The following is a 72089-nucleotide window of genomic DNA, read 5'->3' on the forward strand; positions in this document are numbered from 1 at the left end:
CACAACGTTAGGAAGAGATGTTTGCACTCAAACTGAGTCAACATTATTTATTGAAAGGAAAATCACACTTGCCAATTTGCCAGATTTCTTTGCTAACATGACCAGCGGAGCTGATCAAGGGAGCTGTTCGGTATAGTCCTTTCGAATTTCTGTCAAATACTCAATTAGGAGCCATATAATAGATCATTGCACACTGACTGTGTTGGGTAATAAATCAGCATTAACTGTCCACTGTCTACTCACAAGAAGTCACCGAATCGGGAGTATTGTACAGTTTTCAAGTTGAAAATATATAATTAGTGAAATCCAGAATGGTCAGTCATCGGGCTTCAATGACTTATCTGTCTGAATGACTTGAAGGAAGTGGCAGAGTGAAATGTGTCCAGTTCTGCTGCCGATACGCAATCAGTGAGATAATGGTAGTATGAGTGAGTGGCGAAATCTTGCAGTATCATGTTGTGAGTGTGAGGTCATGCACTTTGTTAGGAATAATCAAAAGACAGACTAATATTAATATGGAAAGAAACGCAATAAAAGTGTGGTTCAGATTGTTTCCAAGAAAAGACGGAAACTAAGTCGCCTGTAAAGTAATCGATGACGAAGGTATGGCTTGTCTTGTTCTATGGGCCATACATATTTTATTGATTATTGTTCTCCAAACATTCTTTACAATAGAACCGGGAGTGGGAAAGGGGAAATTAAGATCACCCATGATTACTGCCATCTTTTAGCGCTCACACACAGTACTTTTTCTTGTACGTCTTATTTCTCACTCTGGTTACTGCGAGTGAGCTTGTCACCTACACCTGCTACTGACTTCTTTTCTCACAGTTCCTTATCTCGATTCAAAACACATCCTTATTTCCTGAATCAAGGGAATCTCTAATCATTGCATTAATATCACTAAAATCTCGGCATTTCGCACGCCTCTGAATGTCATCTTCCAATATTAATTGATTATTTACTGTATTGTAATTGCACATGATAAGAGAAAGACAAAAAAGGCATTGGTGGACCTGGGCTTCAGACGCGCGTTATTGAAGTTAAAACGCAGATTACTGCCCACAATACGATCATAGAAGCACTCAATTAATCTTCAGGAAGCACAGAAAAAGTTCAGTGTTGTAGGGCATGTCAAGAGCAGCACCAGAAACGCAACAGAAATACTGTTCTGGGCTACTATTTTGTATGTATTTCTCAATGAGCAATAGACTTTTACATGTGTTCCATCAGGAGGTACTTCACACAAGGAAGTAACCAGTGCTGCAGACGGCCATATAATCCCAGTTCGAACTCCCGGGATCAGAGATACTCAGTGTCCTGCATATCGATATGAGGAACAGCTGTCCGTGGCATTTACGGATTAGATGAACTTTATGAATGCAGCTCGCACGTTGTCAGCCTATTTATCCTTTCTATTGTTTCTTGCAGTCCCTTGGTGAAATTTTGTCAAATACTTTGTCCTGCACTTGATGGGTCTTGGGTCTTGTGTTCTCAAACCCCAACAATCGGAAGCGGAAACTATTGATTGAAACTAATTCAATTCATAACACTCACAGGACCGCAGCGTTTCACATGAGCTTCAGCAGCGCTGAGAATGTCATCGAGAAAGGGGAGGAAAAGGCTGGAAACCTTCTTCACAGCTCCGCTGAAAATTCCAACAACAACTCCGAGGACCGGAGCTTTACATCTTTCTGCTCCAAAATCTATGGTTTTCTGCTGCAGAGAATTGCACCCTCAACTCCCGCGTGCAAGGTGAGGATACCAAGCACGACACTATCAAGGATGGTAGTTAGAGCGAGGGCAACACCGGTCACTGTCATATGGACAGCCACAAACACACTCTTTGCATATGGAAGTCCATTCCTTCACTCTCTCTTCATTTTACCATCATCCCAGAGATTATTCTGATAAAACAGCTTTGCACTGCCTCTGTGACAAGGAGACCATTGATTTATAAAGGTCAGAAAGTCTGTCCACAATAGTCGAAATACTGCCTCAATAACACACCACAACCCCTACACATGATTCATTTTGTAATGATAGCTGACATTTGATTTCCTGTCCTGTTTAATGGATGCCCTGCATGAATTCTGTTCGTGATGTGAGACCAAGGACATTCCGGTCCTTTTTGGCAAAAGCACTTCCCAACCTCTCACCTTCTAATAAATACAACATGAAAAGGAATGTATAAGTTAACAACAAAGAACAAAGGAAATTTACAGCCCAGGAACAGGCCCTTCGGGTCTCCAAGTCTGAGCCGATCCAAATGTACTATCTAAACCTGTCGGTCAATTCCTAAGCATCTGTATCCCTCTGCTCTCCATCTACTACATCTGTCCACACGCATCTTAAATGAATCTACCGTACCTGCTTCTACCACCTCTGCTGGCAATGCGTTCCAAACGGCCACCACCCTCTGTGTGAAGTACTTGCCGCGTGTATCCCCCTTAATCATTCCACCTCTCACCTTGAAAGCGTGACCTCTCGTTATTTAATCCTTCACCCTCGGAAAAAGCTTGTCTCTATCCACCCTGTCGATACCCTTCACGATTTTATAAAGCTCAATCAGGTCCCCCCTCAATCTCCTTTTTATTAATGAAAACAAACCTAACCTACTCAACCTTTCTTCATAGCTAGTGCCTTCCATCCTCGTAAACCTTCTCTGCATCCTCCAAAAGGCGTCCATATCATTTTGATAATGTGACGACCAGAACTCTATACAGAATTCTAAGTGCGGATGAACCAATGTCTTGTACAATGTTAACATGATTTGCCAGCTCGTATACTCAATATGCTGTCCAATGAAGGCAAGCAAACCATATGCTTTGTTGACTACTCTATCCATCTGTGCAGCAACCTTCAGGGCACAATGGACCTGCACTCCCAGATCTCTCTGCCCAACAACCTTTCTCAAGGCTCTTCCGTTCATTGTATAATTCGCTCTAGAATTAGTCTTGCCTACATGCATTACCTCACATTTGTCTGCATTGAAAACCATCTGCCACTTTCCGCCCAAATCTCCAGTCCCTTAATATCCTCCTGCATTCTCTGACAGTCCCTTATGCCTTCTGCTACTCCAACAATCTTTGTGTCATCTGCAATCTTGCTGATCATACCAACAGTGTCCTCTTCCAGATCATTTATTTATATTACAAACAACAGTTGCCCCAACACTGACCCCTGTGGATCACCACTGGTCACCTTTCACCATTTTGAGAAACTCCCTTCAAATACTCCTCTCTGTCTCCTGTTTCTCAACCAGTTCTTTATCCACCAAGTAGAATACCCTGCACACCATATGACTTCAATTTCTCCATTCGTCTACCATGGGGAATCTTATCAAACGCCTTATTAAAGTCCATGTATATGACATGTACAGCCCTTCTTTCATCTAGCAAATTGCTCACTTCCTCAAAGAGCTCAATTAAGTTGGTAAGGCACGATCTCCCCTGCACAAAACCATTTTCCCTATCACTGTAAACCCATTCTTTTCTGAATATAAGTAGATCTTATCCCTCAGTACCTTCTCCAGCAACTTTCCCACCACTGATGTCATGCACACTCGTCTTTGGTTACCCAGAATATTCCTACTACCCTTCTTAAACAGGGGGACAACATAAGCTACTCTCCAATCCTCCAGCACCTCACCTGTATTTAAGGATTCCACAAAAATATCTGTCAGGGCCCCAGCTATTTCCCCTCTCACCTCCCTCAGCAACTTGGGATAGATCCCATCCGGTCCTAGAGATTTGTCCACCTTAATAACCACTAGCCTACCCAACGCATCTTCCCTACTTATGTCAGCATGATCAAGACTAATCAAACTTCTATCTCTAATCTCAACATTCATCATGTTCCTCTCCTCAGTGAACACTGATGCAAAGTAATCATTCAGAATCTCACCCATTCTCTCAGGTTCGACACACAGCCTTCCTTCGTTATCCTTTAGTGGACCAATCCTTTCTCTAGTTACCCTCTTGCTTCTTGAATAAGAATAAAATGCTTAGTGATTCTCCTTAATTCTGCTCGCTAAAGTTATTTCATAACCCGTTTAAGCCCGCTTGATTCCTCGTTTAAGACTTGTCCTACTTTTCCGATATTCTTCCATGGCCCGTTCTGTTCTTAGCTGCCTAGACCTTATGTATGCTTCCCTTTTCCTCTTGGCTAGTCGTAGAATTTCTTCTGTCATCCACGGTTCACGAATGTTGCACTTCCTATCCTTTGCCTTCAACGGGACATGCCTATTCTGCACTATCCTTAACCTACCTTTCAAAGCATCCCACGTCTCAAATGTGGACTTCCCTTCAAATAGCTGTGTCCATTCCACATTTCCGAGCTTCTGCCGAATTTTGATATAATTGGTCTTGGCTCAGATTAGTGCTCTTCCCTTAGGACCACTCTCTTCTTTATCCATGAGTATTCTAAAACTTACAGAATTGTGGTCACTGTTCCCAAAGAGATCCCCCACCGCAACCTCTACCACCTGCCCTGGCTTGTTCCCCAGATCCAGGTCCAATATGACCCTTTCCTCATCGGACTATTGACATACTGCAGTAGAAAACTCTCCTGGACATTTCTTACAAATTCCACCCCATCCAGACCTCTGACGCTAAGCATATCCCAGTCAATGTTGGAAAAATTAAAATCTCTAATCACCACTACCCTGTTGCCTCGACATATTTCCAAAATCTGTTTACCTATTTGTTCTTCTACCACATGCTCACTGTTGGGAGGCCTGTAATACAACCCTAACAGTGTAACTGCACTCTTCTAATTTCTCTGCTCCACCCATAATGCCTCACTAACCAAGACCTCCATAGTGTGCTCCTTTAGCACAGCTGTGATATCGATCTTGACCAGCAATGCAACTCCACCCCTCCCTTTTACTTCCCTCCCTGTCCTGTCTGAAGCGTCTATATCCAGGGATGTTTAATTGCCAATCTTCATGCCCTTCCATCAACCAAGTCTCTGTGATTTCAATGACATGATACTCAGGCACCAATCCAAGCCCTAAGTTCATCTGCCTTTCACACTATACTCCTTGAATTAAAGTAGACGCATTTTAGGCTCCCAGTTTTTTTTTTGTGCTCATCTACTCTCTGTCTACTTTTCCCTTTATGAATGCAATCTTCATAATTCTTACAGTCTCCGGTGTCCACATCACTGCCTACTTGTTTTCTCTTCTGGTTCCCAGTCTCCTGCCACATTAGTTTAAATATTCCCAAATGCAGTTGCAAAAAACCCACTAAGGACATTGGTTCCAGTCTGGTTCAGATGTAGACCGTCCATTTTGTAATAGTCCCACCTGCCCCAGAACCGGTCCCAATGTTCAATAAATTGAGCCCCTCTCTTCTACACCATCTCTCAAGCCATGTGTTCAACCTGTACTTTTTTTAATTTCTACGCTGGCTAGCACGTGGCACTGGTAGAAATCCCCAGATCACTACCTTTGAGGTCCTCCTCTTTAACTTCTCTCTGAGCTCACCGAATTCTTCTTTGAGGACCTCATCTCATTTTCTACTTATATCGTTGGTGTCCATAAGCACCAAGACAACTGGCTGTTCACCCTTCCCTTTTAGAATGCTCTGCAGCTGATCGGTGGCATACCTGACCTGAGCACCTGTGAGGAAACATACCATCCAGAAGTCCCATTCCGGCCACATAACCGCCTATCTACTCCCTTCACAAGAGAATTCCCTGTGACAATGGTCCTACGAGTCGTTTTACCGCCCTTCAGAACAGCAGTGCCTGCCACAATGCCATGAACCATGCAACTGCTGCCCTCCCCTGGTAAGTAATCTCCCCCAACAGTATGCAAAACGGTATACCTGTTTTGGAGGGAGATGACGGCAGGGGACACCTGCACTGTCTTCTTACTCTTTTTCTTTCTTTTGGTCACCCATTAACTGTCTCTCTCAGCAATTCCAAACAGTGTTGTGACCAGCTCACTAAACGTGCTATCCACGGCATCCTCAGCATTACAGATGATCCACATTGAGTCCATCCGCAGATCCAGAGTCATCATGCGGTCAAACAAGAGCTGCAGCTGGACACATTTCTTGCAAGTGTAAGAGTCTGGAGCGTCAGCCACGTTCCTAAGCTCCCACATCAAGCAAGAGGCACAGGCCATGGGTCTAATTCAACCATTGTTGTTTTGCTAAAAGGTTGACATAATACAGTGGAAGTTTATAGTATCCATTTGCCTTACAGACATCTTACATTTCATGATTTCCCTTATCCATGGTGTGTGTGTGTGTGTTTGTTTGTATGAGAGAGAGTGACAGAGAGAGAGGGGTGCTGGCAAGAATCCTATTGTTATTTTGGTATACTCTAATTATATTCAGGGGTTCAGCCTTTTTTACATGAATGTTCATTACTTCGGTGTTTGTTTGGAACTGAGAATTAACCGGAGTTCAGAATGGTTAGGATAATATAACTTGAGCAGCTATTTAAAACAAATCTGTATCTGCTCAAATCTTTCAAGTATTGACTCACAGTCCATGACTCACGAAGGAATTAATATAAAGCTGACATGACAAAGAAAGGCTAAAAAATAACTTCAGAGGACATTGGGGCGCTATAGAGAAATATAGGTTAAGTGAGTAGTCAAAGGCCTGACAAATAGAGCTTTACGTGGATAAAAGTGAAGTTGTCCATTTTGACTGGAAGAAAAGCATTTTGTTTTGATAGAGGGAGGTTCCATAGCTCTGAGATGCAGTGGGATCAGAGTGTAACATTACGTGAATCACAAAGTGCTAGCAGTACGTAATTAGGACAGTGAATAAATGTTTTCCTTTTATCGTGGGGGAATTTAAACACAAAAGTAGAGAGCACTGTTGAGCTTTTATCTTGAATGCTCTAATTCTTATCGGTCACGCTGTTTATGGAAGGAAGTAAATACGTTGGAGGCAATTCGGAGAATGCTTAACAGAATAATACTTACAGAATGACTTGTCATACAAAGGGAATTCGGATAGTCTAGGCTTTTTGTCAGTTTGTGGTTAGGAGAGGAAGAGGCAAATTAATTGAAACAAGATGTTTCCTCTTACAGAAGAGACGAGAATGAAAGACTACTGTCTAAATGTCAGTGGTTGCCCATTTAAAACACATCCAGATGATCTGTTTTCTCTCAAAATGTGGAAACTCTGGCACGCTATTAAAGCAGATTTATGGAATATTTTAAAGCCAAACATAAACAGTTTATTGTTGAGAGAGAGATGGCGAAAGGTTTTCAGGGTAGGCAGGAATGTGGATTTAAAGTTACAATTAATGAGACATATTCATGTTGAATATCTAACTCATCCCTGTTTGTATGGGATGTGGCAGGTTGATTAAACTGATAAATTGGAGTTTCAATGTAAAGATCCAACAAACAAGTTTATAATGCTGAAATCCTCCATCTTCAGAGCTTTTTCAATGGTTGAATTTTTCACGTGTTTGTTTAAAATCACTTAATTTGTGCTGTAACACTAATTGCCGATATGGACACTGTGACACTTCCAAGGCAGAAGAGATTCCAGTAATGAATGCAGTGATCACAAAGAAAGTTTTAGTCCAATGTCTGACTTAATTAAGATTCATCTGGAACACAACAATGTGAAAGAAAACTAGTGCCACTTCCTGTAAGTTCTGTGGAGGGGCTTCTGACTGAGTAATGCCACAGTCATGCAACAAACACCGATCTACGGCAGTCACATTAACAAAGTTGCTTTAATATGACTATAATGTTTGCATTTTTCTGAGAGATTAGAGATTTTGTTGCTTAAAAAATAGTTGCATCAATACAAAACCTTCAAAAGTGGTCAGTGGAAAATTGCTTGCCCATTCAATATTCAGATCTCAATTTGTATTCGAACATTTCGATAGCTGAACTCTGAAGAAAGAATAAATGTATTGAACAATTAGGATTCCTATATCCTCTGCTCCCCTCATTCTGCCTGTGATATCTTTCAAAGCCCCTATGAAAGTTTTAAAGAAAAAACCTATTGTTTTCCATTATCCCATTCCTCTGGAAGTTGATCTACTTAATAAATACAGTTGATCAAAGAATATAATACTGAATCCCTGAGCATCCAGCAATTTTATACCAGCCATCAGCCAATTGTGCAAACAAGACCTAGCTTAAAATGTTACCTTTCATGACTAATTTCAGCTGCTTATACTGTGAAGAACCGGGAAATCTAATTTCTCCAGGGACAGTTGCAGAAAATAAGTTGCTCCAGTTTGTGTATAAATGATCCTTGATTCAGAATTCAAAGACGTGAAAGGAAATTGCTGGAGAGCTGTTGTTTAGATTGTTCAGGGGCTTCCTCTTGAAAGCATGTGACAGCAGTGCCACAAACACCTTTGCAGACCAGACCACAGCAATCGCACTAAATTTGCATCTCTAATGCTTGCTTTGTTCCTATTGATTGAAGCTCTTATTTAACTAGAACAACAGAAAGCATCCAAATAAAACCCGAAAGAAATGCGAATGCTGTAAATCAGAAGAAAAACAGAGTTGCTGGAAAAGCCATTGCTTTAAAACATCCCAATCTCTTCAGTGAAACGTTTCCCCTTCATCAGCCGGGTCCTGAACGTCTTACCTCCCATTGACCTCTCTGGTCTATACTGCAAGGAAAAATTCCATCTCCCCGACATTCTCTGCCTCTTCCCCTACCTGTGCTCTGACTTCTTGCAAACCAGTTATGTAAGTTTGACAAAAAAAATCACCAACTCATGCAGTCATCCTTCTACAGTGTGAGCAGATTTTTTTTAAAAAAAACAGCTCAATAAGTGCTGTAATACTGAATCCAGATCCTTCAGCCATTCCAGCGGCTGGCACACAATTGTATATGCAGACGAATGCTGATTTCAGTGACTAAACGTGTCTGTTCAATTGCAAGCCTGGGAAAAGTGACAGCCTAAACTGCGATGGAGATGGAAAACCGTGCCTTCCAAATCTAAGGCGGTCTCGAAAAAGTATGTTTGATACGATATGTGACCATGATTTTGCTTCATTCAGAGTACAAGAAAGTGAAAGTAAGTTGCTGTTGGGCAGGCAGTTATGGTAAAATAACGTACAGACCCCTCATGAAAACACCACACTGCAGTGCAGAGATTACCATTCCCGAACATAGCAATCACATACTGCCTCTCCATTATCCACATTGTTCTTTGGGTCAGAGAGTTCTTTTCAAAACAAACAGTTTTAGGAGAGGACATCAAGGAAGCTTGAATTCAAAATTGCTTGCAAATTTGGGTTACTTATTCCTGATCATTTTAGTCTCTTACAATGAATATATTTAAGAAATATGTATCCCATCACCCACTCACCCTTACCACCAGCTATAGTGTCCATCAAACCTGTGAAAGGGGTTGAAGAATAAAATCAGTATTGATTGCAGTATCCGTCTGGATTGTAAGAAGTTTAACAAAAGCAGCTGAACTCAAGAGTCTTCTTGAGAGAATCCAAGGCTAAAGAATCCAGAGTCTTCAGCCATTCAAGCAGCTGGCACTCAATCTTAGTTGGAGGCAAATGCTAACTGAAGGACTTAATTTATCTTGCCTGACCAGTTACAGGCATGGCATGTTTGACAATCCAAACTGCATGGGATATGGAAAATATAGTTCTCCAGGATTGGTTGCAATAACTACAAAAAATATGTTTGATCTTTTATGTACTCCGTACTTCATTTGATATTATATTCTCCAAGGCAATTACTGGAGAACAAGCAGTTCCTGTGAAGTTATGGAGATATTTCCTTCTGCATCCAGGAACCATGTAGCAGGCCCGAGTTACCACACTCAGCTGAACCCGCAAAATATGTATTACATCCAGAAGTTGGAAGATGGTGTTCTTTCTTACACAAGACCTTTGCAGTCATAATTTTATGAATTCTGGTGGAGCCTGCTGGTTGAACTGAGAGCTGGATTATAACGCGATGGTTGACAGTGCCAAGGGTGGCATGGTACTGACAGTAGCTAATACAGAAGTTGCTGCCTGGTCACAAACCATTATTGAAATGACATGATCCCAGGAGCTAACAGCAATAACAGAGTGAAGGCAGAGCAACGACCTTTCCTTTGCTGCCATTAGTGATGGGTATTGCTGAGCCTGTACTAAAGAGATTGCAGGCAAAAGCTCACTGTGGGAGTTGAGGAGCTCTATTGTTCAAAACACAGACAGACACGAGTGGCTCTCAATTGGTGCCTTCATTTGCCCACCACTGACAAGATAATATAATGGTGCAGAAGGGATTGGGCTTTGCTCCTGAACTCCCCTCCACTTGGCCTGACTCATCAGAATCTTGGCAAGAGCCAGTTGACGTGGAAAATTCAGCCCTGTATGTCGAGACAGTACCAAAGGTCCTCATTGGAGACATTGGAAAATTGGTTGCCTCGTCTCCATTTGGGCCTGGAGCTCTTTAGTTGAGATATTTTGAGACGTTGCAAAAAGTATAAAGTATTGAGGAAATGAATTGGTTGCATCGTATCTCCCTTTCTTTGCTCACTCGCTCCAGCCTCATTACCTTGTCTTGCAAACAGCCAATGAGGGTTTTGGGGTAATAAATCATCATCTACTGTAATTGTGTCTTGAACTAGTTTTACAAAACTAGCTGTCCATGGCTTCAAATAGTTACTCAATATTTCAGGTTAATAATGATGATTTTATTGTGGATGTAGATGTACGCTTGAAATGACTGAATAGCACTTTTCTGACTATTAGCAGACCACCTGACAGTCCATAGTACAAGGTCGATGGAAAACTGTACACTCCAAAATCTATCATGCAAAAAGTAAGTTTGAAAACAATATGTGATTAATGTTTTGTTTCATTCAGAGTAGACAAAATAGAAAGGAAATTACTTTCAAGGTACTTTTCAGGAAACATCACACTGCAGCGCAGGGAACACCACTCCAGGCAAGAGCATTTGCATTACTGTCTCTCTGTTATCTGCATTAGAATTAGGGCTTCAGAATTTTGGTTCAAAAATATCGTATTAGGAGAGGACATCAAAGACACTTCATTGTAAGTCTGCTTGCATTTTGTTATTGAAGTTTCTAAACTCTGAATATAAATACATTCAAGAACTTCATATCCCCTTTCTGTCGCAAATCGTTATCACCAGCAACAAAGGTTTTGAAGAACAAATTCACCATCTATTGCAGTCACCCATCTGGAGTGTGACCAGTTTCACTCAAACGGCTGAATGCAGGCTGCAGTCCTGAATCCAGAATTTCAGTCTTTCAAACAACTGACACACAATTGTGGGATGGAGCCAAATGCTTATTTAAATAACTTCATCTATCTTTTATGACCAATTGCAGGCATGGTAAGTGCGACAATCCAAACTGCGATGGAAATGAAACCTATAGTCCGTCAGGAACAACTGAAGAAATTAAAGAGTCAGTTTGATCCAAAGCGCAATTTAATTCCTGATTAATATTGTATTTGGAGTAAAGGTTATTGCTGGAGAACCAGCAATTCCCGTGAAGTTATGTAGATATTTCCTTCTGCATACATGCGAGAACAATGTCAAATACGCTATTCCAGGCCATAGTTAGCACATGACGTAAACTGCTGGGCTCTGCCTCCCAAGTGTGTATTTTTTCTAGAAGTTAGATTGTGGTGGTTTTTCTTAAAAACAAGCCATTTGCAGTAATAATGTTGTGAATTGTGGTGGAGCCCTGCTGCTTGGACTGAGAGCTGGACCCAGCGCTGCTGTGAATGATGGTACCACTAATGTTGGCATGCTGCTGATGTGGACTGATCAAGAAGCTGTTGCGGGGTCACTATCCCAAGAAGGAACCGGCCAAATCTAAAGAGCTGATGGATCAATTGGAGCAATAGCAGAGTGGCAAACCTTTCTGTGCCACTATTAATGTTTGCAATTGCTGAGCCAACACCCATTGATGAGGAAAAGTCAATCCTGTATGTAGAACCAGAATCCAAAGCTCTTCAATGGAGAAATTGGACAGTTAGTTGCCCTTCTCTAATTGCCCTATTCTCCTTATTTGAGACTTTTCTAGACTGTGCAACACGTGTAAAGTATTGAAGAAATGGGTTTGTCACATCCTTGCTTACATTTCCATGTTCCAACCTCACTGTCAGTGGCTTGAAATCGTGACACTCCTATTCAAGTTTCTAAAAATGTTTTTATTCTGAACGTAAATGTTTGCTTCAATTGACTTAATGGCACTTGAAGACCATTTGCAGCTCTGAAAACATCAACTTTTGAAAGTGCAAGGGAACTGGTCTTTCTGCTTCTCCAGAAACTAAGAAGGTCATTGAAAAGTAAGCTGAACACAATGTGTGACTGTCTACTAACAGCTAGCAGATCTGGCTGCATTTGTGGAGTGAAAGCAGAGTTAATATTTTTCGTTGAATGACTCATGTTCACAACTTCAGATCTCTCTGAAGAAGGGTCACTTGTCTCAAGGTGAACTCTGCTTTCTCTCCACAGATGCTGCAAAATATGTTGAGTTTCTCCAGCAACTTCTGTATTTCTTTCAGATTGCCAACTTCCACAGTTTGTTATTTTACATTAAAGAAATTATTGACTTGCATATAATCTTTGCTCTATCGTTAGTCTTGTAAAAAAAACATTTTAGGTGAAGCTTGCAGTGAATGCTGCAGACCTGATGCTGGGACTGAAACCTGGAGGTTTTGGCGTATGCTAAGGATGGTATATTGCCAGCAGTGACCAATGAAGAGATTCTTCATTGATGAAGGGCTTTTGCCCGAAACGGCGATTTTCCTGCTCCTCAGATGCTGCCTGACCTGCTGTACTTTTCATTCTAATCAAAAATGAAGAGATTCTTGCCAGGGTTACTCATAAGTTGACGGTGCAGCTTAGTTTCAAGAGATGCTACTCCAGTAAGAGGGAGGACAGATCAACACATTTCTGAGCCCTACTGTTCATACTGATCATTGCTGAGGCTGCAAAGGTGGGCACAATCAGGGAAATGATGGAGGCAGGCCTGAGAGATCAAATGTCACCAAACTTTGGAGACCATGCAATGATTTTGGAGGTAGTGTGGAATGGGGGGTGGGGGAGTGAGGATGAGTAGGAAAGAGAAACAAAGAGAAGCGATGAGGTGGGGTGAAGGAGAGGAACCCAATTCCTCACTATTTTCACAATAGCTCCAATGTCCAGAAACAGAGAACTGGTCTATGTCAGCATGGCTTAGCAATGCGAATGTGCCAGACTCCCTCCAAGCCTTTTTCCAAATCCTACCACCTCCCAGTTAAAAGCCAGTGAATAATTGAGCATGCATTAACACAAAGTCTTTCAATAATAATTTCCAGCCTTTCAATGTTCAGGCCTTCAGTTGTTCACTTCAAAGCACTGGACTGTGCAATGAGGCTAAACATTTTAAAAACACATTGACTACCAAACTCTCTGCTTCCCAATACTATGACATCGGCCACCTCCCCTCATCCCTATCGATTCAAAAAGAACAGACCATGGTGTCCTGCAAACCTCTGTGAAAGTTGGAAAAAAAATCAACATATATTGCAGTCATAGCTTTTGAAAGTGGTCTTTTTTAAGAGAATGTAATGTGAAAAGGAAATTCTACAGAGCAGGAGTTTCTGTAAGATTTCTGGAGGAACTTGACAACATCTCTCGGTGTTATAGCAAACACCACCATTCCAGACCACAGCCCATCCCAATATTTGCATTACTCCTGGTGATTAGAGTGATTCCTCTTTTTTTTAAAAAAAGTGCTCTATCAGCTCAATAGAGCCTTTTGATCTTCAGGGTTTATTTTCAAATGTTTGCAAGTCATTTATAAGTGTAAGCCTTTTGTTTAATTTGTGTTTCACAATGACTTGTGGCTGGGGACATTTTGACAGACCAGATTGTCAGGTGGATGGGAATCAAAGTTTGCCAGACATGCGGAAGCAAGTTTGAATATGATCTGATTTTGATGTGGTTTAATTATGCTTCATTTGGAATGCAACAATGTGAAAAGGGAATGTTGAAGAACCATTGATTCCTTTGAAATGTTTTGTGCAACGCGACGAATGCCAGTTCAGATAACAACAGCTACATTAAAGAGGCTGTTAGACTGCCTCCCATGGAATTTAATATTAATGACAGAGTTGTGTTAAACAGTAGTACCACCACCCTAAATGCTGAGACGGGAAATTGCTTGCTGATCGATAATGAGGTTCTGTTTCTGGACATTGGAGCTATTGTGAAAATAGTGAGGAATTGGGTTCCTCTCCTTCACCCCACCTCATCGCTTCTCTTTGTTTCTCTTTCCTACTCATCCTCACTCCCCCACCCCCCATTCCACACTACCTCCAAAATCATTGCATGGTCTCCAAAGTTTGGTGACATTTGATGAAATATGGCTACATATTTGAAGAAACATGGCTATGGATTGGGACCGGCTCCTGGCCTCCTCACCTTGGTCTATCTCCCATACAATGTCGCCATTGAATGCTTCGCACTTTTTATAATTTAAGTTGGACAGAGGCCATGTGTATCCACAGAGTCAGGCGCTTTCCCGAGTAATAGTTATTTGTTTGAATCAAGCTTATAAAGTGCTTTCTTGGTGAATTCAATACAGGCAGCATCACATCCACACCGTTTCACTGATGTCATCAATGAATAAAATCCTAAATACTGAGGTCATTACACTGCTCTGGGTCAGAGGCCTGTAATTACTCCTGGGGTTATTCTGGTCAGATCTTTCAGTAAACTCCGAACGGATGAAGGAGCAGGAAAGGAAAAGGAATAAAATTCTTTTTTCAACAAAACAGCCAATACTGACAAATATTACATGAACCTTCAGTGAATTTGAATAATGAGAAATTACTATATTCGGATTCTGAATCAAACATTGAGTTGCAAATTGTGCTTGCAAGGGTTACATTAGCAATAGTGTATGAAGACCTTAAGTTTTTTTTTCAGAGATAAGGCAGTTAAACTTGAATCCTTTCATTTTGGATGTTTTCCCTCTGTCCCAGTGCAGACAAGTCTTTATTTGACCTCTTTACTCCCCACCCACCAGCTCCTGCCCTCACAGCCAAAACTCTCGATGTTGGTAAGAAGTGCCAAATATTAACTTGGTGATCATGCACATATTTAAAATGATTTAACTGGTACTTTATGACCAGTTGCAGCTGCGAAAATGTTGACACCTCAAACTGTGAATTAGGCAGAAACCTAAGTTTGTCAGAAACTAAAGGGAACAAATTGGCAAGTAAGTTTGATCTAAGGTCAGATTTAAATCTGCTATGCTAGAGATCCAATAATGTGAAAGGGGAGTGCTGGCTGCTGTTGTAAGATTATATCAGGGTTGCCTCACGAAGAGATCCCATGGCAGTGTGGTGAACACCAACAGAGATGAGAACAATCACAGATAACAACTACTTGACTGGTTCAGAAATGCTTGGCTTATTTTGAGAGACCAATCTTGAATCAGCATAAAACATCCAAAGTTTTTCGATGGTCGGTTGAATTTTGCTTGTCTTTCAGTATTCAGGAATGGCGAGAAACAATGGTGACATACTAAAGAAATTGTGTTCTCTTCTTTTCAACCTGTACTGTCTCTTCCACACCCCAACCCCAGCATTCCCTCATTGTGGTGTACTGTAGACATCCTGTGGAAGTCAAAAGAACCCCATACCATCACGCCCAAGATGGTTAATGATGCATCTTGAAAACAAAGTCCCAGCAACATTTGCCAGATTAAAGAACAGCATTGTCAATACACTCCAGGGGGATGGGTGGTGAAGGCATCAATAACGAATAACATTAGCAAGATTACAAGACTGGGATTCAAGATAAACTGCTTGGTCATTACCCCCTCATTAACTTCACCATGACAAGGGTAAAATCGGGAGCATTGGAATCTTCACTGCTCACCTGGTGATTGGTTTAATTGCAAAAATAGTCAAGAAGCTCAATATGATAAAAGAGACAGCAGTTTGATTGACTGGCAAAAGAACTAACGGACCTAATTGCCACTTCCTTCACCATCACTGAGCTACGACGTTGGGCTACCTAGCACTTACACTCCACGGAATGGACTACAGAATCTCATTACACTTACACTGAAAGGACCTTTCCTGTCTATAATCTCTATTTCTGATGAGAACAACAATCAGTGAAAGGTCTGTTACACCTGATTCTCACTATGCATGGATACCTCTGTTCTTTTATTATCACTATGGCTAATAATGCGATTTATTAAAATTGTAGTTATTGACTAACTTAAGAAAACTAGTCGACCAGGCTTGGAATATTGAATCTCAAGTCTGCGATTTTTTTTTTTTTGTTGAATTGCTTTGGACTTAATTCTGGATAAGTTTACTGATGTTAAATGACTGAATTTGTGTTCTTTGATGAATTGCAGTTCTGGAAACATTGTCAGTGCAAACAGTGAGGAAAATGGGAATGCAGGTTCTTCTGGATCAAGTGAAGTAATTGCAAAGTAAGTTTAGTTGCAGGCATGACTAAGTTAGTCATTATATCAGAATATGACAAACCATTAGGAAATACTGGTGAGCTGGTAGTTTGTGCAATGTTATACAATGATCAATGGTAACAACTCGGAGGCAATGATTTGATCAGCTCTCAAAGAGAAACCTGCCTATGTTCACTCCCAAGTCATTTTACTATGTGATACTGCAAAACCTCTCCTGGTGAAAATTGTAGATTCCTTTTGAAGACCTCAGTTGAAGCTGCCTCCACCACTACACTATTAGGCAGAACATCCCAGTTTCCGAACTATGCTATTTTTAAAAAAAAATTCCTCGTAACCATTGTTTTATTTTGCTGATCATCTTAAGTCAGTGTCCTTTTCTTCTCAAGCATTTTTTAAAATAGAATCGGTACAATATGGAAACAGGCCACTTGGCCCAATAAGTCCACACCAACCCTCCACAGAGTAACAAATCCAGATGTATTCTCCTACCCTTTTACTCTACTCTATCCAAATCCCTCATGATTTTGAACACGTGTAAAATGTCTTCCTCATCTTCTGTCCTCCATAAAGAGCAGCCCGAGCTTCTTCAAACTATCCACATAGTTGTCCAGGTGCTCATCTCTGGTACCATTCTTGTGTACCTTTTGTGCACCTTCTCAAATCCCTTCCTGAAGCGTGCTGCATAAATACTAGACATGAGGGAAAAGCAGGACTGTTTATAACCATTTGTCATAATTTCCTTATTTTGCATGTGACGGTCCTATTTATAATGTTCAGAATCCTAATGATATCTTCAATCTGCACTGCCAACTTCATAATTTGTGTGCATACACACAATATGTATAAAATGCATTAAATATTAGCCTGGGATCATTTAAGAAAGCATCGGTCATTGTATAAAAATAGTTTAGCTTGTGTATAAAATGAACATGGAACAATCCAGAATAATTCTGAATTGGAGGAGGGCTGAATTCAATGGGCCAAGAGGGCATTTGAGCACAAATCTGGGCAATGTTCAGCTTCAGCTGTACAGTACAGCTTAACATTTCCACAAGCAGGAAATGGTGGCAAAAACAATACTCTAATTCACTGCATGATGTTGCAAAGGATATGGATTATTGTTCACCCCAGTGAGAACCGTGCTAAATATAGACTGTTCAGAGGGGAAATAAAGAGTAAGGGAGACTGGCAGCTAACATTAAAAGGGAATCCAAAAGTCATCATTAGTCACAAACAGTGAAAGGGTAGCAAAGGAATGAGTGGGGCCAATGATCATAAATCCCCTGTTTAAACTTCAGCGGGGCAGGGGCCTGGCTGAGGTATTATGAAGAGGAATTTGATGTCCAGTTCATGGTGAAACAAAATGTAATTGGGACTTGGATGAGATGAAGTTTGACAGAATTTTAGAAAGGCTAAAACAAAACAAAATTGCAGATGCTGGAAATCTGAAACAAAAATGAAACTGCTGGAGAATCTCAGCAGATGTCTGGCAACATCTGTGGCGGGAAAGCAGAGTTAATGTTTTTGAGTCCTGTAACCTCTTGAGATTCTCCAGCAATTTATGCTTCAATTAGAAGGGCAGATTGTCATTGAGTGTTGGTAACTGATAACAGCTGAATTGGAGATACCTGAGGGTACAGAGAAAAGTAACATTGAAGCTGCAGTGGTAATATCCACAACACCCTAATCCTGTTCAAATACAGACATGGAATCAGAGACTGGCGAATCACAACAGTTAAAATATTTTTATTCAATCCAGCAAACAGATTCATCTTAGTGGTGGGAAAGCTTCTAATGAACTGTAATCTCAGCCTCAAGCAACAATACTGGGAAATCATATGGACTAACTTTATACGCTGACTAGAAAATCTAATGTGTAACCTGTTTACCTAAATCATCTGATGAAGGCATATAATTCTGAATGCTCAGTTTTATTGGATATTTAAGCCGGTTTAGAAACATAGAAAATAGGAGCAGGAGGAAACTGCCTCTTTAATTGTAGTTGTAAGTGTTTGCTTGAAATGTCTTAATTTGTCCTTGCGTTCAATTGATGCTGTGAAACAAACATGGACTCCAAATTCTGTCGAAATTCTGAGGAAGTTGACAATTTGAGTTCACGAGAAAAGAAAGTGACAGTCTAAAAGTAAGTTTGATCCAATGTACGACCATGTTATGCTTCAGCATGTGTTCAGTCTCTTTCTGAACCTGTGCCAATCTTCAAAGGTTAGGTCTATAGGATGTTGCTTGATTGGAACAACATTTCCTCAATCAATATTATGTGTAGTGAGATTAGTCATTCCCAGGTTATTCCCACATATCTCCCCATGGGATTATACCAACTCTTTCAGGTCATTTCGATTTTCATCTGGAAGGTAACTCAACAGTTTATCCCAGTTTTCCAGAATTTCCTCATTGTTCAATTTAATTTGTGGAATGTCTAATTCACAATCATCTTGATGTGCTTTTGAACAAAATCCATCTCTTCAAGCCACAGAATGGTCACAGAAATAGGTGGAGCAGTAAGCCATTCAGCCCCTTAAGCATGCGCTGCTGTTCAAAATGATGATGGCTGATTATCCAACTCAGTATTCTGTTCTATCATTCTTTGATCCCTTTAGTCCGAAAAAAAACTATTATGTTTTGGACTTAATCAATTTCTATGACACTGAATTCTAAAGTGTCACCACTGTCAGGATAAAGAAAAGTTTCCTCATTTTAGTCCAAAATGCCCGAGACAGTCTCCTTCGTCCGTGAGCCCTGGTTCGGGACTCCCCAGCCATGGAGATCATCCTTCCTGGTTATCTAATTCTGGGCATAAACACTGGCTTGTGCTGCATCTTGTGATCTTCGCCTGGGTCATGTATGGGGAGGGTTGTTCTCTGTATTGCTACACTTTGACAGTGCAAGTAAACCTCTTGCTGATAGTAAGCTCGAAGCAAGGTAGCCATTTGTTGCTAAAAAAGAGACAGGACTGAGTGCTCACTGCCCATATTCAAAAGGGAAGAATGACCTACTGAGGAGAGATATTAGAGAACCTTTTGTCGCTTTAACGGTGGACACTGATAGAAATTACTGACTCCCGTAGAACACACAGGGAATCAGCAAAGGTGACCCAAAGTGCTGATTCCTAATTACACATATTGCACTTTCCAAATGACAACATCCCATTGGTTGAAGAAGTATTCTTTATTTTTAAATTAAAATGTTCAGCGATGTATGACACACCTCTGGAGTAGATGGGACAAGAATCCAAGTCTACTAAATCTAATCTAGGAATTTAAGCCTACTGACCAAGGGTTGGGAGACTATCATTCTATCATCAGAGGTCTGTTTTGTATCTCACACAGAATTGATGCAATTACCGTTAATTGCTTCATTAATCCCTGGGGATGTAAATAATAAGCCACTTGTCAGAGTATTGTGTGTTGCTCAGGTGTCACTAAGTTTAATGCTGATCGTTGAGTCGGAAGGTTGAGGGTTCAAGATCTACCCTCGGGGTTAGAATACACTAATTGATCCTGCCACGGCAGTGCAGTCCTGAAATATTCCTGCACATCAGATGTATATGATGCATTAAACCAAAGCCACACTGCCCTCTAAAGGGACCCTTATTACTTTGAATTAAAGTGAGATTATATCTGGTGTCCCGGCCAATATTTATCGCTCAATCCCGATGAGCAGACCATCTGGTCATCATCTCCTTCCTGCTTTTCTTATGGTACACAAATTAGATATCACATTTCTGACATGTGACTACATGATCAAAAGTGCTTCGGTTGTTGTATCGAACACCTCTGATTGAAAATTGGCTTTGTCAGAACCTGCATGTATTATTACGCAAATTGGCCGTTCATTTTTCACTCTCTTGACCCTCTGTTGTAAGAAAGCGCTCCTTTCCAACTTCCACCAAAGGAGAATGAGACAAAGCTCAGTACTGTAACATTTCACTTTGTACTAACATCTGGATCAAACTGAAATACCATTCAATGCAAATATAAAACGGACTGAACCAGTTTTAAAGGATTAAAATAAATTATGTTTTTCACCAAAGGAGTGTATTGAAATATTTCAATAGTTCTCATTGTGTCAAGTACAATCAAACAGTGGAGTCTGTTGCAATCTATTTTATCTTGTCTAAAGAATAGGCTGAGGAAAAGCATTGCAGGCTCTTTAAATTCGAGAATGAGGAAAGGAGTACAGTGTGGAACAGTGACTAACAGCAGGAAAATTATTCTTCACATTAGAATAGATATGGAGTGGAATATACTAAATCATAGAATGCGAGAAGCTAAAGTGGGATATTGTCAGCGGAATGTTTTATAAGCTTGTTAATATCGGGTCAGTCAGGATCTAATTAAGATGTTATATAAATGTGCAACTTTTCTACTCTGCTAGGGTAGAGAGGGTTTTGCTCTCTATCAAACCTGTGCTTTTCTTTGTTGCATTATTGTATGGAGTTTATTCTCTTAAGTCAATAGCCTGTGCTTTGCCCAAATTTTAAGGGACTCTTACTGACATTGGTGAGTTTCTGTATCCCATGAGGTAGATAAGTTGCAATCAGTAATGGAAAATATAGCAGATCAAATATATTATTGTTAATTGTTATTACATCTTTTAACATGGATAACTATGTGCTGTTCTATGAACCTCAGGATTTAAAAGCCTTTTCAGTGGAGCCACTGCTGATTTAACCAATGCACTATACTGCTGAACTCACTGATACTGAAACCTCTATAATCTGGGACAATGATGAAATAGAAACTGACTGGAACTGCAACTTATCAAGAAAGCTAGTGATCAGCGAGAGGTTGGGGCCGAAGCTCAGAATACAGAGGCCCTGCAAACCCAAACACCAATTGACACAGCTTCTGGAGATGAGTTTTGATGTGGTTCTGCACTATTCGGTTCTGATCTCTGTGGTTTGTGGAAAAAAATGATGTCTGCTAGAAGACAACTACAAAGCTCTCTTGCGATAATGTGACACAGAATCAAGTGAAATTTTGAGTTCTCCTTATGGGCTTCTTTCATCCTTTCAAGTGGCAGCTGAATTTGGTGATCAGGTATCAGTTACTATCAAATTGGATGAAATCTTGATAGTGATTCCTTTATTTACATTTCCCTATCTCTGAGGTTTGCCCCATTTCTTCATTAAAGAGCCAATGGGTGTGAGATCTCTTTCGTGCTGTCCATAGGATAGCCGTGCTCCTGCCACTGTGTAACTTCATATTGATATCTGCCTTTAAAAACAATCTGAATCTATGGTCACATACTGGGGTCGTAACTAACCGGGGTTCATAATAGAATGACTAATTCTTCAAATCCTGCAAACCAATATGGGCTAGATTTTCAAACTGTCATTATCACAAAGGTGCTTTTGGTGCCACATTCAGTATTCAGAATGACAATTAGGTTTTCTGTTAGTGCAGAATTTCTCTCTATTACTTTAAATAATAATGTGCTGTGTGTATGTGCATGTGGTTTGTTTCTATTTATTTCTGTTCTTCAATGGCTTTGAAATTGTTGTTGTATAGGATCAAAGGCAAAGTATTGTCTCCACAAGGACATTGTTGCTGGTTTTCCTCTGAGACCAGTGCAGAACTTTACCAGTTCATTGTAGGCCTGATACATTATAGTTAAGTTTCACCTCTGCCAGCTGGTACAACATGGAAATTTGAGTATTGATGAAAATATTTTTTTTTTTATTTAAGTCTTTAATATTGTACTTATTAGGACACTCTCAAGAATTCCAATGGAAATGGAGAAAGCATTTAATCTGTCTGGGTAATGAATGCTGATTGGTAAAGGCATGGAGAGTGGACCAGGTGATGGTTGGCAGTTAACTGCCAATGCTTTTGTGATTCGACTAAATTGCGAATGGCCATTCTCTGCCTCATTTGGCATGACAATACCTTGACCACTTAGGCAACCTGCCAATTGAAAACATAACAAAGTTCAGTTGTCAACTGTCCATCACCATCTGACCAGTCCATTTTCCAATTGGGAACATCTCGATCAATCATTGTGCACTTTCCAAAGCATCAGAACTCTTTTCTTGTTCAGTATAAAATGTTTTTTCCCTTTATGTCAAAATATTTCAGTATTTGCAAACAATCGTTTGAATTTGGGAACCTTTTGTTAATGGAGTATCCAACATCCAGCTGATATGATTAAAATGGAATCTAGTTTTCAAATTTGAAATGATTTAACCCCCTGATAAGCCCACTTTGTTCATGAAGATCCTCTTTGAATATTGTATCAGTCTGGCTGTTGAAAGACAGCTTTGGAAAGTTGTTTACTTTGGTCAATTTCTATTTAATGAATTGCTGAAACGGTGCAAAATGCATTCTATTGCATTCACAAAACTAAGATATCTTGTGAAATCAGGAGATGTGCACAGTGCAAATAAAAATCCCATTTACTGCTGGCCTGGACAAGACTGGTAAACTTAAACTTGTGCTTATAGAGAAAGGACTGAGATCTTAACTGGCTCATTATCATCTAATGTATTGAGTTTAAACTTACGTCTGTCTCTAAATTCTTCAAGGCCTTGATCCACGCTGTCTCTTGTACCCCTTATATACACACTCTGTTCTTTGGTTCTCTGATTGCTTTATATCTTTTTGTCCATGTGTATGGCCAAGCCCCTTAATTAGCTGTAATTTACTGATAAACTTCCTCAGATGCCCTCTGGTACTCATTCTCTCTTTGAAGGCTTGCTTAAAAGCCGGTTTCATGTTTTTGGTATTGGTCCTAACTCTTCTGATACATGCCAATAAACTTCCCCTGTTTGGCATTTGGTGCATCCTTTTCTAGTTCGGAAGGTCGGACTCGAATAAATATAGGGTTGAAGACAGGATTCTTGGCAGTGTGGAGGAACAGAGGGATCTGGGTGTGCAGTACATAGATCCCTCAAAGTTACCACCCAAATGGATAGGGTTGTTAAGAAATCATTTGTTGTTTTGGCTTTCATTAACAGGGGGATCGGGTTTGAGAGCCACGAGGTTTTGCGACAGCTCTACAAGTCCCTGGTGAGACCACACTTGGAATATTGTGTCCAGTTCTGGTCGCCCTACTATAAGAAAGAGGCTTTGGAGAGCATTCAAAGAAGGTTTACCAGGATGCTGCCTGGACTGAGGGCTTGCCTTATGAAGAAAGGTTGAATAAGCTCAGACGTTTCTCTCTGGAGAGAAGGAGGAAGAGAGGAGACCTGATTGAGGTACACAAGATAATGAAAGGAATAGATAAAGTCAATAGCTAGACACTTTTCCCCAGGGCAGGATTGACTGGTACGAGGGGGGTCATAGTTTTAAGATATTAGGAGAAAGGTATAGAGGAGACGTCAGAGGTAGGTTCTTTATGTAGAGAGTTGTGAATGCATGGAATGCATCGCCAGTGGTGGTGGTGGAAGCAGAGTCATTAGGGACTTTTAAGCGACTGCTGGACATGCACATGTTTAGCAGTGAGTTGAGGGGTGTGTAGGTTGTTATTATATTTTACATTAGGATTAAACCTCGGCAAAACATCGTGTGCCAATGGGCCTGTTCTGTGCTGTACTTTTCTATGTTCTATGTTAAAGCATCTCATAAATGTGAGTATTTAATGTTCACTTTGGCAGATTTAATTGATTCTAATTGGAATGTATCTGCCAAAGCTTTAGCAAAACTGAATCAGCAAACAGCTTCAAACTGTGCACACATCCATCATATAACATTGCTGCTCCACATTAACGTTTCAAATGCACTGCTCCATTCCAAATAGCGGACCACCCGTTCCCATGCATAGAAATTTGTTTCTGATGGATGGAAGTGGTTGTTTCGGTACTTCTGCCATTTTTATTGAACTCATCTCAAGTTACACTTTAGAATTTAACACTCAGGACAAGACTGTTTGTGTTAAGCTTTATCAATTTTGACCAGTCTGCCAGCTCTTCATGTTCTTGAATATTGCAATGGGACTGGGTTCTATCAGCCCTCTAGGGACAGGCTGCAGGTGGATAATAATAAGGGAAGGAAGGAGTTTCAGTGGTTTTCATATTTCCACCTCCGTAGTATTTTATTTATCCCAAATTAGGGAAAGGATGGCCACTCAGGTGGTCAATGTAGAGTCTGTTCCCGCCAATGCTGGCAGTTTATTAGCTGTAGCTGGGTCCTCCATTGTGTGGGAGACCTCCTCCTGCATCCTAGAGACACACCTGCAGGATGTCCCTCCTAATGAAGTACCTTATGGCTCATAACAGGGTATCCCATCTGCATACTGGAACAGTCTCCTGTCCATGGTGGCGATCATTACGGGAACTGGAAATCAGAGTAAGTGAGTGAAAGAAGCCGTGAGGGCTGGAGTGTTCACAACATTCCCAGGACCAGGTTGGCAGGTCCTACTGAGACCATTAATAAGTCATTAAGATCCCCCAATTGGTGCATGGTCACGGGGTTACTCCTACTCCTAGAAAGAGTACTGTGATTACTGCTGTTTCAGTACTATCAAGCAAATAGTGAAGTGTGACCATGTGATAAAATCATTTACATTCAGTGCTGAATACTTGAGACTTTTTTGTGAGAAACTTTATAGTTCTTCTCGATGTTCTTAATACACTTTTTGTTTCATACAATGGTGATTTTCTACATAGGATTACAGAGGAAAAACAGACCATTTGGCATAATCAGTTCATGCCAGCGCTTATGTTCCACTCAAGGTGTTTCACATCTTTCCTCATCTAAATCGCCCATTGTAATTCTCTATTCCCATCCCTTCCAAGTGCTTGCCTAGTTTCCTTGAAATACATCTCAACTATTGATTTCAACTATTCCGTCTGGTCACATATTCCCCATTCTCATCATTCTTTCAGTGAAGAGGTTTCTTCTGAATTCCCTTTTGGATTTCTTGAGGTACCGTCTTATATTGACAGCCTCTAGTTATGTTCTACCCCGTAGTGTAATGTTTTCGCTGTACCTTCTCTTTTCAAAACCTTTCATAATTTTAGAACTGTCATCCTTCTTTTCAAGAGAGAAGTGAACAGCACAACAATTCTTCCTTGATATACACAGCCAGAAACTTGTGTAGCATTCTTATAAATCTTCTCTTCACTCTCTCTCATACATTCTATAATATGTCAACTCGAACTGCAGGCAATACTCTTAATTATAGTCAACCAAATTTCTATAGTGACCCTACTTTCAAATCTATCCCTTTAGAGATAAAGCTTAGAGCCTTGTTTGCATTTTTATGGCCTTTGGAACCTGTGGTGAAATTGTTAGTGACTGATGTAATTGTCTGAAATCCCTTTGTTTGTCTCCCTCACTTAGACGTGCATCTTTGAATAAATGACCTGCACATTATTCCGACCAAGATGTAACACCTTACGTTTATCTGTGTGGATCTTCATTTACTAATTATTTGAACATGCCGTAAATTAATTAATGATCTCTTGCAACTTCTTGTACTCCTCAGAATTGGCTACATTTCAACATTCCTTTCCAATTTGGTGTCATTGAATTGCTAATTTTTTTGTTGTAATTAGATACAATATTTAATTTGCAGTTTTACTTTATTTTGTTTTGAATTTTTAGAGAGTTGCAGTAATCCACACGGTAACTATAACAACTAAATGTAGAATGACAGATAGATGAAAATTATTACACACACAGGACTAATTAATAGACTCTATTAACTTCAAGGTCAAAACAGGGAATTATTTTTTACACGAATGATATGGTGAGATTATCCGTAGTGGAATCACTTTTGTCCATTTCTTTTTTGTTGCAGTTTATTTCCCCAGGTCTTTCTGTGCTACTGGTATGAAATTGAAAAGGCACCCATCCTCCATTTTAAACTAAATGATAATAAAAAACAGCGTTTATATAAAATGTAACATGATTTATGAAACCATCCCTCTAGGCTTATACATATTCGCAGCCATGTAGAGTTATATATGGAGAGGCTGAATGAGCTGGGGCTGATTTCCCTGGAGCGTTGGAGGCTGAGGGGTGACTTTAGAAAGGTTTATAAAATCATCAGAGGCATTGATACAGTGAATAGACAAGGTCTTTTTCCCTGGGGTGGGTGGAGTCTCATCTAAACCTGTACTCGTGAGTATAGGTTTCGAGTGAGAGGGGAAAAAGTTGAAAGTACCTAAGGAGTAACTTTTTCATGCAGGGGATGGTGTGTATCTAATGAACTGCCACAGGAAGTGGAGGCTGGTGCAATTTCAACATTTAAAAGGCATCTGAGTGTGTAGACGAATAGGAGGGTTTAGAGGGATATGGGCCAAGTACTGGCAAATGGGACTAGATTAGTTTAGGATATCTGGTCAGCATGGGCAAGTGAGACTGAAAGATCTGTTTCCAAGTTGTACATCTCTATGAATCTATGATCTACCCCTTTGCTCTTAATTTACTAGTCGAATCTCTTTGGATTATCTCTAACATTATCTCCCAAGGTTATCTCATTTTCCTTTCTTGCCCTCCTCATTTCCCTCTTTACAATATCCCTGCACCTTTTGTACTCTTGATTCACTTGATCTCATTTCTCTATATCTAATATACGATTCATTCTTAATATGAACCAGAGCCTCAATATCTTTATTCCTCCAGTCTTCCCTCCACTTACCAGCCTTATCTTCACACCAACAGGAACATCACGCCTCCGAACTCTCGTTATCTCACTTCTGAAAGCCTCAATTTTGCCGCCCGTCCCTTGAGCTGCTAACAGTCTACTCCAATCAACCCTTGAAAGTTTTTCGTCTCATACTATCAAAATTTGCCCTCGTCCAATTAAGAACTTTAACTTATATATAATTCCAATCCTTTCCATAAATATTTTACAACTAGTCGAATTATGACCCGGCCCCAAAAAGCTCCCCTACTAACCATTCAGTCACTTGCCCTGCCTTATATCACAAGAGTAGGTCAGGTTTGCTCCTTCTGTGATAGTTGCATCTGGATATTAATGAAGAAATTTGACTTTAGCACTTACCAAATTCCTCACCATCCAAGCTCTTAAGACCATGGCTGTCCCACTTTATGTTTGGAAGGTTAAATTTTGCTATCATTACAATCCCATTATTCTCACGTATAAATAAGATCTTTCGACATATTTGCTACTCAATTTCACTCTGACTACTGGGGGGACTATTACAATCGCATCAAAGTAATCATGCTTTTCTTATTTCTGAGTTCCATCCACATAGCTTCACTAGACCATCCCTCAGAAATCCCTTGTGTTAGAACAGTAGTAATGTTTCATCACAAGAAAAATTGACTCCAATCTCCTTCCAGCTCTTCCTACTTCTGCCGTACCTTTGATGATGGGAGGGGCTTTGAACATAAATTATTCAATTTACTAGTGATGGTTAGTAGCTGAAAATAAAGATACTATGGGTGACTTGGGTGATGGGAAATAAAAGGTTACATTGTGTGGAAGGAAAATTCTGGATAGAAACAAGAATTTTAAAAAACGAACTCCATTCTGTCTATCCAGACCTTGCCTACACCACTGTACCTCCAGAGTACTTTCCTTTTATTTTGATGAGTTCAAGTTAATCTCAGCCGCTGTATTGTACTTGTTAACCATTTGTTAACGGGTGTTTGCCGTTTCAGAATGTAGATTGTCTTATCGTGTACGTTCTCAGAGTTCAGTGTTTGGAGTCCTTGTTGGTTCAACCTGTGCTTTGGTCTATAATACAAAATTACAGAAAAATATTAATAGCAATTTAAAATAAAATGTGAGGATATTGGAAGAACAGCTAAGAGCTTCAAAGCTTGACAGACGGCTTGTGGGAAAGGATATGGAAAGCAGCAGGGTTTCCAGAACCTCTCATCTCTGCCTTCCCTGATCGAAATCAACCTGTGATTTATAATTGTTGAGGATTGTTATTCATTAATATCGGTGTGTCAGATAGATCTCAGTCTCAGGGAGGGGTGACCTGCTTCTTTGTTTTGTGATGAACTCAGGGGAACATACAATAGTAAGGGGGTAAACCCAAAGGGGTGAAGGAGCAGAGGATCCCCCGTGTGTATGTGCACAAATCAGGGAATGTACCATGACACGTGGACAGAAGAGCAAATAAACCCGACTTCATCACCCTGCACTGTAGAGAACAAACACACAGCAATTATGTTAAACTGAAATAAAACAGTCTCTTGTCTCACCTGAAATGTTGCATCTCGTTTCAGGTGCCCCGTTTTTGAAAAAAATGCAAAGTTATGAGATTGGGTGCGTGACTGATTCACAACAGTATTCCCGGGATGATACACCTCACCAACTCTGAGAAATTGGGACTGTTCTCCTCTGCTGATAGTTTCCAGACTCTGTGACCAGTTGCTGTGATTGGTTCTCAATTCCGTCTTGCGTCATATGGATCTCAATGGCTGAATATTTCAGGTACTCAAGAGCTGTGCCTTGCCTGATCACAGCACCCACTGATTTATTATTTTTGAGAGTTGCTGTTCAGTAATATCCCTGTATCAGACAGATCTCAGTCTAATTCTCTGGGATTTGACAGGTGTGGCGTGTCAAGTAGATCCCAGGATTTGTGCTCCATGAGATTTATGTGTGAGAAAAACTCCAGTTCTGAGAATCCGCCCTTGGATTGTGCACGTGTTGTGTCTGAATACCTGACTGAACGTTGACATTTTTGGCTGATGAATGTTTCGTTGAGCGCTTTAGGTGGCGATTTCTGCATTACTAACCCAGGCTGTCCTGATATTGGGAGTACGTTTAGTTTAGACAGTGTAGAGTAAACTTTCAAACTCCGTTGTCTGCCTTTTTTCGGCTTCTGGTGGAGCCTATAAAATTATCATGAGGTGACCCGAGGCCGTGAATCTTGGTGCATAAGCGGAAATGTTCTCTAAACATTCTGCCTCTGGAGTGTTCCATCAGGCATATCGTGTGAAAGATGTATTTACATCAGTGGGCTGCATGGTAGCGCAGCATAAAACTAAATGACTGGATAAAATACAATCAAACAGAACAAGTGAAAGTATTTGGCTGGGAAAGGAGTAGGATGTGGGAAAATGTATTATTACTGACTGGCCTTGAAGAAAGAATTAAGCAAACTCAAGGTTAGTGCATATTCATTCGAGATTTATTAACCATTTCAGAAAGCATCTTTAAACAAAGGATTGATGTAAAAGCTAACAGAAGTGAATATAATGGCTGGATGCCACATTGAGACGAGAACACATGAGCTGTGAGCTGGGAATTTTCTGTACATCAGTAACAGTCACAAGAAAGGGAATACAAAGGCTCATCAGAAAGGGTAGGCAACCATTCTGAGTAAGGAACAAATAAAAACAAAACAAACGGGCTTCAAACAACTGGGAAGCTACAAATTCTTCCAACCACAACCATCTCAAAGATATCAAAGTAAGAAGGAAAATCCATCAATAATTGTCTCAGTTACACGCTGATAAACTGTTAGAGTCAGCAACAGGACAGATTGGAGATTGGGAATTCAGAGACCTTGATAAGCAGATCAGGAAAATCAAAGGGGTCCACAACTCATTCACGTAACCTGGAAAAGAGAGAGAAAGCAATGACGCAGATATTTATGATCAGGGACTTTCAGATTTAATGTTTATTCAATGGCACACTTAGAGATTTCACAAAACATATTGGGCTGCTTGGCGTGAGAAAGATGTGATTATTCTCACCTTCACCAGAGTGACGGCAGCGCTGTAGAAAATACTCAGGAAGAACAAGGTGATGAACGTGGAAGCAGTTGTCCAGATGTTGCTGTTATCATCCTCATAGTCTTCAATCCAAGTGTGATCTATTGAATCTATGAATATAAAGCCGAGAGAACGCATTGAGGTTGTTTATTGATCCAGATCGATCTATCTGCATCCAAGTCATGTAATTGGAGACCATTACATCTTCATAAAGCAGTCAGGTATTTCTCAATGTGACTCTTATCTGTATCTATTAGTGCATTATTGACTCAGCAAGAAATTACAAATACTAACTGCACATGTTCTTTCTTCATTGCCCATGTCAGAACGTTTTAAATGATTTTTCTTTTCATCTATTATTTAAGGATATTATTATTTGAGGAATGCTTATTACGAATGATGATTTTAATTATATCATTATAATTTAAATATAGGCTGTGACAGCACTTTAGTTGAAAATTGTGGCCATCACTGAATAAAAGTTCAAATGTGATTCTCATCTTTTATATTGGTGACCAATTGCTTGGCAAATCATGAATATAAGTGACATCACAATCAGGACATTGCTTCATATTTTAGTTTGTAGGATCTGTATATTTAGGAATAAGTTTTTGTACGTGTGTCCCATAATTTATTTGATCTACTGCTTGGTATGTTTGGTTTCCCTTTAATGTTTGTGTATGTGGTTATGGGAGTCTCTTACTTCACTCTTGCCCATGTTGGAGTCTGTGCATGAATAAACATATTCCTGTTCCTTTACTGCTGGTGTGCTCATGTGTTTGTGCACCTAAATTTTGGTCTTTTCACATTGTGTAAGCATCATCATGCTAATATGCCACTTCGTTGCTGCCTATGCTTCTCTTGTAATGTCTTTGTGAGTGTTCACTTTTCATTAGTGCTATCTAAAATGTGTGATTATGTGTCTGTTTCAGATCCTACCTACACTGGGTTATTTTCATGTTTATGCTTAATAAATGTTAGCATGCAATGTTATGTTTTGATGGATGTTTATATTTATATGATGAATTTTGCTTGTGTGGCAATCTTTCCCAAACCATTTCCTGATAAGCTTGTTTGTGCTATTGTTTGTGGATGCTTGCTGATCCTTGTGCCCATTATCTTTATTTACTAAACGCCCCTCTATTTGTTCATCTATGCACTTGTGTGCCTGCATGTGAGACTCTGAATTTGTGTGTGCGTGTGATATTGTATACATGCTGATCAATGTGGTTTAAAAATAACTAATTCACCTGCCTCTGTCATCGTATGTTTGTGATTCTGAAAATGGGAAAATAATGATATTAATGTTTATCTCTGTGCACTTACGTGCCTGTGTGAGTTGACATGTGGGAGGACATTTTTCGGAATTTGTATCTGTGTGTTCATTTGTGTATGTCTGTACGCATTGTGCTGTATGAATGTATATGTATTCATGCCCATTTGTGTGTTACCGTGTGTCGATGTTTCTCATGGTTATGTGTGAGTACTCCTGTTCATTTGTGCAAATGATTTTCTTTCGGTGTATGTGAGTTTTTGTATGAGCTTAGCTGAGTGTTCAAGTACCATTTGCATGTGTGGCTCTGTGTGAGTATGCATGTGTGACATCTTATCTATATGCACATTTGAGTGTGCACATAAATATGTGTCTCTAGGTGAGAGCCCGTATATTTGTCATTACGTGTGTATTTGCGATCATCTCTCTGCATCTGTTCTTATACCAGACTGCAATTTTCATTATTCTAATTTATTGTTCTAATTTTAATGCATTGCCCATAATTAGATTTGACCTTGGTGTTGCAGGAAACAGTTCCCATCGTCGTGCTGAGGTAACCGTTTTATGAGCAACACTTCTGTTGCAGTGATAGAACTTCTGCCTCTGAGAGAAAAGGCGTGAGTTCAAATCCCCACTGCCCCAGAGATAACATTTCTGAATATATTTATTAGAAAATGTCTACTTGTTTCTGTATGTGAAACAAAATGATATCAGGTATTCGAATACCAGAATTGATCCCATGTGCTCCAGAAAACTGAGACAAAACTATGGAATTCAAACTGGGACGATGCAAACATCAGTTTTGGATTATGGGAATCAATGTTAATCATTTGTTAACAGAGCCAAGCGTGTCTAACATGCTTCAAAGGTATTGTTTTGCATGGAAATGTAAAATCTTTGGACAGTAAGCAAGAAGCTGACTGTCCCTGTTAGCAACTGGGTTACATTACAGAGGACATCCACCATGAAAGCTCTGCACAGGGAGCAAGAGGACAGATCATTCATCGTTCCCCTCCCCTCTGCTCCACAACAACTTATCTGTTGACTCTCTTTGGTGTGAAAGTGAAGATACATTCTGTCAACTCATGCACTGGCGCAAGATCCCTGGCAGTTCCCCAGAAACAAAGGTTACATTCAAACTGTTCTGCACTCTTTACGATTGGTATGTTCCAATCAAATTTAATTTTAAAGTGTCTTAAATTTACATTTCCAATTGGTGCAATTTGGCAGTTTAAAACTGACATGAATTTTGTAAGAATGTCCAATCGGGGGAATCAAAAACACCAAGTTCAAAACTCGTGCCCTACTCTTGAAATAAAATGGACATTGACAGATTTTGTCACAGAGGGATTTAGGATGGATAAGGTACTTGGTGGAATCCTGCAATGAGTGAGCTTTACTCTGTCTCTGACCCAGGGTGTATCTGAGCAGAGAACATTAACTGCACAAGACACTCGTCCTAGACCTGTTAATAATCCACTTTAACTCACAACGGGAGGAAAAAAAACACTTCATTACTTCTGTTGAATTATTAAATGCAACTTTGAGATTTTTATTGACATGAATTAACAGTGTCCATCAGTGCAAGTGAAATGTTTACAAAACTCGGTTTACCGCTGGATTTATCGACTGTTCTGTTGATGATCTTCAATGGAATCGCTTCATGTCCCACCACACAGGAGTAAGAAGCACCGCTGGCCCACTCCTCCGCTGTAATGGATAACAGGCTGTAGATGAAGAAGGAGGTGTTGTCACTCTCCGCCATCACCTCGGTGTTCTTGTAGTTATTGGGATTCACTGGCTTGTCATTGTTTGTCCACTTGACGAAGATCTCTCGGGGGGAGAAACCTCTCACTAAACAGGTGAGGGAGAGAAACCTCTGAGCGGAGATTTCTTCTGTTGGTGGCAGGAGGACCGACACTGATGGCTCCAGCGGATTAATCACTGCAGAATATTTGAGACAAATATCAATCAACCAAAAAAATCCTGAACCAGTATCACAATTTCACTAAATATTAAAATACTTCATGTTTAATTTGGGATTTATTCACTTTCGTTTTCTAAAGGAGCAGTATGGTACACATTCTGTTCAGTAAAAAAAGGAAAGTTTAATGTAAAAGTTGCCTCCATGTTTCCAGCCCACAACGTGGACATTCTGTCCATTTGTCATTGCTGATGGTGACATCACAACCCAGGCTTCTTCCCACCTTCTCTGACTTAATCAGAATACAATATCCTTTGGTCCATCTTTTCCTTAATCAGCTACTTAGCTATCCTGCCTTTAGATGCATCATTAATGCTCCCAACGGTGTTGGTTCATTTCCAATCAAAGCCTGTCATTGATGTAACTGGATCTGGATTACAAATGGGATCCTTTGTGCTTTAATCTCACCGCTCACCTTTCTCCTTGTGGATGGAGTCTCTCAGCGGAGTCGGTAGATTCTGATGGTACACCACACATTCAAAAGTAACGCCACTCAGCCAGGCTTCAGTAGAAATGTCTAATTTGCTGATCACGCTGTCGGGATTCTGTCCAGGCTGCTCAGCAATCTCTGATTTCAGAGGCTTCTTTTCTTGTTTCCAGGTCACGTTGACTCCAGAAGGAAGATTGGACACAACACAGGTTAACGTCACCGTCGCCTCCAGTAAGACTTGTTCTACTGGCGGTGGGAGGATTTTAACGGTGTTAGGGTGGCACTCGGTATCTTCTATGAAACAAAAATCAAAGTCAATGAAAAATGCCCCTTTCTGATACAAACAGCCAATCTTCAGATTACTCCTTCACAGGGTGAAGACACCACCTTCAAAATGGCAACTCCAACTATTCTGAAACGATGCTTACTATTGTTGATGTATTTTGATCTGTGAAACATTTGTGATTACCTAGGACATACCCTGTGTAATTATTCCGAAAGAACACTGGCTTTGTAACAAGTGAAACCTGTGAAAAAAGTAAAATCATCAAAGATACCATCATGTAACCCATGGAATGACCTTTCTTTCAGAGTTTGTCTCTCACTTAAGACCATCTATTGATACTTGTGACAAGAGTAATCTGAATATAATGAGTTCATTTCTATGTTCATAACCTTTAGATGCAAGTGCTGCTGGTCACACTGACTGCCAAATCACATCCCAAATTTGGACAAATTATAATAAATAAAAATTATTCTCTTTGCAGAGTTCTAAAGTGTTACAGGAGCGGTGAACAGCCATGGAAATTCTGATCATTATATTTAACGTGATCAAAAATACTTTGCGTTATTGGTGTGATGTCATTCTCTAATTTATGTCATTGTTCCTCGTGGGCTGTGTTTGGAATAGATCTGAAAACAAGACATTGAGTACAGCATTGGATATCGAGAAGGATACCCAACTCCTTAAGTCTTTCGCTCTATTCAGTTAGTTCATAACTGGTCTGTACTTTCAGTTTATTTACCAAGCTGCATTTTTTAATTTCTTCATAGAGCAGGGGAGAAAAAAAAACAAACAAAAGCGTCTTTAATTAATCTACAAACGCGATGGAAATGTCACTAATTTTATAGACATCCACTACTCACTGTGTAAACATCGCCACCCCAAACCAGGCTAAATCAGCCTGTCTCGAGTTCCTATTTCATTCATCCCTATTGTAGCATTCCCACCGGAATTTATTCTCCTGCCTCATCTGCTAATTACAGAGAGCATCTTAAAGCCGCTCAGTGAGATCACGTTTATCCCAGTTCATCAAATGTGATACGCACTTGGTCTGTGGTCTGATCCCATAAATGAAGTTAAAGAGCTCAGTACCAGATAAAAATCGATGTCGTACAATGTCCAACCAACAGGTCATTCCTGAGCAGGGAATGAAGCATTGAACGCATTTTAATTTATTTTCAAGTTAGGGTCACTGCATATTTTAACCACGTCACTTTGATAGAGGATCAGAATAAGGATGTTCGGCCAATCCAGAGTTTAGATCAGAATGATGCTGGAAAAGCACAGCAGGTCAGGCAGCATCCAACGAGCAGGAAAATCGACATTTCGGGCTAAAGCCATTCTCTTGCCTCCTCCCCGTACGAAACAAGAGCCGATCTATCTCTGGCTTGAGTACACACAATGGCCTGGCCCCCACAGCCCTCTGCAGCAACATGTTCCACCGACTCATCACCCTCTGGCTGAAGAAACCCTCCCCATCTCAGTTCTAAACGGTGCCCCTTTGACCCTGAGACTGTGCCCTTGGGTCCTAGTCTCGCCTACCAGTCAAACACCTATTCCACATTCACTCGACCTCAGTCTCTCAGTATTTTCTATGTTTCAATCAGATATCTCTCCAATATCCCCCCTCCACCCCAAACTTATCCTTGAAGCGGCTACCAGGCAAGGATTCAGCACTCTGAATGCCTCTCCCAGCATGGTCAGGCAACAAACTATTTAACAAAGCTCACTGTCTATATATCTATCTTCAACAGAGAGGAAACATGCTTTTCTGACTTGCCAAAAGGTTGAATTATGAGCAATGCTAATGTAACACTCAAACTGAAATGAGACACGTGGCATGTTGGGAAACGAGAAGCTGTACCGTGCTGTTTACTACGCCTGATAAATTCGTGTGTTTGATTCACATCAGAGTTCAGAATGATTTGTAGCTCTCTCAGTGTGTGTCTCTTACCCTGGAGTGCGGTGATGTTTTTACTTTGAGTGTTCTCTCCATGAGTGACCTGGCAGGAAGAGACTGCACTGTTGTACCATTCACCATAAGGGACCATCAGCCGACTCGTCACCGAGAAGTTCCCGTTCGCCTCACACACGGGAGACGTGAAGAAGCCAGAATCCAAGGGTCGGCCATTTTTCAACCAACTCACGGAGATTGACTTCGGATGGAACTCGATGATTGAACAGACGACGGTTGCAAACTTGCTGCTTACGATGTCTTCACTGGAGCTCACAGTTAGGAGAAGAGTTGGTTGGAGAATATCTGGACCTTTAGGAAACACATCACATACATTATCTAACGAATTTCATAACAAATACAATCAGTTCTCATATATCAAGGTTTCTTGTGGTTAATGGATACAGGAATCATAATTGTGCAGAGTGCTGGAGAAGCTGGGATCCACACAGAAAGATCAGCAGGACAACGTGAAAGGCGGAAGTTAGAGGACACAGCAAGGGAATCAAGGAGGCATAGAAACTATAGGCCGGTAACATCAGAAGGGAGATAGCAACGTTGGATGGTATTCGTTTTAATGACAGAGTCTGATGAACATGGCAGACGAATTATTGGCATAAATGAAGATATGATGCCGTTGCTATCACTGAGACATATTGAGAGCCGGGCAGGAGTGGCTATTCAATATTCCAGGATTTAGTGCCTTCAAGCGAGACAGGGAAAGATGGAAAAGGATGGGGGCAGGGGTGTACGGTACTGAATAAAGCTTCTGTCGCAATTCTGACAAGAGTATTTTAGGTTGTAAAGAGAAATGAAATCATGGATACCTCCTTGAACAAAGGCAAATGGACAGTACTTCAAAACCAAAACACAGCAAACATAACTACTGGGAGAGCACGATAGACCTTACTATTGGTCCAAAAGACCAAGTGCAAATACATGGGCAAATTTCAGAGACATGTAAATTAAATAGGGGAATGAGAAAAGAGGTTTTTAACTTCCTCAGCATAGGCTTGGATATTCATTTTGTCAAAGATTTAGAGGGAGCACAATTCTGAAAATGCCCCCAGGAGAATATTTGAACAAAGTATGTGTTTAATACAGAGAATTTTAATCCAGACCTTGCAAGAGAGGGGTGAACCTGAACTTAACTTCAGGGAATGAAGTGGACCCAGTGGGTAAAACATCAATGGTGGAGCACTTTGCAGACAGTGATGGTAAATCAGTTGGATTTCAGATTGTACTGCAAAGGAATAGAAATTGGCCCAAAGTTCTGAAAAGGGGAAGGACAATTTTAGTAAGATCAGGTAATGACTTGACCAGAGTGGACTGGAAGCTGACACTTATTGGTAAATCTGGGTCAGAGCAGTGTGACACATTTAAGAAAGAGACAGGAAAATCACAGGGAGGACATTTCCCAGGAACCCACTGCGTGGTACCAAGAATGCAGTGGGCTCTGGACACCAAAGGGCATGGAGGGGGAGATAAAGAGAAACAAGGGAGGCTTCCTGTCTCTACTGAAATCTCAAAACAATAGAAACTAATATGGAGTACAGAACGTGCAAGGGGGAGTTTGAAAGACAAAGGAATTAGAAGAGCAAAAGGGACCATGAGAAAATAATAACAGTCAAAATAAAGGAAAATATTTTTAAAAGTTACAGACTCATTCATAATAAAAGAATTATTCGGGAAACAATAATGCCCATTAAGTGTTATTATTGGAGTGGAGCCAGAGGATTTGGTTGTGGTCAAAACGAATGTGTTGTGTCAGTGTTCACTAGTAAGAGTGACAATGTGGGGACAGAAATCATGGAGGGGTGTTGTGATGTACTTTCAGAAATTAGGACACATGACGTGATGTTCTGTGTTGTCTTGCTGAATGAAAAGTGGTTATATTTCCAGGGCAAATGAAAAGTATACCAAGCGGTTGAGCGATGCAAAGGATGAAATAGTTGGGTTGCTGACAATAATTTAGAATTCCTGTCTGGCCACAGCAGTTGTGCCAAGTGAGTGTAGATCAGCCAACGTTGCACTGTTATGCAGGACGAAGGAAGGGATAAATAATGAAAACACAGATCTGTCAAGCTAGTCTCAGTGGTAAGGAAACTATTGAGAAGTGAAATTAGTTTTCATTTGGAAGATAAATCAACAATTTTCAGCACGGTTTTATTGAGAGGAAGTCATTTGTAACAATTTGATAGTAGTTTTCATAGAGATAACTCGATGTCCAGATGATAGCAATAATCAGAGCCAATGGGATCCGAGTTAATTTGACAGATTGGATCTAGAACTGGCTGAGTGGTGGGAGCAGGGGTTAATAGTCATCGGGTGTCTGCGTGACAGGAAATCTATGTCTCCTGGTGTTCTGTAGAGATTAGTGTTGATTTCCGTGCTATTTCTCTTACATACCAATGATTGAGACTCAAATTTAGGAGGATTAACCAGTGAATTCACAGATTAAATGAAAACTGTCATGTTGGTAAGTCATGAGCATAATGGCTTTAGATTGCAGGAGGATATAAAAGGGTTGGATGTATGTGAAGAGAAAAGTTGCAAATGGAAATTATTCTGAATAAATGTAAGGTGATGTAATTCGGCAGAAGAATCTGTGAGGTATGACGTTTTGAATGGTGGAACCCTGGAAAGGCCTGAGGATCTTTGGTGCATGTACCCACCGATCCCTTATAGTACTGTGTCGTCTGGATAAAGGGGCTAAGAAAGTGGGAGGATATTTGCTTTTATTAGCCTAGACATTGACAATGAAGAGTGGTGAGATGATACTGGAACTTAATAAAACACTGGTTAGGCCATACTGAAGCGTTGTGTGCATGTTATGGAAGGAATGTGATTACACTGAAGGCAGTATTGATGAGATTTGCCAGGGTCTTGCCTGGGTTGGAGGGTTTTAGTTATGAAACTAGTTTAGATAGAGAAGGGTTTTCCTTGGAGCAGAGGAGAATTAGGGAGAAGATTATCATGATATCTAGAATTATTTTAGGCATAGTCAGGGTAAACTGGATGAAACCTTTCCCCTTGATGGAGAAATCAATGCCTCAGGGGCACAGGGTGAAGGTAAGGCCAGGAGGTTCCAAGTGGATCTCAGGGGAAAACAAAATCAAACAGAGGGTGGTGTTAGCCTGGAGCTCAGCACCTATAAGTCATGTAGAGATTGAGCGCCTCATAATAAGTATGAAGTATCCTTGCAAGGGCAAGTCACACAAGGCAATGGATCGTGTGCTGGCACATGAGACTGGAATAGTTAGGTGGCTGTTATTGATAGGCGTGAATTGGATGGATCAAAGGGCCTTTTTCCTGTGCTGTATGAGGTGATTCTGTGAAAACGGTTATAAATAATGCCTTCTTCATGTTAATCACAGATGATCTGTTTATCTCAGTTCCCACAACACTTACCTGGACATGGCATTACTTTGCTCTTGTGTGTCCCGCTGTGTTGAACCTCACAGTAGATTTTGCTGGGGCAATCTACCGCTGACCCGGGCAGGGTTAACTGGCTGCTTAGGGTGTAGGTTCCCTTCTTGTTTCTCACTGATGGGTAAGTCTTCAATCCAGTCGTGATTACCTCCCCACCTTTCTTCCAGGTTACCTTGGTGACGTCAGGGGAATAGTCCATCGCCAAACAACCAAAGATCACAGAACCGGTGTTGTGCTCCTGACAGGAGGAGACCAGGCCATAAAGCGTGGGGGGAGATGGTGTCTCTACAATGGAATGACCAATTGAGCATGTTAGTTTCTGTTAATTTGACCTTATCTGTTACTCAAATGTATCCTCAGCTGTAAACGTTTGCCAGTATGCTCCCGCTGAAGTCGACAGCATAACTGGGGTTTATTTTTGTTTCCTACCAGTTGCTGATCATGATCATTGGTTCCCTCTTTAGAAACATGCCCTCGACCTTGACCATTGCCATATAATTTAGGACGAAGAACATCCTGATCCCACCCCAGTAACTGTTTGACGATCTCACCAACTGACACTTTCACTGGATTGCTGTGAAGAGCAGAGACGTTTCACAAAATACAAACCAAGGAAATGCAGATTCATCGAAATTCTACAGTGTGTGCAAACAGGCCATTTGGCCCAAGAAGTCCACACCCACCCTCTGAAAAGTAACGCATCCAGACCCATTCCCCTACCCTATTATGCTACAGTTAACCCTGACTAATGCACCTCAACTCCCAATCACTGAATACAACATTTGCAATTCCCCCAACTTGCACATCTTTGGAGTGTGGGAGGAAACGCACACAGACATGGGGAGAAAGTGCCAACTCCACACAGACAGTCACCCGAGGCTGGAATGGAACCCGAGTCCCTAGCACTGTGAGGCAGCAGCACTAACCACGGAACCAGCGTGCTGCCCCACGAGGTGCCGTGCTGCTGGAAATACCCAACAGCTGGCAGTACCCCCGGAGAGAAGTCAGAGTGAATCATAGAACATAGAACATTACAGCGCAGTACAGGCCCTTCGGCACTCGATGTTGCGCTGCCCTGTCATACTAATCTGAAGCCCATCCCACCTACACTATCCCATGTACGTCCATATGTTAGCCCAATGACGACTTAAATGTACTTAAACTTGGCGAATCTACTACCGTTGCAGGCAAAGCATTCCATACCCTTATTACTCAATGAGTAAAGAAACTACCTCTGACATCTGTCTTATACCTATCTCCCCTCACTTTAAAGTTGTGTCCCCCCGTGTTTGCCATCCCCATACTTGGAAATCAGGCCCAGTGAGCCTTCCTCACTTATCAATGCAAGGCAGAATGTTCTCTCTGGGAGGAAGGTCACTGCAGCAGCAGCACAGGCAGGAGCTGAGCACTGGGACGGGGAGGATGGCTGTCACGGCTGAACTCATGCCATTTGGCTGGAAGTTGAAACATCTCATTTACAATTCTCTGAATTCTGGAGGCCTCTGAAAAATGGAGGACTATTAAGGTTCAGAGACTTTGGAGTGTTACAGCTGAGTATTTACGTAAATATAATTTGAGAAATGAACAAGTAATCTGTAACTTTAATAACTATCAAACTGACACACAGTTCACCACCAAACCTCATCTTTCAGACTAACCACTGCACTTATTCTGTCTAGACCTAAATTCCCACTCACATTGACAAACCCTACCCTGCTATACACCCATTCATGCCCGGAACACACAACCCCTATCACACGAAACACATCCAAGGCAATCCATATTGGTAGTGTAGCTGAGCAGAGAGATCTCGGTGTCCATGTACATAGATCCCTAAAAGTTGCCAGCCAGTTTGATAGAGTTGTTAAGAAGGCATACTTTGTGGTGGCTTTCATCGATAGAGGGAATGAGTTTCAGAACCACGAGGTTAGGCTGCGGCTGGACAAAACTCTGGTGTGGCTGCACTTGGGAGTATTGTGTACTGTTCTGGTCACCACATTATGGGGAGAATGTGGAAGCTTTGGAAGAGTTCAGAGGAGGTTTACCAGGATGTTGCTTGGTATGGTGGGAAGGTTTAATGAGGAAAGGGTGAGGGTCTTGAGGCTGTTTTTATTTGAGAGAAGAAGGTTGAGAGGTTACTTAATTGAGACATAAAAGATAAACAGAGGGTGGACAGTGAAAGTCTTTTCCCTTGAATAGTGATGGCTAGCAGGAGAGGACATAGATGACAGATGTCAGAGGTTGTTTCTTTACTCAGAGAGTAGTAGGGCCATGGAACGCACTGCCTGCAACAATAGTACACTCGCCAACTTTAAGGGCATTTAAAAGGTCATTGGATAAACATATGGATGTAAATGGAATCGTGTAGGATAGATAGGCTTCAGATTGGTTCCACAGGCCAGCGCAACATTGAGTGCTGAAGGGCCTGTACTGCACCGTAATGTTCTATATTCCAGATGGACATATGATCTCAATTCCTTTCACTCCTTTACACTCCTGCCGCCCTGCACCTGGCCCATGGTGAATCTGGCCCTGACTGGACCTAGCACCATCATTTTCACAACCTCTGACAAAAGCCCACTACCCAAAACATGACCTCAGCCCTTGATCACTGACCTCTCACCTTACCCAAGTCAACCTGTGCACATTGCATCCCAGCTCCTTTCGCATCTGTGCTTTACCACCCACCATTTTGCCAGACTCCGAGCTTTGCATTTTGACAACACGTCCCCCTGTCACTTCATTACAGTGACCTTCCACCCCCGAAACATCCTGGCACTCTGCCCATCTCTGCACTAACCTGCCTGGCATGCTGCTCACCTCTCCATAAACCAGCCTGGCACTCTGCCCACCTCTGCACTAACCAGCCTGGCATCCTGCCCACCTCTACACTAACCAGCCTGGCACTCTGCCCACCTCTGCAATAACCAGCCCGGCACACTGCCCACCTCTACACTAACCAGCCTGGCACACTACCCAACTGTACATAAACCAGCCTGGCACACTACCCACCTCTACACTAACCAGCCCGGCACTCTGCCCACCTCTCCACTAATCAGCCTGGCACTCTGCCCACCTCTGCACTAACCAGCCTGGCACACTGCCCACCTCTGCACTAACCAGCCCGGCACTCTGCCCACCTCTGCACTAACCAGCCTGACACTCTGCCTACCTCTGCACTAACCAGCCTGGCACTCTGCCCACCTCTACACTAACCAGCCTGGCATTCTTCCCACCTCTACACTAACCAGCCTGGCACTCTGCCCACCTCTGCACTAACCAGCCTGGCACACTGCCCACCTCTGCACTAATCAGCCTGGCACACTGCCCACCTCTGCACTAACCAGCCTGGCACACTGCCCACCTCTACACTAACCAGCCTGGCATCCTGCCCACCTCTACACTAACCAGCCTGGCACACTGCCCACCTCTGCACTAACCAGCCTGGCATCCTGCTCACCTCTCCATAAACCAGCCTGGCAAAGACAGACCTCCTGCATTTCAGCTCAAACTACCCCTCACCTACCAAGCACAATTCGACCAAATTATCCTGTGACCATTACCATTTACCTTGATGCCACCTTGCCAGACAGAGTGTATGCAAGCTTACCCAGCAGCCAGCCAACACCTCACAGCCTACCAGCCCAAACTCTCCCACATGCCCAATCTAGCCCCTCACTTGCTCACCACCTTCCAACTTTGAGCCCACTCCACCATAAAGTCAGTGAGTCATAAAGTCATACAGCACAGAAACAGTTCCTTTGGTCCAGCTCATCCATGCTGACCAGAGTTCCCAAATTAAACTAATTCCACTTGTCTGCCTTTGGCCCATATCCATCCCGACCTATCCAGTTCCTGGAGCTGTTCAAATGTCTTCTAAATGTTGGACCTATCTCTGCATTTACCACTTCCTCTGGCAGTTCATTCCAATGTTTTGGACAGTTACAACATGAAGCCCCAACTCCTGCACTCAGTGCTCTGACCAATGAAGGTACATGTGCCAAACACCTTCAACACACTAGCTACTTGAGACAACGCTTTCAAGAATCTATGAGTCTGGACCCTCAGGGTCCTCAGTGTTCAACATCATTACCCAGTGCCTTACCATGAACTCTGTAAGACTCTATGAATCTGGACCCTCAGGGCCCTGTGTTCAACATCAGTATCCAGTGCCCTACCATTAACTCTGTAAGTTGTGACCTGATTTGTCTTCTCAAAAAGCAACACGTCATATTCATTTAAATTACACTCCATCTGCCACTCCTCAGCCCATTGGCCCAGCTGATCAAGATCTCATTGTAAATTTAGATAACTTTCACTGCCAATTATACCACCAATGTTGGTGTTACGTGCAAACTTACAAACCATGTCCCATTCAATGTTTTCATGGCTTTCAACCAATATTGTACCCTGTTTGCCTTTCTCCCACATAACCGGAGCATTTTTTTAAGGATTGAAGGAATCTATCTCCTTATTGAAATCATTTAATGTTTTGTCCTCAATCAATTTCTGTGGTGGAGAATTCCAAAGGTTCACCATTCTTTTGCTGGAGAGTAAACAATCAGGTTCAATATTATCGGTGTGTTGGGAAGACTGGTGAGCAGCAAGATTAATGATGATCCCATGAATGGAATAGCCTTCTAGAGGGGCCGCGGGTCCTTCTTCAGCTTCCAGTTTGCATGCTGACATGTCGCTTCAGCAGCATGTTCCAAAACTGTGATCCTTGAGGATAAGGGCGCACATGCATGTAAATACTTCACCTGAAAGCTCTCCTCCAAATTAGACTTTAACTTGACTCTCAACTATTTCCCTGCCCGTTTCCTCTTCCTCAATCACAGCCATGGGACTCACTTCCTAACAGCGCTGTGAATGTGCTAATACCACACAAACTTCAGCAATTCAAATAGACTGATGATAACTGGTTTCTCAAGGCGATATAAAAAGTCTGACACTTCCACACCTGTCTAGAGATTCAAACAACCACTGGAAGAATTGAAAATTATTTGAGGCACTTGTGTGTCTCCATAAGATGACATGATTCCCTTTTGTGTGATTTGACTGTGTTTTCACTGAATGAACAGAGCTATTTCTTAATTATATAATAGGAATGAAGCTTCCCTCATTTTTAGCAAGGCAATCACACATTATATTTCTTTATTCCAGGGAAGTACAGTGTTAAGTTAATGAAATATGGTGATTGGGATGTTTCAATTGGAAATTGTCAGAGATTGAAAGTTTACTTTCATGAGCAATTAATTCCAGGCTCATTGTGTCACAGTACTCACAGGAATGTCTTTCAGAAATGGTGTCTCCCTTTGTTACGGGCAGTCGAATCAGTAAATCTGGGATAGATTTTGCTTGTTAATCAAAGGTGTTAAAGAGTTTTAGCCAAAGGGAGACCTGTGGATTTAGCTCACAGATGCTCCATGATCTAAGTAAGTGGTGGAACAGCTCGAGGGGCTGAGTGCCCTTCTCTTGCTCCTACCTTCCTATCATTGTGTCATTCATTAAGCTAGCACTGGTGGTGAACACTTTTTATTAAAATATTTCAACAAATTAATTGTTTCACACATGCTGTAAAAAAACCTTCTGTTGATTATTTGGAACGGGATCATTGACATTCTCTATTTGAGTGATCAAAATAACTTCCACCCAATTACAGCAGCCACTGCACTCTGGAGTGTGTTGTTTCTTCATCATAGTTTCTTGTGAAACTAGAGCTCGAGATCAGGGCTATCAAATTCAATGATTCTCTGATATTTAATATCTCTGAACATTCGCAATTTGTTCAAATGCATCTTTTCTCTGAAGAACGTGTTTCATCGAACACAACTTTTTTCAATGAAACAACAAACTTTAAATGCTAGAAAACCAAAATAAAGACAGAAATTTCTGAAGAAACTCAGCAGGTCTAGCAGCTCCTGGGGAGAGAAGGCAAGGTAAACCTTTCGCATCCAGAGACCCCCGCCGCCCCCTCTTCACCAAATTGTTTTCATGTTTTTGGCACAAGAGCTCACACCTGTTGAGATAAACAGTGATTACGTTGGCTTGACTCCTGTTGGAAAAATAATTCTTAGCAGAGGTACTGGATGGTCTGAGATAGCAATTGAAGACCAACTGAAAAGCTATCACCATCTGCAGCAAGTGTTGGATTTAGCGGAACTCCCACCGTACTGAACAATCAAATTCAGCTCCAGCACTGGTTTACTATAAAGTAAACCAGACTAAGCCTAATCTCATCAAATATGCTTCGAAAATGATTCATTCTGGATTAGTTATAAATGATATTGTTAGAACAGCAAATCAAAAGCTGGGATTTCTTTGAGCACTTACTCCATTAACCCCATCTAGCGATGCCCAAAAGCTTGTGAACAAATATTGATCTGGAAAAAGCTGCTAACCACCAAATTTCTGTTTAATATCTAAGAGACAAAGGTCAGGACTGCGATTGAATAGATTTCATTGGTCTCTGTGAGTGGAATTCCAACAAACACCCAAACATGTCAATCTGCTTTCTTGCACTGAAGTAACCTGATAAGAGATTGTGTTACATACCTCTCTAACAGGTTGTAAGTGAACACAGGCCACCTGGCACAGAATCAGGGACTCTACTACAACATCACAACAGACCTGAACACAATGGGCTTGACACTATCACGGAGAACACAGCCCACATGTTTTGACAATACATAAACCATGTTAGTTATTATCACCTTCGAACAACCAGGGATTGTTCCAGAATGTTTGTACAATGAAAGTAACATTTCAACATATATCCAAGAATGCTTTGACAGCAGCTCCAAAATGTTCAAACTCTATGGGATCTACAGAGGAATAAATCTAGGAATTGCATTGCCATCAATTCACTGTCACTGGATTCCAACCTCGAACTCCCTTCCTCTTTCCCCTGTGAATGTTGCTGCACCAGACGGTCGACTTAGTTTGGAAAAGATTAAAATGTTTTGAAGTGTAATATGACCGTTGCCAGTGACATTAAAAGCTGATAATAGGTTTTCAAATAATAAGATGCAAAAAAATTCTGATTCTACATTGTGCCACGGAATATGTCCTGCATAACTGAGGCACAAAGAAAATATGCAGCAAATATCTCTTGTTGCCAACAACCAATTTCAAAACTCTTGCTATCTGCCTTTTGTTCCTGAAACGTTCGTTCTGATTGGAACAACTTAGTCAGGGCTCTCAATTCTGGGGCACCTAATCGAATATTGTATTTCTGGCAGGTAAAAGTGGTTTTGAAGCGCGAGATGAAATTGAACTGTCTGAGATTCAGGTATCCGAACTGGACAATTTACAAATGGTCAGGACCATTGACAAGTTAGTCAGACATAGCACTGAAACAAACTGCACAACAGACGTAATCCTAGAGGATACATTGCTCAACTCCTCACGTCAAATATATTCACTGTAATTGAACATTCATCAGAGGAACTAACCAGAGGATTAATGTGAACGAGAATGTGTTCACAATGAACATAAATAACCACTGAGTTAATAAACTTAATAAGTCATTGTATTTAACAAAATTATTGAGGTGGGAAATATCGCCAATTAAAGCACAGATCCGGAGGAAATGGATTATTCTCTAAATTGTTTTTACATATTCTTAAAACGTTCCTTGAACTGTGGAGATTTTGCATGCACTGCATAAAGTCAATACTGCATTTCAGTGTGGAAAGCATTTCTGTTGAAGGAATTAGGGCAAGGTCATTTTTTTGTTAACTGCTTTTAATGAACTAAAATGTTTAAAAAGGTATGAATTGAAAATATGCTTCTGTCTGGAGTTGCCCGCTTTAGCGGATGTCTAAGTAAATGTGGGCATTGCTGCCTCACAGATCCAGGTACCCAGGCTCGGTTCCAGCCTCGGGTGACTGCCTATGTGGAGTTTGCACAATCTCCCCTGTGTCTGTGTGGGTTTCCTCCCACAATCCAAAGATGTGCAGGTCAGGTGAACTGGTCATGCTATATCGTCCATAGTGTTAGGTGCATTAGTCAGGGGTAAATATAGGGTAGGGGAATGGGTCTGGGTGGGTTACTCTTCAGAGGGTCGGTGTGGACTTGTTGGGCCAAATGGCCCGATACATACTGCAGGAAATCTAATCTAAATGATTGTCACACTTAACTAATGTGAGCAGATTCCTTCCGATCGCGACATTGCAATAAATCGGTCAAGTATATTAATTAAAATAAATATTACTCTATTTTCAGTGTCTGAATAAACCATGTGCTCTGTTATCCTCTAGTTCACGTCTTCTGCAAATTTGTGAACACTGCATCCGTCTGAACACATCGATGTAACATGAATTCTCTGCGTTTGCAGCAAGCACTCCCATGGTTTTAAGAGTAGGGTTCCTACAGTATAGAAACAGGCCATTTGGCCCAACAATTCCACACTGACCCTCTGAGCAATAAGTAGTCCAGCCAGGCTCATTCCCCCTAATTTATATTTACCCCTGACTAATGCACCCTAACCGACACATCCCTGAACACTATGTGCAATTTAGCACAGCCAATCACCTGACCTGCACATCTTTTGGACTGTGGTAGGAAACCAGAGTGCCCGAAGGAAACCCACGCAAACACAGGGAGAATGTGCAAACTCCACACAGGCAGTCACCCGAGGGTGGGATCGAATTTGGGACCCTGGCACTGTGAGGCAGCAGTGCCAACCACTGAGCCACCTTGCTGCCCTGCGAGGTCATGAATGGATTATTTTAATTAATTCGATATTTGGCCTTGGTCACATAATTCACTATAGCAGTTGCTCCGAAAGAATGACTCTTCAGTTGATATTTTGTTGTAAAATGTAACTATTTATTTAAAATGCACAGATTGGGAACACCTAAAGCACTGTGTAGATTAAATAATTCAGTTAATGTTTTATTTTATCCAGTAAATCCAGTTTAATCAGGGACATAACAATTAATTAACTCAAGTTACGTGTGAAACTGATCAAAGCAGTGAAACTGACCTGTTCTTCATAGAATTGAGCAGAATTTCCAAATGGTCTTTGCCAATGATCTTTTCCAGCCAGAAAAATATGTATGTAGTGTACAGCGGAATTGAAAGGTGTGTGTTGATCAATTATAACACAGTCATGGCATTTTTGCTCAAGAGCAAGAACTATTAGAACATTAGACTTTTGGAATTCTATTTATATTTCTCTATGACTTGTAAACTGTTAAAAAACACACCTTGTGATTGAACTAGATAGTGGAGTTCTGAATTTGGATTGTAAAGCATGGATTAGATTAATCCTTAATTATTACTTTTAATTAAAAATGGCGCCCGAAGGTATCTGTTTTCCCTTCATTTCTAAAACCTTTGCGATTTGCCTTTCACTTAATATTAGGCTTTATGAAATTTCACCTCGCATGCTGATTGCATTGAATGAGGAACCTGTAGCGGTTCACTGTCACCAACCATGTTAACATTGCAAAAACAATGTAGAAACCAAAAACAGTTTCCCAAATATAACATATTTAATGTTACCCAAGCACAGTCCCTCCTCAACAGATCAATGATCACCAGATAACAACACGGTGTGTTTGCAGCAGAACTAGTTCTGCAAACATTTTCAACAGAACCAAGAACATGATGTAACCTCACAAAAAAAAACAAATTGAAGTCTAACAAAGCTGCTCAGAATCCAGCAAACTAATGATTAAATTGAAGAGAAATAACAAGTCATAACAGCAGCCTTGTTTGTGAGGGGACTTAACACTTAAAGCTGTAACGTTTCTGGCAACAGTTCAATTTATTTCCAACCTGTACACCCTTCCTGATCATGACAATCTTGTGCAGCGCACAGTAGAGCAGTTGAAGGCATATATTGATTAATCACTTCATGATCAAAACAAAATTACTGAATGGACAAATATTACCACATTATAATTTTAAGTTAGTTTCAATTACATAATCTGATCAATTCTGCAGTTTCAGATTTTAGTCCCAAATTTTATTTTGAATGAGGCTACTCAAAACAAAATTCAGTTAGTTTACAATTAGAACTGAGTTTTTTTTTAAAGTCAATGCATTAAAAACTCGTTTTTTTTTCATTTCTCACACTTCCGGGTTTCTGCCTTAAGTTGTTTTTCAGACCGTTACAAATGGATGTAATGTTTTCAATCAAGCAGAGAAAAATGTGTCATATAAGTTTAACAAATGCAGAAATGATTCATGGAAAACCAAAGAACTTCACAAATATTGGTAATGAAAAGTAATCCAGAGAGTCAATCTCCTCACCAGAAAGAAAACACCGATTACAGAAAGCATGAAAACGCTGATCAATTTCACAAACTGAATAAGATCCAATCAACTCAATTCAACAGAATCAAGGAAAATAAAATCAGAATCCAATCAACTCAGAACAACAGATTTGAATGAAACATAATCAGAATCCAAACAATTCAATTCAACAGAATCAAGTAAAACAATTTCAAAAGCCAATCAACACAATTCAACAAAACCAAGTAAAACGAAAGTCAGAATCCAATCAACACAGTTCAAACCGAACCAACTAAAACAAAGCCAAAATCCAATCAACTCAATTCAACAGAATCAAGTAAAACAAACTCAGAATCTCATCAACAGAATGCAATATAGCACCGCAAGAAAATTTTATGACAGTTTCTAACCTGCTTGTCATCAACTAATTAACAAAATAAATGAGAAAATATAATCAGGGTAAGAACATATATTCACGAAGTGAATAATGATATTTTAGCATATTTTAATCATGTTTAGTAATATCTCGAACATCTTTGATTTCTTAGTGTTTGTTGATGATAATAAAACTCACAGTCAGGGTGTCACTGACATTAACCATTATTTATAGCTGACTGATTAAGAGACATTAGGTGTTTCAAGTAACCCAGCCACACAGAATGCCCATCTGATCAAAAAAAGCGATACAACGAGCAACTGACTCCATTATCCCCATTGTAACTATTTGCTGAGCCTTAACTGAAGTCCGTAATCAGTCTGAACAAAAATCAATCCGAACCAAACCAAACTCAGCACAGAATCTGAGTTTCATTTAATTCAGAAATTAGTCACATGAATAGAAAGTTTTTAAAAAGTCACTAAGAAAGTTCAAGGGACTTACCTGAAGTCACTGTCACCATGGTCCCTTGGCCCCAGTAATCAAGATAGTCACAGTGTTACATTCTCTGGACTGGGTCACACAATAACTAGCTCTGCATAAAACAAATCAAAAATCTACCATCATTTTAAATTTTCAGAACCACAGGCAAAATAAAGTCACGATAAATCTTCATCACATAATTGCGCTAGTGAATTCTGCACATTCTTGATTAATGTTAATACTGTTTTATACTTCACAGAGTAACACATGAGCTGATTCTCAAAATCCCCAACTGGTGTATCGATAATTACCCAAACACTTTCACAAATTAAATAGTGATACTGGCATTAAACCGCACAGAACTAATACTGCAGTGCAAGTTAAGACGGTTTGTAGAAGTAATCACTGACTAGTTTCAAACAATGGAGGCTGAATAGGTTTTTGTATTGGTCATAATTGCAGTGTCACTCCAGCTATATCACTGTGAGACACGTTGTGTCAAATACTATGACAGACTGTAAACTGTAAAATGCAGAGAATTTCTTCACTTCCTAGAAAGCAGTGATTCAGACTCCTCTAAAAATGATTCAGTGTGTTATTCCAGCTTTTACGATCCATTGTATTTTGAAAGCTTGGAATACTTTTCCAGGTTTGGTCTGCATTGAACTTGACAATCAACACGAAGAAGGTAGAAAAATTTATACATTTGTACAAACTAGCACTACTGGATTGCGTTTAAATTGCATCTCACATTATTTCTCGCTCCTACCATGGTAGAAATCACCAATTTGAGATAAACTTGTCAGTGGTTTTTGTATGAGGATGTCGCTGTGCACAACACTGTGACCCACTGTAGTATCACAATGATGTAGACCAGTACACTCATTCTCTGTTCTTTACTCGAGGTCTCAATTTTCATTTGAAAGAGCCATTTAGTTCTGATCATGTTTAGAATTGATGCCATAGTTGACATAACAATGAGCAGTGATTTCCTGAGCTGTCAGATATATTAAAACGAACATTTTGTCCGAGCATTTAATTGATGGAAGTGTTAGCAGTACATATGACATGCCCAAAACATTGTCCCATTGTGTCAGCAGTTTGCTAGTTTAAATGGTACATTTCCTCTTTGATAGTTTTGTAAGAGGCAGCCTGAGGTCTGCTTCAGATTGCAGTTGGTATAATTGCATTTAAAACTCGTACTGACCGTCAGTTTATGATGGAATTGACAAAATGTTCCCTCGAGCTGTTTTTTGAACGGGTCCAGCCCTGGTTCCTCTCGCTGTGGTATCTTGCACAGTAATAGATGGCGGTGTCTTCGATCTTCAGGTTCCCCATGTCCAACGCGAAAATGTTGTTTGAAGTGTCTTTGAACGCAGTAAATCGACCCTTAACCGCTGGTGCATAGTTACTGCTGGATGAACTATAGTAGTACAGCAGCCACTCCAGACCCTGTCCGGGAACCTGTAGGACCCAGCTCATGGTGTAGCTGCCAAGATCGAACCCGCTGGTTTTACAGGTCAGTTTCAGGCTGCCTGCGGGACGGCCAGTCTCTGCCTCTGGCTGGGTCAAAACAACCTCCGACTGGACACCTTTAAAAAGAAAACAAATAAACCATGAGCATTAATGTTGGTGAAATAATAGCTGAGTCTTTTACATTCCTGCGGTAGACTAACATTGAGACAGTCACAAAGAGAGACTTGAACAAAAAACACTCACATGATAAGAAAGTCAGTAGCAAACTGAGAAAAAGTGTCGACACAATCATTCTGATAACTTGTGGGAAGCGGTTCTGCTAAGATCTTTCTAAACAGATCCGACCCAGGAGTGTTGAATTACGGTCCAGTGCCCAGGATTTATATGGCCATCGGAAGGGGCAGGCTGACAGCTTCCGCGTGTTGGTTTCCTGCTGGAGGTTCGGACTGGATCCTGGTATCAGCTTGTACAGCCCGAACACATGGGATCATGTCTTTACATTAGGTTCTGCTTAAACATGGACACATACGCATCTTGGGATATTTCTTTTGCTGAATAGCTTCTTTGGAAGTAAATTTGAGTGGCTTCAGGTCTGTTTCACATGATAGTTGCATGTATTTTGTTTAAAAAAAAAACAAATTCAACTGGAAGTTAGCTCCCTTTATTTCTACATTCATTCACAAGCAGATAAAACTAAAATTAAAGTTCAAACATATAACTAGCTAATAAAACAGTTGAGCTTTTCTTCCCTGGATACTGCAAGTCTCTGTCGCACTCAAAATAACATGTAATTCATACTAAACATTTCAAAATTCAATTTAGGCAACTGAATACAGAGCGTGTCCAAAGTGATTATATTTAGAATATTCAATTAGAAGTTAACTCCCTTTAATCCTACATTCCACCACAAGCAGATAAAGCTAAAAAGAACATTCAATAATATTATTAGCCAAAAAAAATGAATGACTTTATTTTTGCTGTCACTCAAAGTCTCTCTCACATTACAAAATGACATACCATTTCTAATCTGCGTTTCTAAGTTCAGTTTCGGCAACCTAATATGGAGCATGTCTAAAGTGATTATGTTCAGAATGTGAGTGTATGTCACTAAACAGTTTGGACCCGGAGATTAGAAGCGCCTCCTTACATTGCAGAATGTCTCTCCCTGCATCTTTTTTTTCAAATTGTTCCGACACTAAAATGCACAGTAAAGGAAAGCTGTGTGCCTGAGAAACAAAATGTGAGTTTGCAGTGATACATAACACCGAGGTACACTTTTGAAAGAGCATCTAATGAACTAGAACAAGACATTCCATAAGTTTTTTTTTAAATCCTCAACGTCTAAACCATTGCATGTAACAGTCTGGGTACATCAGGAATGTTTGGTTAAGTTAGAGAGTATTACAGTAATAATTACCACGAATGTAGGTTATAAACAGTACATTTCTCTGCTCACTGATAGCTCTGACAGAGCAGTTAACTCATAAAAATCAGCAAAAATTCGCTGTTACACTACACCAGTGTTAACCATGTGTAAAGGGCCCACTCAGTTTTAATGAGATACATGAATCAGAGAATGGTGTAACAAGTGATGTGAGTTTGAACCAATTCAAATTTGTTAATTTACTTTGAGATGATAACAAATGTTACTTCAATGTGGGATTTTGGATCCATTAACTTCATTTTCAGGAGCTTTAAAGATACTCAATAAACAGACTGAACTAACCAGAACGTCACTGCATTCAATGTCCTGTTTTCTGATAGTCATACAGTGAATGCTGTATTCAGTGACTTTCCTTTTAAAGGGAGAAATACCAAGTGAAATGCATCCATTGTGAGTTAATGGGAAAATATAATTTGTTTGGTAGGATTTTTACTTTAGTTGATTCATTTTCCCTTTAATCGGTCGGATCCAATAGTTGGCAGCAATTAAGCTGACTGCAGAAAAGGTCCTTGAGTTCCCAGTTTCATTTACTGGAAGCAGGTGGAGTTTCTGCAGTGGATCAAAGATATTTTGTCTCATGGTTGACCAGTTGGTGGAAAGCCAACTGCAAACTATAACCACCACCTCCGCAGAAACACATCTACTCAGCAACAATGCTGGAGAAGAGTTTATTTTCAGTTGTGTAACTTGGAGAAGTAGTCACTCCTCTCATTGAAGGTAATATTCGCAGAGTCTCAGACACAACCTTAACATCAACAGTTCATTCAAGGATCACTACAGCACTGTTTAGTATTGAGAAAAACTGATCAATAGTCATAGAGTCATGTAGTGATACAGCATGGTTACAGACCCTTCGGTCCAACCAGTCCATGCCAGTCCTAATCCCAAACTAAACTAATCCCGCCTGTGTGTACTTGGCCCATATCCATCCAAACATTTGATATTCATTTACTGATCCAAATGTCTTCTAAAGGTTGTAAGTATCCACCGCCAGATCATCCCACACACAAACTATTCTCTGTGTCTCTGATAACCCTTTTAAAATTTTTCTCCTCTCATATGAAAAACATGTTCCCTATTGTTGAAATCCCCCACCATAGGGAAAATACACCAATGTCTGGGTCAAAAATTGAAAACAATCCCAGCTCCAAACATTTACAAAATATCACTGTGCATCTTCCTCGAATCCAAAAAAGATTGTCCCCTTTGATCAATGATTTATAAAATTTACTCGCGTATCTACTGTGATAGACGTTTTCAAATAACTTCTTAGGTGCAAATTTTTTTCACATCAATCGGATTAAAGTAACATTTCGTGCGCTACCCCCACACACTAAAAAACAAGTTTGTTAACACGAATTGCTCTGAGGAAGTCTACGATGGATTCTTTTATCAAACAAAATCATTTCCAATGTTGTGAGAGCTCGTCTATCTTCTGTGCAACGGTCTGAATTTTAAGTTGTGTCTGACTGCAGATGAAATTGGCTGATCTGGGTAAAAGTACAGTTTGTGCCTTTCGCATTGTGAATGTATATTGCTGACTTTAGTTGAATAAAGAGATGTTGTTCCAGCATCGTCTGGCACCATTAATTAGACCATTAATTTCCACATCACTAACCGTAGGGTCAGGTGTAGTTTATTGATATGTGATATTTTTGAAACGAAAGCTTCGTACATTCCCAGTATGAATCATGTCAATTAGAGCCATTCACCTTTCCACTCATGGCTTTATAAACTTATATGAGGTCACCCCCCCGCCCCCCGAACTCTCACCCTCCAGTGACAAAAGTTACAGTCTCTCTGGATTTCCAACATGATTCTGTTCCCTCACATTCTGCTGTGAAAGATCCTCCTGCCACCCCAGATCCACAGACAGTGTCCCTGTTTACTAGTTCAAAGAAATGAAAGGAACTTCTCCCACCATATTGTTCAATTTTAGTTGGCTTCAAACACTATCACAAATAAATGTTCATGTCATTGCTGATTTTTGGGAGAATTCCGTGTACACAGTATCTGCTGAAATACCTGTAGTACCATCCTGAATCTGGTTCGCAGATTCATCTGTTGCTCACAAACGCATCCAGACATCAGGGAATAGTGAACATCGCCCACCCCCACCCCTCCACCCTTCCCCTCTGTACTTTGCACTTTGTGAAATCCGTGTTGTCAATAATCAGTTAAAAGAAAGTTTTGAAAAAACTTTCTTAATTCATGTTGCTGATCTTGGCTGAATAAAGGTATGTTGCTGTCAGCATTTCTGGGGAACATGTCTGCATTTTTTTCATGTCAGTTTACAATGATATTAAGTCAAGAATAGTCAAAATGTCCTGAGGAACAACGTTTAGAAATGGGCCTATTAGCTCCTCAGGGCTGGACCAACTGTTTGAATATTGATACAGTTCTCCCTACGTTTTCCCCATAAGACAGGATTTACAGCATTGGAGATCATATCGATGTTGATAATGGATGAGACCCTACACAATGTTCCCGAATGTTTACAGTGCTATCACCTGCAGGGTTATGGACAACATGCTATAAATGGGGTGTTGGCTGGAAGGCTCTATCTTCACGTGATACAGGTGCGATGGGCGAAGTGATCTCTCTGCCGTGAAAACATCCTACTACTCGAAATTTATCTTTCCTACTTTGTCTCCAGGATGTTGCCTGGAATGGAGAATAGGTCGCACGAGGATAGGTTGAGAGTGCTAGGCCGTTTCTCATTGGAAAGGCGAAGGAAGAGGGGTGACTTGATAGAGGTTTATAAGATGATCAGGGGAATAGATAGAGTAGACAGTCAGAGAGTTTTTCCCCGAGTACAACAGAGTGTTACAAGGGGACATAAATTTAAGGTGAAGGGTGGAAGGTATAGGGGGGATGTGAGGGGTATGTTCTTTACCCAGAGAGTGGTGGGGGCATGGAATGTGCTGCCTGTGGGAGTGGCAGAGTCAGAATCATTGGTGACCTTTAAGTGGCAATTGGATAGGTACATGGATAGGTGCTTAAGCTAGGACAAATGTTCGGCACAACATTGTGGGCCGAAGGGCCTGTTCTGTGCTGTATTGTTCTATGTTCTATGTCTCGTTCAGAGGCTCCACTTCACATGATTCATACCGGAAATATTCCAAGCATTCGTTTCAATGAGATCAATCCACCCCACCTGATAGTCTGGCTAGTGATGTGGAAATTAATGGTCTAATTAATGGTGCCAGACGATGCCTGGGACAACATCACGTTATTCAACTAAAGTCAGCAATATACATTAACAACGTGAAAGGCACAAACTGTACTTTTACCCAGATCAGCCAGTTTCATCTGCAGTCAGACACAAAATTCAGACCATTGCACAGAAGATAGACGAGCCCTCACAACATTGGAAATGATTTTGTTTGATAAAACAGTCCATCATAGACTTGCTGAGAGCAACTCGTGAATATTGCTTGATTTCTTTTTGTGTGGGGTAACACATGAAATGTTACTGTATTCCGACTGATGTGAACCATTTGCACTTCAAGTTATTTGAAAACGTCCTTCACAACAGATATGTTAGTAAATTTTAGAAATCATTGATCAAAGGGACATTTTTTTTTGGATTCCAGGAAGATCCATAGTGATATTTTGTAAATGTTTGGAGCTGTGATTGCTTTAAATTTTGAACTAAGACATTGGCATACAGTGCACAACTTCACAATTTGCTGTAACATGAAACTCGCAACCACTGTGAATCTGGAAGGCGATGGTTCAGAATTTAACAAGGACCTCGCAAGGTTCGTGGAATGGACCAACAAATGATTCATGAAATTTAACAAAGGCATTTCTGAAATGATTAATTTAGCTAGGAAGAATGTCGAGACACAAATTCACATCTCTGTTTGCATTTCAATATACTATAAATTACTTTTCTATTATATCCTAAAATACTTGTGTCTTTGTTCATATTTAATACACTCTATCTTGTTCCGGAGCTAACACAGTTTCTTTATTTATTTCACTCAAGACTGTATGCTGTATTTTTGCCTCAGTATTGACCAAACTCGGTTTGGTGCCAGCTTATACCACTTGAGCTGCTTTTTCAGGAAGTGAATCTCTCCACCTGTTTTGTCAAAATAATCTGTTCATGCTTAGATCAAAATAAATCCTGTTAATATCATCCCAAATTCAGGCTCGGTTATTTTGTATTTATTCATTGGAAATCAACAGAATATGACCAGCCTGTTCTTGGTGGAGTGGGAGAGGGAGTTAAAGTGGTCAGCCACGGGGCCGTGGGGTTGGTTGGCACGGGTGTCCCAGAGATGTTCTCTGAAATGATCCGCAAGTTAGTGTTCTGTCTCCCTGATGTAGAGGAGATCACAGCAGGTGGAACAGACACAGTGGATGACATTTGTGGAAGTATAGACAAATTGCTCCGGGATGTGGTAGGATCATTTGGGGCCTTGTCGGAGGTGAGGGGGGAGGTGTGGGCTGGTGGAGGGGCATGGACCTGATGAGGGAGTCACGGAGGGAATGGTGTCTCCGGAATGCAGATAGGGGTAGGGAGGGAAATATACCCCGAGTGATGGGGTCTGTTTACAGGTGGTGGAAGCAGTGGAGGATGATATGATGCATGCAAGGTTGGTGCGATGGAAGATGAGGGCCAGGAGGGCTCCCTGTTGCGATTGGAGGGTTGGGGTTCAAGGGCATCGTCGACCACATGGGAGGGGAAATTGCAGTCTTTGAAAAAGGAGGTTATCCGGGATGTTTTATGGTGGAACTGGTCCTCCTGGGAGCAGGTGCAGTGGAGGCAGAGGTATTGACAATAAGGGATGGCATTTTTACAGGAGGTTGGGTGGGAGGAGTGTAGCCCAGGTAGCTGTGGGAGTCAGTGGGCTTGCAGTAAATGTTTAGTCGGTCACTGGAGATAGAGGTGGAGAGGTCTAGGAAAGGGAAGGAGGTGTCCAAGATGGTCCCTGTGAAGTTTAGGTCAGGGTGGAAGGCTTTAGTAAAGTTGATGAACTGTTCAATCTCCTTGTGCTAGCATGAGGTGGCGTTGATACAGTCATCAATGTAGCGGTGGTAAAGATGGGCAATGATACCGGTGTAGCTGTTGAAGATTGACTGTTCCACATATCTGACGAAGGGGCAGGCATAGCTGGGGTCCATACAGGTGTCCATGGCTACCCCTTTGGTTTGGAGGAAGTGGGAGGATTGAAAGGAAATGTAGTTGAGGTTGAGCATGTACTGCTTGGTTTGGCGTGACAGGAAGAAACGGAGGGCTTCGAGGCCGACATCATGGCGTTTGGATGTGTACGGGGCCTGGACATTCTGTTCTCTCTGGGGCTTATCAATAGGTTGCAGTTATTATGGAACTGAAAGTGCAATGGCTGGGAACTCGGAGAAACCAATGTTTAAGTCTTCTGCTTGAAGCACATTTTGACCAGAACATTTAAACACCACAAAGCTCACTGTAGGAAATGCCTGGGCTGCAACTTTTAATAATGTTTGAAACTTTGTTAAAAATAGGGATTTTTAGTCATAGTTTCTGAAATAATCAAGAAAAGAATTAACCGTTAGAACAAGCTCTTTCAAAGAGAGAGGATTTGCAAAGATTGAAACCATACAGTGCTGTGCTTTATTTGAATTCAATGTCGGTCAGAGTTCGATACAGCCCAGGTGATCTCTCCATATATTGGTTCTGTTAATCTGACACACCAACATACCTGTCTGTACAAAACTGTATTATTTGTTTAGTTGATCAAAATTTAGGAAACAGATCAAACAGAATGTATTCGGCTGGGAAGGTGATGGATTCAGAAGACAGAATCAAAAACTGGGAACATTAAATCTGAAAAGAGAGTAACAAGTAGTACAAGATCAAAGACATGACAAGGTGCATGTCGATATGTCCCAGACGTTAGTGAATCGAATGAGCTTGTTAGATGGTCGAGAGACTCGTCCAATGATGTCCTGGAATCAGACCGCGAAACAGAGATCAAAAGGTCAATTTGCAAATGTCACTTCAATGTAATCACTTCACACTCTGTGTCCTGATATAGGCCACATTGGCAGATGTTTCCGCTAGATTGCATCCCCCGGGTTTATTTTCTGATCAGAACGGAGATGTGTGGCTTACTGCTGGCACATAGAAACAGGAAGTTGTGTGCCAGCTGAGAATGATACATCAGGCGTTACTTTCCGTATTATCAGCACAAAGTCTTCCTGCCTCTGAGGGGGAACACACACTGACAGTGTCAAGAACAAACGGATAGATTGCTGTTGATTTCAACACTGTATTCAATTCCATTCCCATTTCCCAGAATGAAACAGAAGAGAGACAAGATTATTTCAGCTAGAGTAAATTATCTGTCAGAGAGATAAGAAGAGTTGTCATCGGGTGAAAGGAGCTAAGTGACAATGTGTAGTTTCACTCATAAACCTATGTTTAAAAGTAGAAAGCTTGAGGGAAGTTAATAAGTAAATCTAAGAGACAGCATTCATTAAAAGTTGGAATTGTAAGGTTTAAGCAATAAAATTCAGCATGGCTTTGGTGGAAGTGATATCATATCGGAAGTGGTTGATTCTGTTTTCCGGAGAGGCAATGAGATGTAACATCGGGTGTAAAAAGTGGATGTAATGCTTCTAGACTTCAATCAGGTTTTTGACCAGATCTTGCATCTTTAATATGGTAAGGGTTCATGGGAGCTGGTGCAGTTTGGCAAATGATTCGAAGGTTTATTTGTTGGCAGAAGGTAATGGTCGAAGGTAGTCATTGTGAAGACATCTTGTGTCCCGTGGCTTACTACATGACTGGTTGCTGGATCCTTTGATGTTTGCAGCGTATATGAACGGTCTAGTCAAGAATGTAGCAATTTTCATCAAAAAGTTCAAAGATGAGGTGAAAAACGTTTGGTTTTGCAATTAGTGAGGAGGAAAGCCAGTGTGACATCGATGACCTTGTCTGTCGGAGAGAAGAATTGAAAACAGAACATTATATCCTAAAGTCTGTGAAGGAAAGCATTTTCGAGACTAACAATTTAAGCGAATATACGATGCATTGTTGGAATCTACACAATACAAAAGATAAGCAATCTTCTGTTGTGAATATCCACATTATTGTGTGGGGGTTGGAATTATAGTCTGGAGATATTGTGCCTAGACCATTCTTTCAGGAAACAGGGGTCTGAGCCCACAGTGCTGCCACATCAAGACATGAATTAAAGTTGATAGTTAAACAACTCATTGAAGAAATAAGCTCCACAGATATTTCCTTGCTCTGCTTTGGAGAGCACAACACATCAGCACAAAAGTTAAGGCTGAAGCATTCACAGCAATCTTCAGCCAGAAGTGCCAATTGTGTGATCCATCTCGGCATTTTTCATAGATCACCAATATCACAGCTACCTGTCAGCAGGGAATTCGCCTCTCTCCATGTGAAATCAAGACACTATTGGCCGGTGGGGGGGGGGGGGGGGGGGGGGGGGGGGGGGGCAAGGGTTACTGCAAATGCTATGGAGCCTGACAAAATTCTGGCAATAATACTGATGACTTGTGCTAGCCAAGCAATCCCGGTACAGCTTAAACACTGGCATGGACAATGTGGAAAATAGGCCAGGCACGTCCTGTGCACAGAAAATAGGTCAAACCACCCTGGCGAATTACTGCCTCATCAGTCCATGCTCAATCATGAGTTAGATGTAGGGAGGTGCTATCAAGCAGCACTAGCTCAGCAATAACCTGTGTAAATGTGGGTTACGCAAGGCCTACTCAGCTCATGTCTGAATTACAGACTTGATTTAAACATGGACAAAGAACTGAATTCCAGAAATGAGGGGAGAGTGACAGCCCTTCACATTAAGGTCACATTCGACAGAGGGTGATATTATGGAGCCTCGCAAAACTGGGTTCAATGGGTATCAGGTGACAACCTCCCTGCTGCCTGCAGTCATACCTCACACATTGAAAGATGGCTTTGCTTGTTAGAGGGCAGTCGTCTCAGCCAAAGCAAATCTCTGTTGGAGTTCCTGAAGAAAGTGTCCTTGGCCTAATCATGTTCAGCTGCTTCTGCAATGACCTTTCCTCCATCAGAACGTCAGAAGTGAAATCTGCATTAATCTCGCACTTTTTTGTGACTCCTCAGTCCACATTCAAACACAGCAAAATTTGGACAATTTCCAGACTTGAGCTGACAAGTGGCACATAGCATTCACACCACAAAGCTGCGAGACAATGACCATTGACAATAAGAGACAACCTAACCAAAACCCCTTGACATTCAATAGTGTTACCATCACTGAATCCCGCACCATCGACACCCTGGGTTTTATTGTTCATTAGAAATTGAGCTGGACACTCCATATAAATACAATGGTTGTACGAGCAGGCCGGAGGCTAGGAATACTGCAGCGAGTAACTCACCCTCCTGACTCGCAAAGCCAATTGACTGTCGCAGAGACAGAGGTCAGGAGGCTAATAGCACAGCTCGCCCCTTGCCTGGATAGGAACAGCTTCAACTGCACTCAAGAAGCTTGGCATTGTCCAGGACAAAGCATCCCACTTGATCAGCAACACATCCACAAGCGTCCATTGCCTCCAAATCTGATTCTTAGTACCTGCCATATGCACTATCTAAAATCCTACACTGCAGTAACTTAGCCACTTCCTGAGACAGTACCTTCCCACTACCACTTGCATCTCGAAGGACAGGAGCAACAGATACAAGGGAACAGCACCACTGTAAGTTCCTCTCTAAAACACTCAGCATCCTGACATGGAAATATGTCACCGATCCTTTACTGTAATTGGGTCAAAATCTGGAATTCCCTTCCTCAGGCCATTTTGGAACATGTTATTTCAGAAAGGCAGCTTACTGCCATCTGCTGAAGGACAACTACGGACAACTAAAAGCAACCACCATGTTCCAGGAGTCAATAAAAAACTCACTGAAGCTAACATGACAGTTTGATAAAGTGGTTGAGGAGGCATTCTGAGTATGTAATAAGCAATCAAAAGGTTTGAAGTAAAGTTCCAGAATCAATCCCTACCATGGTAGCTTCAATTAATAAAAGAGTATGAAATGAAAATGCTGGAATAATGAACGATAATCACAGACCTACCAAAGGTTTGAAGCATGTTACATGGTTCAGTATTGTCCTTCAGAGGAGGTCGTCTGACCTTCCTACCAGGCCTGCACTACCCGTTCAACAATAAGGTGATGGTCCTTTCCTGTGCCGAACCTGACTAAGAAACCCATCAGGAGAAAGTGAGGACTGCAGGTGCTGGAGATCAGAGTTGAGAGTGTAGTGCTGGAAAAGCACAGCAGATCAGGCAGCATCCGAGGAGCAGGCTTTCAAAAAGGTAGCTGATGAGCACCTTCTTGGGATATGTGACTAACTTTTTCATAAGTCAGTGAAGAATTCAAAAAATGCAAATTATGGTGAGTCAGGCTCTTCAGACAGAGTCCGGTACACAGTTTAGATTGATGATTGGATGCAAAGTCTCCTGTGATGTTGCTGTGAACAGCAGGAGAGTTCTTGCCAGTATTGCACTCCAATATTTGTTTATGATGTAAAGTGTCAGATTTATTGCATTTCTGTTTGTGACCGCTTTCTGTGCATTCCCAATATTAGGATCACAGCGGTGACACCATGACACCAATATTCCCAAACTCCAGTTTGATGCTGAATGGACGGCGTTTGGAATACCATTGTTTGCCCAGAGTGAAATTTGAATTCTAAGAAAGCCTGGAATGGGAAAGAAAGCCAAATGGTGACCATGTCACCCGAGTCAATGGGAAAATACAAAAACAGCTGGTTCACGAATGACAAGGCATCTGTCACCTTTCCATGGTCTGGCCAACATGAGATTCCAGACCCACTGTGTTCTGAAGTGGGTTTAGCAAGCGATTGAATGGGCAGTTGGGGATAGGGACTCATTGCTGACCCTTACCAGAAAGTAATACGTGTTACAAAACCTCACAACAACTATATCAATTAAATGTAACTGTTACGCAGTTCCTGATGTCATTTCAAGTATTTCATGTGAATATTCTAAAATGCACTTTGAGTGATGTTGCACCGTCTAAACGGACTACAATATAAATTAGTGGGACATTCAGAGTAGGAGAAAGTGAGGACTGCAGATGCTGGAGATCAGAGCTGAAAATGTGTTGCTGGAAAAGCGCAGCAGGTCAGGCAGCATCCAAGGAGCAGGAGAATCGACATTTCAGGCATAAGCAACACATTTTCAGCAGCAACATTCAGAGTAGATCCAGTTCAACATTGAAGTTTAATTGCAGAATTTTCAGCACTGAATATTTAACCTAAATAAAAGTTTTAAATTGTGTTTATCATTCAGAAATAAATAAAATCTGTTGCAATTCGTCTTCATAAATTGGTATTCACTTCTGAAAATGGTCACCATTCTTAAAATAAACTTGTTTCGATTTGAATCTTACCAACAAATCACTTCTTTCATCTGGCTTTGCTGTCACCATCACTTCATTGAAACCAATTAAGCATTTATGTAAATAAACACAGAAATAGAATTCTCAGAATAAATTACAGAACAACAAAACCGCAATTTATATTTCCCCACAAGCACAACACACGAATTGTGGAAAAAATGCAAATAACTCAATGGATTCCAATACTAATTGATGTTAGGACTTTTTAATACATAATTTGTATAATTGTTGAATGACAGAGGTATCAATTGTCATGTTTAGTAAAAAAAAAACTATAATTAAGTAATACATTGGCACAGCTAATATTTCTGTCTCTCTTTTTCTCTCTTCCCCTCCTGCCTCCCCCCATTTTCCTTTATATCTGATGCCTTGTTTTGCCTCTCCACAATCGGACAACGTTTTCCTTAATAACATGAAGCCAACACCTCACCAACATATGCTCTCAGCCAAATTCATCCATTTCTTTTGAGAGATTTGAGTCAGTAGAACCAAATTTTCTCAAAAATCTGTCTGAGTATTGAGTGATCTGGAAATGCTTGATCGGAAAGACTTTACTGTGATAGTGTTTTCATTGTAACTCAGCAGTATTATTCTTGGCTGAGGAATGTTTAATGGTTCAGTGCAATGCATATTTAGTCTATAATTAACTTTTACTGCACATCTCATGGAATGTTTAATATTGTAGAGGGAGATTTATTCTGTGTCGACTCTGTGTTGTACCTGCTCTGGGAGGGTTTTTTTCGGGAATCCTGGATGCGGATCTATACTGTGTCTAAACCAAAATGTATTTGACATGTTTGCATTGGACAGCACAATATAGAGGGAGATTTACCCAGCACATTACATGAGCTGTACAATCACAGAAAACATTTGATGTAGCCGTGTAAAGGGGCTTGAACTCCTACCCACTGTCTTTCTGATTTTGAAATGCTTGATACCAGAATAAAAAGGGAACAACACGATGCATCGAAACTTTGTTATACAAGTAGATTATCATCTACAGGCACAGACATACATACACACATAAGCAAATCATCTATGAACAACCCTTGCAGTGTTTAATGGATAAGTGCAGAAAGACCTTTAATATGCAATGTGTGTATTCCATGCAATGCATACCGACAATGCGTTTGATATGGTAGTTTAAATGTAGTTTTGATCTGTCTTTAACCTTTTCTGTGATAGCTGTGGTTGTGTTTGACAAATATTCAACAGAACTGGAGGAATTTAAATGCAATCACTGCATTAGAGGCAGAATGCCATGCCATCAAACAGGGAGAAAGGCGATCCCTGTCTTTTTTCATGATGAGGAGGCATTGAAGCAGCCGGGCTTCAATCATGAAATGGAGGTTAATTGAAATGAGGCCGAGATAATTCTGAAAAGACTAACTTAGAGCAAAGGTCAATGATAGAGAACCAGAAGCAGCCTGTTCAGCCAATGGGGTTTGGTCTTCCAAACAATGACATTATGGCTGAGCTGCTCAACCTCCACCTCCAGTTTTCAGCGTTTTAACTGTCAGCATTGATTCAATTACCAATCAAAATCTGTCCATTTCTGCCTTCAAAATACTGAATGACCCAACCTCGACAGTCTTCTGTGGTAAAGAATTCCACAAATTCTCTACATTCTGGGAGACAAAATTCTCTTCTGCCCGAAATTTGTGACCTCTAATTCAGAGATTCTACTCCCTGGTCCGAAACTCTCCCACAAGGGGAAACAACATTTCTGCATTCACACCATCAAATTTCCTGAAAATAATAGATGTTTCAGAATGTCAGTACTGAATCTTCTATGTTCTAATGAGTATAGGCCCAAACGACTCAATCTCTACTCTCAAGACAGTCCCTCCATCTTCAGGATCAGTCGACTGAACCTCATGTGGATTGTTTCTCTGTCCTGTGTACCTTTTCTTTGTGATATGAGTCCCAAGAACAGGTCATAGTATTCCAGCTGTGGTAAGAATACAGCTTCTTTTCAGTTTTAACAAACATTATATTCATACAGATATCCAGCACAGAAACAGACCCTTCGGTCCAACTGCACTGACTAGATATCCCAATCTGACTGAGTACCATTTGCCAAACATTTGGCCAATCTTCCTCTAAATGTGACCTGTTCATACACCCATCCAGGTGCCTTTTCAATGCAGTAATTGAACCCGCCTCCACCACTACCGCTGGCAGCTTTTTCCACACATACACGTGAAAAGGTTACCCCTCAGGTACCTTTCAAACGTATCTCCTCTCAAGTTAAACCGCTGTCCTCTAGTTTTGGACTCTCCCGCTCGAGGAAAAAGGCCTTGGCTATTCACCATATCAATGCCCTGCATGATTTTATAAGTCTTGTTCAGGCCACTCCTTCGCCTCCTTTTCTCTCACTGCAGGGAAAAGAGAAGCCCCAGCCTATTCAGCCTCAGCTTATACCTTAAACACTCCAGTTCCAGCATCATTCTTGGAAATCTTTTCTACATCCTCTCAACTTTCACAAAATCCTTCACAGAACCGGTTAGCCAGATTTGTCTGTAATAATTCTAAATGTGGCCTCACAAATGCTCTGTACAGCTGAGACATGGCATCTCGACTCCTACACTTAACATTATGACCAATGAATGAAATCATGCCAAACACCTTTTTCCCCACCCTGTCTCCCTGCAACTCCACTTTCAAGGAATGCTGCATCTGCACCCTTTGGTTTCTTTGCTCAGCAACACTCCCCAAGGCCGAGCCATTAATTGTATAAGTCCTGCCCTGGTTTGCCTTACAAAAATGCAACACCTACATTTATTTAATGAAGCATGGGTTCATGAAAGGCAAGTCATCTTTAACTGATTTATTGGAATTTTTTAAGATTATAATGAGCGTGTAGACAATGGGGAACTGGTGAACGTGGTGTATCTGGATTTCCAAAAGGCATTCAGCAAAGTGCTGCACAAAAGGCTGCTGCATAAGATAAAGATGCACAGTGTTACGGGCAATGCATAAGCATGGACAGAAGAATGGTTAACTAACAGAACCCAAAAAGTGAGGATAAATGGTGTTTTTCTGGTTGACAATCAGTGGGTAGTGATGTGTCTCAGGGATCAGTGTTGAGAATGCAACTGTTTACAATTGTTGGGACTGCAATTGTTTAAAATTCAGGGAGATTGCTTCGAGTTAGAGACCAAGTGTAGTGTATTGTAGTTCGCAGAAGCCACTTAAATGAGTGATAGAGCAAAGTGTGCAGAAGGATGTAGACAGGTAAAGAGAGTGGGCAAGGATCTGGCAGGTGGAGTACAATGTTAGTAAACATAAGGTCATCCATTTTGGTAGGAATAATAACAAAGTGGTCGACTTTAAAATGGTGAAAAATTACAGAATGCTGCTGTGCAGGGGGACCTGGGTGTTCCTGTGCATGAAACACAGAAGTCTGGTTTGCAAGTCCAGTAACTCATTAGGAAGACAAATGGAATAATGTCCTTCATTGCCAGTGGATAGAGTTTAAAATTAGGACTTTCTGCTGCAGCTGTATAGGGCGCTGGCGTGGCCACGCCTGGAGTACTCTGTACACTTTTCATCGCCTTACATGAGATGGCACTGGGGTGGGGTTTGCTGAGGAGTTTGACTACGTTGATTTTGGAAATGAGGGGGTTGGTAATGAGCAGACTGGGATTATACTCATTGGAATTCAGAAGAATGGGGGAGGGGATTGTAAAATTATAAATGCAATAGATAAGACAGAAGCAGGGAGGCTCAAAGTTTGTGAGAAGATTTGTAGCTCGGGTGCTCGTTGTTGTGGTTCTGTTCACCGAGCTGGTAATTTGTGTTGCAGACGTTTCGTCCCCTGTCTAGGTGACATCCTCAGTGCTTGGGAGCCTCCTGTGAAGCGCTTCTGTGATGTTTCCTCTGGCATTTATAGTGGTTTGTATCTGCCGCTTCCGGTTGTCAGTTCCAGCTGTCCGCTGCAGTGGCCGGTGTATTGGGTCCAGGTCGATGTGCTTATTGATTGAATCTGTGGATGAGTGCCATGCCTCTAGGAATTCCCTGGCTGTTCTCTGTTTGGCTTGTCCCAATAGTAGTTTTGTCCCAGTCGAACTCATGTTGCTTGTCATCTGCATGTGTGGCTACTAAGGATAGCTGGTCAAGCCAACGTCTTCACTCAAAGGGTTGTGAATCTCTGGAATCCCCTGCGTAGTGAAGCAGCTGAGGCTAACCTGTTGAATGTTTTAAAGGTGAAGATAGATTTGTGAACAGTAAAGGAATGAAGCGTTATAGTGAGCGGTGGGTAAGTGAAGTCTCAGTCCATTCAAAGATTATCCCCGATATTATTGAAAGGCAGAGCTGACTCATGGAGTCAGATGGCTTACTCCTGGTCGTATTTCTTATGTTCGGATGTTGTTATGTTCTAACAGGCCTCCAATTCAAAAAGTAATGCTCTCTAACTACTAAAGAAAAACGGAAAGAACTGTGGATGCTGTGTATCAGAAACAAAAGCAGAAACTGCTGGAAATGCTCAGAAGGTCTGGCAGCATCTCTGGTGTGAAAGGCTCACCAGTTCATGGTTCCCTTGCTTTTCCATACCACTTTCTTCAGTAATGCTGCCACATTAGTCACTCTCCAGTCTTCTGGCATCTCATCTATGATTATCAACGATACAAATATCTCAGCAAGGGGTCCAGGAATCTCTTCCCTAGCTTCCCACAAAGTTCTGGGAAATACCTAATCAGGTCTCCAGGATTTATTTCCATTTTTCTACTTTAAGACCTCCGACACCTCCTTTTCTGTAAAATAAACTCATTTTAAGATCACATTATTTATTTCCCAAGTTTCTTAGCTTCCATGCTCCTGTCTACTGTAAATATTGATGAAAAATATTTGCTTTGTGTCTCTGCCATCTCCTGTGGTGAACATGCAGGAAAGCCATGTTGATCTTTAAGGCCTGTATTCTCTCCTTAGTTATTCTTTTAAACTTAAAATAATTTTAGAATATATTCGGATTCTCCTTAATTCTATTTGCCAAAGCAATTTTATGTCCTTTTTTCTCCCTCATGATTTCCTGTTTAAGTATACTCCTACTGCCCTTATACCCTTCTCAGGATCACTCAATCCCAGCTGTCTATATCTGATGAATGCCCCCTTCTTTTTCTGGACAGGAGTTGCAATTTCCCTCATCATTGAGCTTTTCCCATGCCTTGCCCTTCACACAGACAGAAACATACCATCACTGAACTCTCATTGTCTCATTCTTAAAGGCCTCCCACTTGTCAGCCGTCCCTTTACCTGTGAATAACCTCCCTCAACCAACTTCTCAAAGTCTAATACCATCGAAACTGGCCACACTCTAATTTGAAACTTTCATTTTTAAATCAATGTTATCCTTTCTCATCATTATTATTAAACCAATAGAATTATGATCACTTTCCCTGAAGCCTGCCCCTATGGACACCTCAGTCACTTGCTCTGCCTTGGTTCCCAACAGAAGGTCAAGTATTGCGAACTGTCCAGTAGGTGCATCCACATATTGAATAACAACGGTTTCTTGTTCATACTTAAATAATTTCTCCACATTCCAAGATCTTAACACTACTCCAAACTCTGTTTGGCAAGTTAAAATTCCCTACCATTATCCTTTTTTCTTACAGACAGCATGATTGCTTGTAAATTTCCCACTGACTATTAGGAGGCTCATTTTACAATCCCAGCAAAGTCATCACCTCTTTCTTATTTTTAAGTTTCATCCATATAACTTCATTGGGCAGTCTCCAAGAAATATCCTCTCTACATCCAGCTGTAATGTTCTTTCTAACCAAAAACACCACTCCATCTCCTCTCTTGCTCCTCTGTCTATACATTCTACAGCATCTATATCCTAATCATTAAGCTGCCAGTCCTGTACATCCCTGAGCCACGTTTCTGTAATGGTAATGATATCCTTGTCCCACATTCCCAACTATGCCCCATGTTCATCTGTCTCACATGTCAGGCCTCTTGCATCAAAGTAAATGCAGTTTAGCAGCCTTACCTCGCTCTTGCCAAACTGTTGTCTGCCTTGACCCCTAGAATTGCTCACCGCATCTCACCTCAAACATTTATCTTTTCTCACTATCTTGTTGGTTCCCACCATCCCCCTTACTAGTTTAAAACCTTCAGCATACTGCTAGCAAATTTCCCCACAAGAATATCGGTCCCCTTCCAATTCAGCTCCCTCTTATGCAGGTCATTTCTATCCCTGAAGAGATCCCAGCGATTGAAAAATGGGAATCCTAATCCCTGCAGCAGCTCCTCAGCCACACATTAGCTGCTCTATCTGACTGTTCCTAATATCAATATTCCATTAGTTTTTAAATAAACCCCAACATGACATTTGCCATCCTTATTGACAGTTGAAATTAAAAGCTAACTTTTTGAGGTTCGGAGATGCTGACTCCCTTTGGATTTCTGAATTCAATCTCTATCTTGCCCGTTAAAATGCATAACTTCACTGTTTACGTTTGTTCTCATTTATTTAATCCACATTACATTATTATGCAAAGCTCCTTGTTCACTCTCTTGTCCTATCTGTATCCCTCCACAAACTTCTTTTTGTGTCATACACACCACTTGTCTCTGCTCCAATTTTTGAGTCATTCGCAAACTTGCCTACAATATACTCACTTTCCTCATCTAAGTCATCAAAATACTTTGTATTTTTTTTTTTTGTCCCCAGAACAGATTTATGTGGTACTCCACAGATTGACATTTTGTAAAATAAAACTCTTAATCAAACTTTTCTGATTGGGATTTCAAAGATCCTCTCTACATGTTAATACAGTACCTCCAAAGCCAAGGCTCCTTTCTTATTCAGTAATCTTATGCATGAGTGCTATCAAATACCTACAGAAAATTAAAACATATTACAATCACGGTTTCCTCCATTTTCTTCAAGAATTCCGATACTTTTATCAGGCAAGATTTACATTTTAGAAAGCCATTCTCAGTTTTCTGCTGTAACATCCTTTTTTAAACACTCGACCATATTTTTCAATAAATGATGTTAAACTAAGTAGCCTCAGTCAATCTTTTGTGTGCCTTAACGTTTTATGAGTGAAGGTGTTGGGTGAAGGATCTACTATCAGCCCTCACTTCCAACTGCTGGAGAAGCACTGTCATCTACTGTGAAAATCTCAACAAAATGTATCTATGTTCATTTACTGAGAAAGCAATTCCACAAATGTTCTAGCTCATCACCTTCTGTTGGCGGCCCCAGATTTTACGAAGCAACTCATTGAAAGTCGACAAGGCTAATTAGCATCAAACCAAGACCAATATTTGAGCAGAAATATCTCAATTCCTGGTCACGTATTTTTGCTTATCTCTTTTTAGGACATTAGCTTCGACAATGTGGAGTTTGTGTGGGCGGAGCTGTGAAATACCAAGGGACAAAAACATTAGTGGGTGTCATACAGAGACGCCCAGACTGCAGTGGTCATGTTGGAATAGTATCAAACAGGAAATTCGACGATGCCCTCCACCGCATCTCCTCCACTTCCCGCTCCTCCGCCCGTGAGCCCCGCCGCTCCAATCGCCACCAGGACAGAACCCCACTGGCCCTCGCCTACCACCCCACCAACCTCCATATACATCATATCATCCGTCGTCATTTCCGCCACCTCCAAACGGACCCCACCACCAGGGATATATTTCCCTCCTCTCCCCTATCAGCGTTCCGAAAAGACCACTCCCTCCGTGACTCCCTTGTCAGGTCCACGCCCCCCACCAACCCAACCTCCACTCCCGGCACCTTCCCCTGCAACCGCAAGAAATGCAAAACCTGCGCCCACACCTCCCCCCTTACTTCCCGCCAAGGCCCCAAGGGATACTTCCATATCCACCACAAATTCACCTGCACCTCCACACACATCATCTATTGCATCCGCTGCACCCGATGTGGCCTCCTCTATATTGGGGAGACAAGCTGCCTACTTGCAGAACGTTTCAGAGAACACCTCTGGGACACCCGGACCAACCAACCCAACCACCCCGTGGCTCAACACTTCAACTCCCCCTCCCACTCCACCAAGGACATGCAGGTCCTTGGACTCCTCCATCGCCAGATCATAGCAACACGATAGCTGGAGGAAGAACCCCTCATCTTCCGCCTAGGAACCCTCCAAGCACAAGGGATGAACTCAGATTTCACCAGTTTCCTCATTTCCCCTCCCCC

The 72089-nt window shown here is 41.1% G+C and overlaps 1 gene segment (V, D, J or C); it reads right to left on the reverse strand.

The window, feature by feature from the left end:
- Positions 1 to 32896: 32896 nt before the first annotated feature.
- On the reverse strand, positions 32897 to 52367 carry LOC148146480 (Ig heavy chain C region-like). The segment is given in 7 exon segments: positions 32897 to 33312; positions 33768 to 34076; positions 36020 to 36331; positions 39431 to 39736; positions 50577 to 50617; positions 51829 to 52147; positions 52275 to 52367. Coding segments are annotated over 7 exon segments (1728 nt in total).
- Positions 52368 to 72089: the final 19722 nt, after the last annotated feature.

The sequence above is a fragment of the Chiloscyllium plagiosum genome, unplaced genomic scaffold (genome assembly GCF_037043375.1).
Source record: "Chiloscyllium plagiosum isolate Xiang-an unplaced genomic scaffold, Cpla_swu_hap1 HiC_scaffold_21, whole genome shotgun sequence".
NCBI lineage: Eukaryota > Metazoa > Chordata > Chondrichthyes > Orectolobiformes > Hemiscylliidae > Chiloscyllium > Chiloscyllium plagiosum.